The sequence below is a fragment of the Argopecten irradians genome, chromosome 9 (assembly GCF_041381155.1).
Source record: "Argopecten irradians isolate NY chromosome 9, Ai_NY, whole genome shotgun sequence".
In the NCBI taxonomy this organism is placed as follows: domain Eukaryota; kingdom Metazoa; phylum Mollusca; class Bivalvia; order Pectinida; family Pectinidae; genus Argopecten; species Argopecten irradians.
In genome coordinates, this window is record NC_091142.1 from 13,450,173 (window position 1) to 13,522,261 (window position 72,089).

Consider the following 72,089-nt stretch of genomic DNA (forward strand, 5'->3'; position numbering starts at 1 on the left):
AGTGTCGCCCTTGCGTAGCAGGCGACACAAAAATGAGGTTAAAATGAGAAAAACATATTTTAAAAATCCAGACAAAAATATTTAAAAACTATTTGCATACCTACTTTCCTTTGTCACATTCATGCAACACTCATACATATTGCTTAGTTAGGTGATATGAAATTTATAACAAGCAGACATAATCTTTTTGATCTATCGGCGAGATTTGAACCCACATACTTAACACTTCCCATCGGCTCTGAAGTCTATCGTCTTAACCACTACACCACTGGGTCAATTGGCGAATCAAAAGACAAAATATTCTGTTAAAAACTATAGCTTTGAAATTAATCTTGCTTAATTATTACAATGATAAATATGGAATGTTTTTGTTTATTGAATACATTTGAGAATGAATGAAGAGGAGTATTTATTTGTTTTCTCACCAAAAATTTATTTTGGCCTAAAAATCTAGAGAGGGGTTCAAAAGGAACTCTTCCCTATATTTCTGCGTTAACTGCCCTTGCAAGTAGGTACATCTATTTCACTTCTGAGAAAATGGGGTGAATTTTGCTCACAAAATAATGTCACAATGGATACCTATTTGCAAGGGAGGTAACTCTACTATGCAAAGACGGAATATGAGACAGAACAGGTTGTTTCTTGCTGATTATGGGGGTAATTATATAGAGGGAGAGGAGAAAATGCAAAAGCAAGGCTTGGATTTGAACCCAGCACCTCAAAACGAAAGCTCTACCGAATGAGCAACCTAGTCAGCTATGATGAGCCTAGTCTAATCCCAAATCATAATCTAAGGGTGTTATTTAAAATATATTGCAACATGACAGACCACTGATCACTTACTAGTTTTCCATCTTTTTACCTACTATGATATATGTTACAAGACGAAAAATGTATGATGTGTTTTTATTTACTTTATTTCTAACAGATTTACACCAAGTTATACTATTTCCAGTGGATCTCGATCTGTTTTAGAAATAACAATGTCAATTTTCTCCTTAAATAATTTGTTGAGTTCCTGTCTCAGCATGTGAAGGTATCCCCGTTCTGTGTTACTATGGTCACAAAGGATCACGCTAGTCCCGTTGTAAACGGCTTGGAGAACTTCATGATGGGACATCTCACCTGTTACATACAGCGACGCTGGTACGTTTCTAAGGACGCTCCCGCCCGACCCAGCACATACAGCAACACTGCTGACCTGAGGTTCTCCTGCAAGATGTATAAACAGGTATCAGTACAGCAAATAAACGTAATATAAAACTTTGTAACAAAATTAACACAGTGGTAAGGTATTGGTAGTGATTAATAACACATTGAAGCCTTTTGATGGTCTCGAACAAATTTTTTTCTATGAATGAAAGTACTAGACATATCAAAGAAACTTAAGAAATTTAACAAAGGATGACAATGTATTGACTCGTGCCCTATCCAGGCCTCCAACTCACGCTCTACAGCACGCAATCGCCTAGCCAAACATACCTGCGCTTTCTACCAGCGCGCCACATCCACGTTATATTGTATCGTAATATTCTGATTATTGTTAGAAGTTTCACTGACATCACAATAATAACAGAGATTTGACTGTATATAATGTAATACGTTGATGGTAGTAGAAGACAGAAATGAGTCAGTCACCACTCACAAAAATTTAGATCTCTAGCAACATGTGATCATGTATTGAGTAGTACAGTATTCCGTCTTTGCATATTACAGAGTTAGCTCCCATGTGGGTATAGGTATCCATTGTGGCGTCATAATTTTGTGAACTCATTTCACATCGTTTTCTCCGAAAAATATGACGTTACGCTCGCAAACAGATGACGTTAAAATCAATACCTACCCCCAAGAGCAGATAACTCTGTAATATGCAAATAAAAACAAATGTAAGCTCAATGTTACGGGGTCAAACAATTTAATCAGTATAGCCAGCTTTTCTAATGATACAGGTTTTGCTTACTATAATTAAGAAAACTGCAATAAAATTAAAAGTATCCAGATTAAATAAGGAAAGTTTTTGACAGGTTACACTGTATTAAACTATATTTTGTATGTTTATTTATTCACAATTACATGTGTAAATGAGTTAAAAATCTGAATGCAATAAAATAATTTATTTCGGGACTTCATGTATTTACCTGGGGCGGCTGCTAGTCGCACATGTTCTAAGTTTGTATGTTTCTTTACGACTGACACGGCCTCGTTTAATGTCATAGGCTCTTTTAGGGTACCTTTTCTCCCCATACCATATCCTGGCCATACGACCTACAGATACAAAAGAGGATGTGATATTCCAAACGTATTGTTATGTTTATGTCCAAAAATGAGTAAAATAATGTAAAACTATACAGAACTTAACAGTTTATGTCCAACAATAAGTACAGTCATGTAAAACTATACAGAACTTAACAGTTTATGTCAACCAATGAGTACAGTCATGTAAAGCTATACAAAACTTAACAGTTTATGTCCAACAATGAGTACAGTCATGTAAAACTATACAAAACTTAACAGTTTATGTCAACCAATATGTACAGTCATGTAAAACTATACAGAACTTAACAGTTTATGTCCAACAATGAGTACAGTCATGTAAAACTATACAGAACTTAACAGTTTATGTCCAACAATAAGTACAGTCATGTAAAACTATACAGAACTTAACAGTTTATGTCCAACAATAAGTACAGTCATGTAAAGCTATACAGAACTTAACAGTTTATGTCCAACAATAAGTACAGTCATGTAAAACTATACAGAACTTAACAGTTTATGTCCAACGATGAGTTCAGTCATGCAAAACTATACAAAACTTAACAGTTTATGTCCAACAATAAGTACAGTCATGTAAAGCTATACAGAACTTAACAGTTTATGTCCAACAATAAGTACAGTCATGTAAAACTATACAAAACTTAACAGTTTATGTCCAACAATGAGTACAGTCATGTAAAACTATACAGAACTTAACAGTTTATGTCCAACAATAAGTACAGTCATGTAAAACTATACAGAACTTAACAGTTTATGTCCAACAATGAGTTCAGTCATGTAAAGCTATACAGAACTTAACAATTTATGTCCAACAATGAGTACAGTCATGTAAAGCTATACAGAACTTAACAGTTTATGTTCAACAATAAGTACAGTCATGTAAAGCTATACAGAACTTAACAGTTTATGTCCAACAATGAGTACAGTCATGTAAAACTATACAGAACTTAACAGTTTATGTCCAACAATAAGTACAGTCATGTAAAGCTATACAGAACTTAACAGTGTAAAACTATACAGAACTTAACAGTTTATGTCAACCAATGAGTACAGTCATTTAAAGCTATACAGAACTTAACAGTTTATGTCCAACAATGAGTACAGTCATGTAAAGCTATACAGAACTTAACAGTTTATGTCCAACAATGAGTACAGTCATGTAAAACTATACAGAACTTAACAGTTTATGTCCAACAATAAGTACAGTCATGTAAAACTATACAGAACTTAACAGTTTATGTCCAACAATGAGTACAGTCATGTAAAACTATACAGAACTTAACAGTTTATGTCCAACAATAAGTACAGTCATGTAAAACTATACAGAACTTAACAGTTTATGTCCAACAATAAGTACAGTCATGTAAAACTATACAGAACTTAACAGTTTATGTCCACCAATGAGTACAGTCATGTAAAACTATACAGAACTTAACAGTTTATGTCCAACAATAAGTACAGTCATGTAAAACTATACAGAACTTAACAGTTTATGTCCAACAATGAGTACAGTCATGTAAAACTATACAGAACTTAACAGTTTATGTCCAACAATAAGTACAGTCATGTAAAACTATACAGAACTTAACAGTTTATGTCCAACAATAAGTACAGTCATGTAAAACTATACAAAACTTAACAGTTTATGTCCAACAATGAGTACAGTCATGTAAAACTATACAGAACTTAACAGTTTATGTCCAACAATGAGTACAGTCATGTAAAGCTATACAGAACTTAACAGTTTATGTCCAATAATGAGTACAGTCATGTAACGCTATACAGAACTTAACAGTTTATGTCCAACAATGAGTACAGTCATGTAAAGCTATACAGAACTTAACAGTTTATGTCCAACAATATGTACAGTCATGGAAAACTATACAGAACTTAACAGTTTATGTCCAACAATATGTACAGTCATGTAAAACTATACAGAACTTAACAGTTTATGTCCAACAATGAGTACAGTCATGTAAAACTATACAGAACTTAACAGTTTATGTCCAACAATAAGTACAGTCATGTAAAGCTATACAAAACTTAACAGTTTATGTCCAACAATATGTACAGTCATGTAAAACTATACAGAACTTAACAGTTTATGTCCAACAATATGTACAGTCATGTAAAGCTATACAGAACTTAACAGTTTATGTCCAATAATGAGTACAGTCATGGAAAACTATACAGAACTTAACAGTTTATGTCCAACAATATGTACAGTCATGTAAAGCTATACAGAACTTAACAGTTTATGTCCAACAGTGAGTACAGTCATGGAAAACTATACAGAACTTAACAGTTTATGTCCAACAATAAGTACAGTCATGTAAAACTATACAGAACTTAACAGTTTATGTACAACAATGAGTACAGTCATGTAAAACTATACAGAACTTAACAGTTTATGTCCAACAATATGTACAGTCATGTAAAACTATACAGAACTTAACAGTTTATGTCCAACAATAAGTACAGTCATGGAAAACTATACAGAACTTAACAGTTTATGTCCAACAATAAGTACAGTCATGTAAAACTATACAGAACTTAACAGTTTATGTCCAACAATAAGTACAGTCATGTAAAACTATACAGAACTTAACAGTTTATGTCCAACAATAAGTACAGTCATGTAAAACTATACAGAACTTAACAGTTTATGTCCAACAATGAGTACAGTCATGTAAAGCTATACAGAACTTAACAGTTTATGTCCAACAATGAGTACAGTCATGTAAAGCTATACAGAACTTAACAGTTTATGTTCAACAATAAGTACAGTCATGTAAAACTATACAGAACTTAACAGTTTATGTTCAACAATAAGTACAGTCATGTAAAGCTATACAGAACTTAACAGTTTATGTCCAACAATAAGTACAGTCATGTAAAGCTATACAGAACTTAACAGTTTATGTCAACCAATGAGTACAGTCATGTAAAACTATACAGAACTTAACAGTTTATGTCAACCAATGAGTACAGTCATGTTAAGCTATACAAAACTTAACAGTTTATGTCAACCAATGAGTACAGTCATGTAAAACTATACAGAACTTAACAATTTATGTCCAACAATAAGTACAGTCATGTAAAGCTATACAAAACTTAACAATTTATGTCCAACAATAAGTACAGTCATGTAAAGCTATACAGAACTTAACAGTTTATGTCCAACAATGAGTACAGTCATGTAAAACTATACAAAACTTAACAGTTTATGTCCAACAATAAGTACAGTCATGTAAAGCTATACAGAACTTAACAGTTTATGTCCAACAATGAGTACAGTCATGTAAAACTATACAAAACTTAACAGTTTATGTCCAACAATAAGTACAGTCATGTAAAGCTATACAGAACTTAACAGTTTATGTCCAACAATAAGTACAGTCATGTAAAGCTATACAAAACTTAACAGTGTAAAACTATACAGAACTTAACAGTTTATGTCCAACAATGAGTACAGTCATGTAAAGCTATACAGAACTTAACAGTTTATGTCCAACAATAAGTACAGTCATGTAAAGCTATACAGAACTTAACAGTTTATGTCCAACAATGAGTACAGTCATGTAAAGCTATACAAAACTTAACAGTTTATGTCCAACAATAAGTACAGTCATGTAAAACTATACAGAACTTAACAGTTTATGTCAACCAATGAGTACAGTCATGTAAATCTATACAAAACTTAACAATTTATGTCAACCAATGTGTACAGTCATGTAAAACTATACAGAACTTAACAGTTTATGTCCAACAATGAGTACAGTCATGTAAAGCTATACAAAACTTAACAGTTTATGTCCAACAATAAGTACAGTCATGTAAAGCTATACAGAACTTAACAGTTTATGTCAACCAATGAGTACAGTCATGTAAAGCTATACAGAACTTAACAATTTATGTCAACCAATGAGTACAGTCATGTAAATCTATACAGAACTTAACAGTTTATGTCCAACAATAAGTACAGTCATGTAAAACTATACAGAACTTAACAGTTTATGTCAACCAATGAGTACAGTCATGTAAATCTATACAAAACTTAACAATTTATGTCAACCAATGTGTACAGTCATGTAAAGCTATACAGACCTTAACAGTTTATGTCCAACAATAAGTACAGTCATGTAAAGCTATACAAAACTTAACAGTTTATGTTCAACAATGAGTACAGTCATGTAAAACTATACAGAACTTAACAGTTTATGTCCAACGATGAGTTCAGTCATGTAAAGCTATACAGAACTTAACAGTGTAAAACTATACAGAACTTAACAGTTTATGTTCAACAATAAGTACAGTCATGTAAAGCTATACAGAACTTAACAGTTTATGTCCAACAATAAGTACAGTCATGTAAAGCTATACAAAACTTAACAGTTTATGTCCAACAATGAGTACAGTCATGTAAAGCTATACAGAACTTAACAGTTTATGTCCAACAATAAGTACAGTCATGTAAAACTATACAGAACTTAACAGTTTATGTCCAACAATGAGTACAGTCATGTAAATCTATACAGAACTTAACAGTTTATGTCCAATAATGAGTACAGTCATGTAAAGCTATACAGAACTTAACAGTGTAAAACTATACAGAACTTAACAATTTATGTCCAACAATGAGTACAGTCATGTAAAGCTATACAGAACTTAACAGTTTATGTCCAACAATGAGTACAGTCATGTAAAGCTATACAAAACTTAACAGTTTATGTCCAACAATGAGTACAGTCATGTAAAGCTATACAGAACTTAACAGTTTATGTCCAACAATAAGTACAGTCATGTAAAGCTATACAGAACTTAACACAGTTTATGTCCAACAATAAGTACAGTCATGTAAAGCTATACAAAACTTAACAGTTTATGTCCAACAATGAGTACAGTCATGTAAAGCTATACAGAACTTAACAGTTTATGTCCAACAATAAGTACAGTCATGTAAAGCTATACAGAACTTAACAGTTTATGTCCAACAATAAGTACAGTCATGTAAAGCTATACAAAACTTAACAGTGTAAAACTATACAGAACTTAACAGTTTATGTCCAACAATGAGTACAGTCATGTAAAACTATACAGAACTTAACAGTTTATGTCCAACAATAAGTACAGTCATGTAAAGCTATACAAAACTTAACAGTGTAAAACTATACAGAACTTAACAGTTTATGTCCAACAATGAGTACAGTCATGTAAAGCTATACAGAACTAAACAGTTTATGTCCAACAATAAGTACAGTCATGTAAAACTATACAAAACTTAACAATTTATGTCAACCAATGAGTACAGTCATGTACAGCTATACAAAACTTAACAGTTTATGTCCAACAATGAGTACAGTTATGTAAAGCTATACAAAACTTTACAGTTTATGTCCAACAATAAGTACAGTCATATAAAGCTATACAAAACTTAACAGTTTATGTCAACCAATGAGTACAGTCATGTAAATCTATACAGACCTTAACAGTTTATGTCCAACAATAAGTACAGTCATGTAAAACTATACAGAACTTAAGAGTTTATGTCAACCAATGAGTACAGTCATGTAAATCTATACAGAACTTAACAATTTATGTCAACCAATGAGTACAGTCATGTAAATCTATACAGACCTTAACAGTTTATGTCCAACAATAAGTACAGTCATGTAAAACTATACAGAACTTAACAGTTTATGTCAACCAATGAGTACAGTCATGTAAATCTATACAAAACTTAACAATTTATGTCCAACAATGAGTACAGTCATGTAAAACTATACAGAACTTAACAGTTTATGTCCAACAATGAGTACAGTCATGTAAAGCTATACAGAACTTAACAGTTTATGTCCAACAATGAGTACAGTCATGTAAAGCTATACAGAACTTAACAATTTATGTCCAACAATGAGTACAGTCATGTAAAACTATACAGAACTTAACAGTTTATGTCCAACAATGAGTACAGTCATGTAAAGCTATACAGAACTTAACAGTTTATGTCAACCAATGAGTACAGTCATGTAAAACTATACAGAACTTAACAGTTTATGTCCAACAATGAGTACAGTTAAGTTATACATAACTTAACAATTTATGTCCAACAATGAGTACAGTCATGTAAAGCTATACAAAACTTAACAGTTTATGTCCAACAATGAGTACAGTCATGTAAAACTATACAGAACTTAACATTTGATGTCCAACAATGAGTACAGTCATGTAAAACTATACAGAACTTAACATTTGATGTCCAACAATAAGTACAGTCATGGAAAACTATACAGAACTTAACATTTGATGTCCAACAATGAGTACAGTCATGTAAAACTATACAGAACTTAACAGATTATGTCCAACAATGAGTACAGTCATGTAAAACTATACAAAACTTAACAGTTTATGTCCAACAATGAGTACAGTCATGTAAAGCTATACAGAACTTAACATTTGATGTCCAACAATGAGTACAGTCATGTAAAACTATACAGAACTTAACAATTTTTGTCCAACAATGAGTACAGTCATGTAAAACTATACAAAACTTAACAGTTTATGTCAACCAATGAGTACAGTCATGTAAAGCTATACAGAACTTAACATTTGATGTCCAACAATGAGTACAGTCATGTAAAACTATACAGAACTTAACAGTTTATGTCAACCAATGAGTACAGTCATGTAAAGCTATACAGAACTTAACAGTTTATGTTCAACAATGAGTACAGTCATGTAAAGCTATACAAAACTTAACAATTTATGTCCAACAATAAGTACAGTCATGTAAAACTATACAAAACTTAACAGTTTATGTCCAACAATGAGTACAGTCATGTAAAGCTATACAGAACTTAACAGTTTATGTCAACCAATGAGTACAGTCATGTAAAACTATATAGAACTTAACAGTTTATGTCAACCAATGAGTACAGTCATGTAAAACTATACAAAACTTAACAGTTTATGTCAAACAATGAGTACAGTCATGTAAAGCTATACAGAACTTAACAGTTTATGTCCAACCATATGTACAGTCATGTAAAGCTATACAAAACTTAACAGTTTATGTCAAACAATGAGTACAGTCATGTAAAACTATACAGAACTTAACAGTTTATGTCCAACAATGAGTACAGTCATGTAAAGCTATACAGAACTTAACAGTTTATGTCCAACAATGAGTACAGTCATGTAAAACTATACAGAACTTAACAGTTTATGTCAACCAAAGAGTACAGTCATGTAAAGCTATACAGAACTTAACAGTTAATGTCCAACAATGAGTACAGTCATGTAAAACTATACAGAACTTAACAGTTTATGTCAAACAATGAGTACAGTCATGTAAAACTATACAAAACTTAACAGTTTATGTCCAACAATGAGTACAGTCATGTAAAGCTATACAGAACTTAACAGTTTATGTCAACCAATGAGTACAGTCATGTAAAACTATACAAAACTTAACAGTTTATGTCCAACAATGAGTACAGTCATGTAAAACTATACAAAACTTAACAGTTTATGTCCAACAATGAGTACAGTCATGTAAAACTATACAGAACTTAACAGTTTATGTCCAACAATGAGTACAGTCATGTAAAACTATACAAAACTTAACAGTTTATGTCCAACAATGAGTACAGTCATGTAAAACTATACAGAACTTAACAGTTTATGTCCAACAATGAGTACAGTCATGTAAAGCTATACAGAACTTAACAGTTTATGTCCAACAATGAGTACAGTCATGTAAAGCTATACAGAACTGGTTAATTATTAATAGTCTAGATTTAAAATAGAGTTCATGTAGGGTTAATGCCCAGTAGTTAATTACATTATTGTAATCATTAAATGGTAAACGAATGGCACCTATATACAAAGTACCTATAAAAATTATCAATTCCCAAAGGAATGATAGATATTGTGGTTAATGTGACATTATCAATGAGATACAGGTATTTCTACAGGGTAAAATGTCTGTTGTAATAATATACATGTACATTAAATAGATACATATAGATAATAGTCAGCTATTGTAGTACCTTCTGAAGGTCATAAGACTCTATGGATTTGATGACCTTCATGTGATCACCAATAACTTCCATCACATCTGGAGCATTGTCACCAATAACTTCCATCACATCTGGAGCATTGTCCTGGTTACCTAGGAAACTGATCTGGACAAGGTCAGGTTCACTAGAACAATAAAACAAAGGTAATAACAGGAACCAATCTAGACTAGGTCAGAGTTACTAGAATAATCAAACAAAGGCAGAAACAGGACAAGGTCAGGGTCACTAGAGCAATCAAACAAAGGTAGTAATAAGACAAGGTCGGGGTCACTAGAACAATCAAACAAAGGTAGAAACAGGACAAGGTCAGGGTCACTAAAAAAATCCAACAAAGGTAGTAACAGGACAAGGTCAGGGTCACTAGAACAATCAAACAAAGGTAGTAACAGGACAAGGTCAGGGTCACTAGAACAATCAAACAAAGGTAGTAATAAGACAAGGTCGGGGTCACTAGAACAATCACACAAAGGTAGTAACAGGACAAGGTCAGGGTCACTAGAACAATCAAACAAAGGTAGTAACAGGACAAGGTCAGGGTCACTAGAACAATCAAACAAAGGTAGTAATAAGACAAGGTCGGGGTCACTAGAACAATCACACAAAGGTAGTAATAGGACAAGGTCAGGGTCACTAGAACAATCACACAAAGGTAGTAACAGGACAAGGTCAGGGTCACTAGAACAATCAAACAAAGGTAGTAACAGGACAAGGTCAGGGTCACTAGAACAATCAAACAAAGGTAGTAATAAGACAAGGTCCGGGTCACTAGAACAATCACACAAAGGTTGTAACTGGACAAGGTCAGGGTCACTAGAACAATCAAACAAAGGTAGTAAAAGACAAGGTCAGGGTCACTAGAACAATCAACAAAGGTAGTAACAGGACAAGGTCAGGGTCACTAGAACAATCAAACAAAGGTAGTAATAAGACAAGGTCAGGGTCACTAGAACAATCAAACAAAGGTAGTAACAGGACAAGGTCAGGGTCACTAGAACAATCAAACAAAGGTAGTAACAGGACAAGGTCAGGGTCACTAGAACAATCAAACAAAGGTAGTAACAGGACAAGGTCAGGGTCACTAGAACAATCAAACAAAGGTAGTAACAGGACAAGGTCAGGGTCACTAGAACAATCAAACAAAGGTAGTAACAGGACAAGGTCAGGGTCACTAGAACAATCAAACAAAGGTAGTAATAGGACAAGGTCAGGGTCACTAGAACAATCAAACAAAGGTATTAACAGGACAAGGTCAGGGTCACTAGAACAATCAAAGGTAGATGATTGTATTTATAATAAAAATCAAAGATATGAATATATCATATAGATGGTTATTTTTGCGAGGAGGATATTTTTGTGATTTCTCGGATCAATGTTATGATCGCAAAAATTTGATTTTAAAATATTTAGTAATGATTGAGTCATATATATCTAAAGCTAGATCACAAAAATTTAAAAATGCTGAAACTTTATTTCATCTTTTTCAATTAAAATCGCAAAAAATTTCACCCATAAGAATAACCGGCTATTCAGTACATGTAATAGTCTTTGATAAATCAATGAGAATACATTAATATAATTAGCATCAAAATGAAAAATAATTACAATATGTACATATATGTATTGATAATATACCGTATGATTGATAAGGATGTGGCAACTTAATTTGTTGTTGATCAACAAGATTAGCTAGTATACATGGAATTTGCCCCCACCCCTGTGGACCACAAACACCAGAATCCAAAGTTGAAAGGTCAGCAGTATGTTACCCTTCAACATTACTGAAGTCCCATTCAAATCTATGACAAAGAGGGAAATAGATTGCCTGTAACTGGTTCAGGTGTGTTTGGTTTGGATTGATTGATTTTAAGCGCAGTACTTAAATAGGTTATTAACATCATTAGGGTCATTTAAGGATTGCCAGGTTTAGAAGGTGGAGAAAAGTCGGAGTACCCAGAGAAAAACCACCAGCCAGCAGTCAGTACTGGTACCTGGCAACTGCCATCACATTGTATTCAAACTCATTACCATAAGGCAAAAACAAAAATTGTCTGTTTAGGAATACATTAGCAAAACAAGTAGGGTCAGTAGGTCGGGAGGATTTTTTATGTTAGTGTCTTTCACTCTTAAATAATGGCCAGAACCGTAGTCTGAGATCAAAATCGCGACTTTTAATTTTCTTTTTGTGTAGAAAAGTGGAGTCGGGGGTAAAAAAATTAGGGTCGGTCGGGTAACCTTTAACAGACATATTATTTTTTTTGGCCAAAGGTGAAGGGCTTGTGGTAATATGTCAGGACATCTTAACCACTATAGGTTCAAGTTCAGGGTACTAAATGGGACATTGATAATACATATTGTATATACTGTATACAATTACAGCTAATAACAGCAAATACGGTACATGTATAATACACTTACACAAAACGACATAGTCTCAAACTGTCATCATTAAAACTGATTTTGATATATGCTATTATTTAAACTAATAATTGTTATCCTGAATCTGTGCAACTTGAAGACTTACACGGCTATGGATGTGGTAACAGTCCCCTTAATGCCTGAAAGTCCCTGTACAAGTGTGGGCGCCAGATCAGCAGGCACTGTGAAGATTCTTTTCTTACTGAACTTCTTATTGGGCATTACAGTTGGCTCAATAGGACATTTGTTCTGTAAATCTGTGAATTCACATTATTCAATTCAGAATCAATTCATGTTTTAATGCTTTATGTCATCCATTGTAAAACAAAAACATAAAGATGCTCCACCGCCGACAGAGCATAAACGATATTCATCATTTGAACAATAATTGGTGTTTAATCGTGTATATATGTCTAATTAACACAAAAAATAATATAGAATAATTTGTTTTGATTTTGCTGCATGCACAATCAGTACTTCATTCCATATAGGATATAGTGTCAGGGAATTTTTTCGGGATGCAATTAAATATTTTTTATATTTTAAACTTTACTTAAAATTAGAAGCTCAAACTTTTCAATGGTAGAAATGGAGTAAAGTAAGTAACTTTTCGTAACTGAATAAAAATACCAAATCGTCTGCTCCTGTTTTTGATAGTGAAAAAATACCATTTATCAGCGGTGGAGCAACTTCGCTAGCCAAGGGTATAAGCCAATACTCTTTTACCCTTGGCATATCTGACTTCAGAACGGGTAGTCCCGCACTGCGCCACCTGCTGGATCACCGCAGTTGCGCCCCTTTTTACGTAATAAGCAACCAATCAAAAAGCTTGTATCATTGTTGTATGGTTGAAAAAATGGCAGCGCCCCATGAAACATGCGTGTTGTTTGCGACAGATTCAAAATACCAAAGATGAACATGTGTGTGAGTCATTTGTTTATTAGTGAGTTCGGACACCAGTTTTTGCGTTTCATGCAGAAGTTCTGCAATGTCCAATTTTGTAACGAGATCGTAGTATATCTTTTAATTGTTTAATTTGTGAAACATAAACCACGCACATACTTTCCAATCTGTTTGGAGAGCAACGTCTCCAAGACGTTCATTTAGCTGGTATAAAACATCTAATTGATTAAATAGATAGTAATATAATTTCGCTAGGAGTTGAAGTTGACGGACATGCCTGATGCCTCATTTGACAAATGTAGGTCACTATACTACCGCTTCAGTTCAGTTTTGTTGACAAATCAAAGCTGCGTTTTCATTGGTCGCCTGAACCTAGCCGCATCCAATCAGAATTTGAAAGCAAAAACACCTGTTCTGAAGTGAGATATGCCAAGGGTAGTAGGAAGAGAATCAGACTTAATACCCTTGGCTAGCGAAGTTGGCGGTGGAGCATCTTTAAGTAAATGTGGATAATTTCTTCTTTTTTTTTTTTTTGCTGCAGTGAGGGAATTCTACTGTATAATGAAACTATTCACACATAAAGTTTCCACTTTTTGATTCATATGGATATATTTACAGAAAGTGAAATATGCAAATATAATTATACATAAAGTGTCTAAACAGAAACTAAACAGGGATTTATTCCTTTACCACATGATATACCTGATAACATTTGTCAGGACTAGTATCTCCAGTGGTCATGGAACGTAACTCTGTAATCTTCCAGCTGATATGACGTCAAGGTGGGATATTTATCTCTTTACTTCATTCTTACACCAATAGAAACAATAGTCCTGCACAAACGTTATCGGGTATCACATGATACGAGGATAAGTCCCATAGCTGTCAAATTTAAAAACAAATCCAAATTAATTGTCATATGCAAACTTTATTAGATTACTTACCGAATGCGCTGATAAGCCAGTCGTTGACCCCACCTTCTAGAGCATCATAGGAAGTATGAGGAGAAAAGACAGCTATCCGATTTTCGATACATTTTGTTATAACCCGGTCTTTCCAGTTAACCTGTGTGAGGCGCTTTATGGGGGAGAACAGTGGGGGATGGTAAGACAAGATCATGTTGGCTTTCTCTTCTATAGCCTCATCCAACACAGGAGGGGTGAGATCATTGGTCAGGAACAGTTTTGTCACCTAGGGGGTAATAAATGTCAAACAAATAATTATGTTTATACTTAAAATGCTTGTGTACAACATGTATAGTGACTCTTGCCTTAGCAATCACCTTTGTATAAAGACCAACTGCTTAATTAGACAACTTTGTCAGACTCCCAAATTGTCAATTTCAACATTAATTGTCATGTGTATATCAACATCACTTGGCTATATAAACATTTTTTTCTAATACTGTTTGAGTAGTTATATATAGACTGGTTGGATTTTATAAACTATTGGTTTGTCATTTTTAATAGTCTGCTAAACCTGCCATTATTAGGCTTTATCAGTTTTTAGCCTAATACATAGTCTATACTGTACATAAATAAAATACACGGACTAGGCAAAAAAAAAAAAAAAAAAACTAAAATTATAGGCAGATTAAGCAGACTAAAATTTTATATATTAAGACAATATTTTGCTTGGTTAATGCAAAGAAATTGTAAAGGAGTGAGTCCAACATGACGGTTCCTTTCAAAAAGCTAATGATTTGATTTTACAAAATCTTTCCTTTTTTTGAAAAGAACTGTCATGTTGGACACACTCCTTTACGATTTATAAATGGATTCTAAACGAGGCCTCTATATGCCTCTGGATCCACGACCAGTGCTATTGAGAATATCATGACTACCATTTCAAAATCCTAGGACATTGCGCCTCTACCCCCAGGAGTGATTATAAATCCTTGGTTAATGCTATGAAAATAAGTGTTAAATCTGTATACATGTATCTGTACCTCATGTGGGTCAGAAGGCTCCACCAGTAACCCTACATTGTCCCAATCTCCGGCTAGTTTAGGTGATGCATACTGATATAACAGGCCAACAACAGATTGTAGCTTCATGTCTTTAAGTTCTTCTATCACGTCTCTCTCTGTGTGAAATAAGGCTCGAGAACGGGGAAGCTTTACACCCGGCTGCCGGAGTAACCTTAACAATACACCTGTAAATACACCATATATAATATCATAGAGGAACCTAATTATCATTAAGATACAAAAATTAGCTTTAACCTATCTCAAAGAAGCAAAATTGAAATAGATAAAAAAAACTAAGACTAGACAATAAAATCTTAAGAAGTAAAGTATAATGAAACCTTGTTACAAGTAAAGTACAGTGCGACCTTTTTAACTAATAAAATTGTGTATGTACATGTACAGTAATAAGTCTACAGCGAAACTTTGTTAACTAATAACAAGAGGCCCAATGGGCCTTAACGGGCATCTGACTGTTAATAAAATACAGAGTAGAACTGTAATACATAGTAAGTTGTATGTTTAAAAATTTTAGCCTTTTTCACCTCTGTGACCTTAAATGAAGGCCAAGATCTTTCATTTAAACAAACTTGCTAGTGCTCATTCCAGCATGCTACATGCTTAAAGGCCCACTACCTTTCCGGAGCAAAATTTAAAGGTTTATTTAAAAACATTAATAACATCAGAAAATACATATCGATGGCCTAAGATGAGGTTACAACACCAAACATATGCAAGATTTCCTGCGTAATATATGACAACAGCTGAGAGTCATTTCGCTGTTTTGCCGTCTGGCGCAGTGATAGTCAACTACCAGGCGGTATTTAGGACGACGGCGGGAAACATAAGACGACCCGCGTTATGAAAATTAACGTTTTATTTATTTGAATCAAATTGTTCAGAAGGTGATGATACGTGTGTAGTATTAACGGTAAGTTAATAACTTTTGCGACTATACAAAATTATCGATCTCGTTTTACATTCCCATTTCAAAAATTGAAAGCCGTTTCGGAAAGGTAGTGGGCCTTTAATATCAGGTCTCTAGAATCATTAGTTATTCATTAAAAGAAACAGAGCATAAACTATACTCATCATTTTAACAATATTTGATGTTTAATCATGTATATATATGTTTGATTAAAGATGCTCCATCGTTGACAAATGGTATTTTTTCACTATCAAAAACAGGAGCAGACGATTTAGTATTTTTCATCAATTACAAAAGTTACTTACTTTACACCATTACCACCATTGAAAAGTTTGAGCTTATAATTTTACTTCAAGTTAAAAATATGAAAAATAATTAATAGCATCCCCAAAAACTTCCATCGCACTATATCCTATATAGAATGAAGTAATGATACTATTTAACAGCTGTGGAGCATCTTAAACTTTTGACCCCTGTGACCTTGAATGAAGGTCAAAGACATTCATTTGTTGGTACCACTTCCTCTTATCATGCCACAGGCTTAATATCAGGCCTCTAAGCCCCTATGTTCTTCATAAGACCTCATTTAAATATTTTAGCCTTTTTGACCCCTGTGACCTTGAATGAGGGTCAAGGCCATTCATTTGAAATTTGGTAGCCCTTCATCCCAGCATGCTTCAGGCCTTATATCAGTACCATGGGCCTTTTCATTAATGAGAAGAAGTCGTTTAACGCTTTTAGCCTTTTTTACTCCTGTGACCTTGAATGATGGTTAAGGCCTTTCATTTGAATAAAGTTGGTTGTTCTTCATCCCAGCATGCTTCAGGCCTTATATCAGTACCCTGGGCCTCTTCGCTAATGAGAAGAAGTCGTTTAAAACGCTTTTAGTCTTTTTACTACTCTGACATTGAGGGTCAAGATCATTCATTTGAAGAAAATCGGTAGCCCTTCTTCCCAGCATACTTCAGGCCATCCTCGATACTCCAGGGCTTCCGATCACTTACGATCTCTACACCCCTGGACTATCTCATGGCGAAATTGAAGGCAGCTCAGCGGAAAACATTTGACCAATCACAGGCTAGCAAATATTTCATTTGAAAACTACAGAGAGAGCGACGCCTAACATCAAAGCCACAGAGTCAACCACAGTGTACCGTTATACGGCTCTTTTGATGTACATCAAATGACTAAGTTACCTGTTCTATTCTGTTGCCTCCAGTTTTACTATGAGATAGTCCAGGGGTGTAGAGATGTAAGTGATCGGAAGCCCTGGAGTATCGAGGATGACTACAGGCCTAATATCAGTACCCTGTGCCTTTTGGTAAATGAGAAGAAGCTGTTTGAATTAAAAGTTGAGAGACGGCTGACAGCAGATGGTGCACTGTGGACGACGACGGACAAAGCATAATGACTATAGGTCATCCTGACCCTTTCGGTCATGATCAGATGACCTAAAAATGTACTCGTACATGGAATGTCTACAGTAAAACCTTGTTGACTACAAGTAAATTATAGGTCTTGTGAAACTTTGTTAACTAGCAGTAATGTCTACATTGTAATCATGTTATAATTATTATTATATAAATTAGAAAGTAATGTCTACAGCGAAACCACATTAACTAGAAGTTTAGTGAAACTGTATCAACAAGAAGGCAGCAGGAACATTAATTAATAATTAACAAATTTTGTATGCATTCATTTCACTTTCTGGTGATATTTTCCCATTGCAAATACAAATAGGCTATCTCCGATAACTCTTTCATTAATCCAATCCAACAACTAAGCGAGGAATCACTCTTTTTTTATCCAGCACTCGACTCTTGTTCGTATAATCCGCCATATTGTAATTGATGATGGGTACCTTTTTAGTGTACCCGCCCTTACCCGATACTGCACTGGAATTCTGTACCCAGACTTTGTATAAATTAAGTTTTATGGTTAAGGTTCTTAGAAGTACCTTTATTTGAAATACACGTATCATTAATTGAAGAATCTAACTTAAGTCGAGACTCTAATGTTTTACTTAACCGTTACCACATTAATATTGTAGCTTTTAGTATACAGGCACTGTGTATATGGGGTTTCCAGTTAGGGTCCGGGTATGGGGTACACAATATCCACTCAAACGTGTTTAAACCTAGATTTCAGTGGACAAGCAAAACGACAGTGAGGAAATCTGACTGCATTTTCCGCGTTCATAGTGAAATAAAGGTATGTTAATATATTATTTCGTGTCTGAAGTTGTGTTTTCCGTATCGAAAATTTATTTAAGAATATATTAGTATTAAATATATACATATTTATCCATGTTCGACGCGGAATACCGGCGACTTTTGTAGAGGCAGGTGTACCTCTTCCAAGCGAGCCGTTGGTTCCCTTGTCCTTTTATATAGTATAGTATATAGGCCTATAGTACACATGTATACACAACAGACTTTCTCACAACCTACGTTACAAGTCCCTGTGGAACGTACAGTACTTATTATCAGATTAATAATTATCTCAAAAAATGCTATCAAGCATGTAAGTCTTATCATAGGTGTATAGTACGCTGGTAAATCAAAGACTCAATATAGACTTATACATAGATTCTATGTTATATAGACTATATAGATCTGTGTATAAGCTTGGTGGGGTTTTGACTTCAAGCGTGCTAAACACATATGCCATGGTCTTATTTCACAAATCGCGCCCATGTGCAAATTTTTTATAGAGATATTTTATGAAACATCTTTAAGATATTAAACAAGTTAAGAAATGTTACAACTCCAATACTAACGAGCCAGTTTTGGTTTGTTTTAACCCACTCTCGTCCACGTTCATTGGTTTCTCGCAGTGTTGTTTGTAGTTATATATAGCCGACTTTCGTTTTCCCAAACCGGAAACGTGTTAGACAGGGGAGATAATTCTATTTATAAAGTACTCATTTCCTACTTTCGTAATCACAGAACTAGCTACGGGTTATAAGAAGAATTCAGTGTGTTTAAAATCGATGCTATAGGAAAATGTTTCATAAACGAAGCAAAAAAGATTGTTCACTTACCGCAAGTATTCTAATTTCTTTTGATTATTGTGAGTTTTGATGTGATCTTAAGTGTCAGAGCTTTAAAGATAGAGTGCAATTGACAATATTAAATGTAATGACATAAGCTTTTGTATCAAATGTATAGATCGATGCATTGTTAAAAGCGTGATCAAACCAGATCAAGTGATTACCAAAAAGAAAACATTATATTCATCGTGATATTTCAATTTCATTATTTTAGAAACCCAGTGTTAAAATTGACAAGTTTAAAATAACGTAATGTAACAAGGACATTGAATAAATGTACTTGTATCAATATAAAACGCTTTACACCGATCTATGGTAAAGTTGACTGTTTATTAAGGTATGGCTCTGCTGAGGAAAATATTCAGATGTACTCTGATACATCAGAGAGGGGCACATGCTGCTCTCAACATCAATACCAAATTTGTTCCTGAATCAGAACCAGTGAACGATCAAGATGTTAAAGACTTAAGAAACTTCTTGTTAAAAAATAAGAAAATACTGGTATTGACAGGAGCAGGTGTGTCTACTGAGAGTGGCATTCCTGACTATAGGTCTGAAGGAGTTGGGCTTTATGCTAGAAGTACCAACAGACCGGTTCAATACAGCGATTTTGTGAAAAGCGAAACAATCCGTCAAAGATACTGGGCAAGAAATTATGTCGGATGGCCTGTATTTTCATCATTCCAGCCAAATATTTGTCATAAGATTTTACGTCGGTGGGAAATTAAAGGAAAAGTACACTGGCTAGTGACTCAGAATGTTGATGCATTGCATCTGAAAGCAGGAAGTGTTAATCTTACGGAGTTACATGGAAGTGCTCATAGAGTCATGTGTATGAATTGTGATGCAAAAATGCCACGAGCACGATTGCAAGAACTGATTGGGAAACACAATCCACAGTGGAAGGCCAAATCGGTGGAGATGGCTCCAGATGGAGATGTCCAGCTGACAGCAGAACAAGTGCAGGGATTCAAGGTTTGTTTACAAATATTCATCTCTATGATCAAAGGTCTTAAAGCAGATGTAATGTTGAAAATGGACCCCCATTGAAAACTGACTTTAAGCGCAATTTTCACAATATGATATCAATAACCCAAATAATTACAGGGGATTCACATTAATTACCATAATCCATGTAGTTGTATGGGTACATGTAAAGTGGTCACATCTTTACTGAATAAAACACTGATGAAATAAGATCAGAAGTATAATGCAATTCTGAGATGCCCAATTTTGCTTTAAGCTTGGATGTTCCACAATTAAAGCAAGTTTTATTTTACAAACATTGATAAACAAAATATTGAAAAGTTAAAAACCAGATTATATAGATTATAATAGAATTTAAACTAATTGATTGAAGTATTTGGTCTTAATTATTAAATCAGGGCATTGAAGGAAGCATGCTATAAATTATTCAATCACTGTATCAAAATATGAAATCTTGTATCAAATATAATGGCTTTTTGTTTGAATACTATATGTAACCCTGGTCAATACTAGCCGCAATATATCGCTCGGCTAGAGAGAACTTCTCTTTAGCTCGATCGGTTGAGCGTCAGAATTAGTAATCTAGAGGTCCTGAGTTCGATCCCTGGCAGAGGCAGGTATTAAATCTATTGTAAATCCTGTACCCTGTTACATTGGCGCCCATGTAGGGACTTGGGAATGATACTTCACGATACCTGCGAAGGAATCGTTGTGACTCCTGGAAACTCGAGGACGAGTTGATTCCTAGAGGGGGAGTATGTAACCCTGGTCAATACTAGCAGCAATATATCGCTCGGCTAGAGAGAACTTCTCTTTTGCTCGATCGGTTGAGCGTCAGATTAGTAATCTAGAGGTCCCGAGTTCGATCCCTGGCAGAGGCAGGTATTAAATCTATTGTAAATCCTGTACCCTGGTACATTGGCGCCCATGTAGGGACTCGGGAATGATACTTCACGATACCTGCGAAGGAACCGTTGTGACCCCTGGAAACTCGAGGACAAGTTGATTCCTGGAGGGGGAGTATGTAACCCTGGTCAATACTAGCCGCAATATATCGCTCGGCTAGAGAGAACTTCTCTTTTGCTCGATCGGTTGAGCGTCAGATTAGTAATCTAGAGGTCCCGAGTTCGATCCCTGGCAGAGGCAGGTATTAAATCTATTGTAAATCCTGTACCCTGTTACATATAGAAACACGATCAGTCTATTCCAAGACAAAATATTGTCACAGATTTTGTACAGTTTAAGTATGTCAATGATTGTGAAATGTGTTTTATAAGAGAGAACTGTCCATCAGTAGAATTTCTGTTGGATTAATTTTTAATTATATACATCTATGCAGATGATACAGTTCTGCTTGCCCAGTGGCTCCAGTCTCTGGGAGAAATGATTGATAGTTAGATATATACATGTATATACATATATGTAACAAATATTTGTTCTTTGACTCTAAATATTGATTATTGAAAAATGATGTCAGGTAATTGTCTTCAGGTTCAAAAGGTTGGTGCATGCAATCTGTCATACCCTAGGGGTTGACAGAGAAATCTCCTACATCTATAGTAAATACTGTATGCAAACACAGGATTTTTAAGTGCCCTTCCTCCCTTCTAATGAAAGGGTTTACTTAAAAATCTTTGAAATAGATAAATAATTCAATGTCTCATGTTTATTAACCTTGAATCAAAATCTTTATCAAATGCATGCAGCCTGAAAATATAAAAATCATATGAGTCTTCATTTTATTTTACTTGCAAATTTATTTGTGGCTTTCATGTAGAAAATGTACATGTACCTTATGCAGTTATAAAGGTCTTGGTTTGGTCCCATTAAAAATGTTTTCCAAGTCACTTGCCTGGGCTAAGTACATTTTAGAGCCTAATAATTCAATTGCCCAAGGCCAAATAAAAAATATTTTTGTTTCTGTTAACACCCTTTAAAAATGAAGGGTTGGTAGGTAGGTATTTTTTGGGTTTTTTAAAATATATTTTTTCTCTTCATCCCAGTCTTGCAGTGAAAAACTGAAGTAGACTTTATTCAACCTTATATAAACCATGGATTTGATTCCCAGGAGACTGTTGGTGTCTTAGATTTACAAAATTTGTACTAAAATTCTATTAAAATCTGTATTTTGAGGACAAAACTGATAAAAAGTTTTTGAGTAGGCATTGATTTTATAGGGTCAGTCGGGTTACAGGAAACACAAATATTTTTTTGTTTGGCCCAACTTAAATTCTACTTGCTTCATAAAATATACCAAAAAAGTTATTGCAGTACAATAGTAGTGAGAATTGAGTATTAAAATTCTAGGATTTTCTATTTAGATATTTGTAATTCTATTTCACATAATGCCTTCCTTTTATTATTGAAAGAGAATTAAAACAATTAATTTGTATCATTATTATTCGTCTTAATTTGATCCATTTTGACAGATTGTCCTCTGGGTGCTAATCAAGTGCTTATTGGGTTGAATACAGTATTGCATTAATTATTTTTTGTAGCAAATCAGTTGATCAGATTTCCTGACAATGCAGAATTGTTATACAACGCATTTTTTGTGAAGAAAATATAAACAGTTAGCTACAAGTTTACATGTACATTTTTTCATAACAACATGGTGTTAGATCTAAGCAATTAATTCATGCACATAAAGGATGAAGTATCCCCATATAATTAGTGCTTAATAATTACATTCACATGTTATCAAACTATTGATTTTGTCATGTATCTTATTTTCATATAAAGTAAAATTACCGTCAGTTTCTATATGGATTCCAAATGATTGTCTCTGAGACTTTATTTTATGTTTAATTCAAGCCATACATACAGTCTTATTTTGACCCCCACTATCATCAGATAGTGTGCTTAATCACCTTTTGTACATGGTCTGCCGTCCGTCACTTTCATATGTAGGTTTCCCTAGGTTGTGCATATTGTGGTAAATATATGCTCAATGTGCATAAAGTGCTGATATGGGCAATCATAGTCTACGGTCACACTCGAGTACGGGTTCGTATAATACGTCCAAATACTAGCATGACCAGGTGTAAACTACGCCAGTAATGGTCATAGACTTTATCACATCACCTTTGGGCGAGTTGACTCCCGAGAGGTGAAACCCCTTGGAAGCCCAACTCGTCCAGGGTCCTTCACAACACTCTTCCCCATTTTATTTCTGAAATATTTGAATCTTTGGTAAAGTTGATCAAGAGCCCGAATGTCAACCATCTACCGCATGTGCTATGAGAAGGTACACTGACCGTTGACAAGTGCGGGGACGCAAACGTTAACCCTACCGGTCGTTATAACATCGGCAACCAAATCGGCAACTACATCGCTAATGGCCAGGATGAATCATCCCCAAAGGCATATTAGCCAACCTCTGACATCCGACAACTCGAGACTTGTCCCAGCCATACAGGAGACGGAACTAAGGGGGTAGGAACTATGAACCAGGAACCACCTCTTGAGCTCCAACAACGCCATTTCCAGGGGAATCCCTAGCAACCGTCGACAAGAACTCCCACCAGCCAGAGCACATAACCTCAACTCAAGAAGCTCCGTAGAATCTCCACGTAAAGCAATGCCACCATATCGATTATCAGCAAAAAGGGGAGCAACTACGAAAAAGACACCAGATGTGGAACACAGAAGGGGCCCGCAGGCACCCGGTAACTGACAACGCTGGAGCAGACCATTGCACTTGGCACCATCACCTTCCAAAACTCCGATAGCGCTCAAGCGACACATTAAAGAACATTTTCCAAATGGCGCAACCCCATAATGGACCCGATGTCCGCAGGCCTTTGCTCCTTCGTGATCACTGTTAACCTTTCTGTGACCAGGTTGCAGACACAGACCAGTGTCAGACAATTGGAAATGCCATCAAATGAACCATTTTGAGCTACCTCCAAATCGAGGATCTTAGAAGATGTTGCATCACGATGACAACCTGGATGTCCAGCTACCCTTCATGTACAACCCGTCAGAGTAGACTTAGAGCACGAACTTCTTTCCGGCGTATTCTCAAAACACCTTACTGTACCAAAGTCATAACAGGCCTGCCAAGCTGGTGCCTCCATGTTACAAGAATCTACACTTAAGATATCTTCCTTACAAGCTCTCTTCTTACAGGAATCCTCACCCACTACCACTTCGCACAGATCTAGATGACTCCCTTCAAAGTCTACCCCGATACAAGATAACGACACCTGGTGTTCTATGACACACGATATACCATTAGGGTCGATATTGCATGATGAGAACTCTTCCAGAGTCTTCATAAAGCCATACAGTGCATCTTTCTTATGGGCTAGCCTCTTTAATTTAACGCCTTCCATGTGTCCCCACCTTAAACCGAGCAGGGATTCGGTTCCTCTACAACATTACTTTCAGTAAGGGTTTCTTCACTATAAGAATCCTCTCTAGTTCAGCCATGCAGTACTTCAAATCAACCTCACAGAAGGACCTGCATCATCGTTACTCTCGATACCGGGGTGTCCCTCGAGTCCCCTCTTGCGAGCTAAACTCCCTAAACGGGTCCCCCCGGAGCATTCCCCGTCATAGGATTCCTCCCAACAGGAATACATCCCCAAACCTTGCTCGAAACAATAAGGGAAATCTAGGACTTTCTTGACCCCATTTCTATCATTTGAAATTGATAAGGTCAAGAGCACATAAGATTTATTTCAATTAAATGATTATGTTTGCGATTTATTTCAATTACATGATTACGCTTCGGAATAAACAAGTCTTCATTTAATGTCGTTAATAGCTCCATGATTTCCCGTGGTTGGCATCCAACACAAAGTAAAAAATATTGCCCTTTTTCGCAATTGGTATTGTATTTATACACATATGTACGAAAAAGTATTGCGCAATGCGCTTATTTGTGAACTTTTTTTTCAAATCTTGCAACTAATGAACCTTTGTAGCTTTATATAACCAACGGTTCATTATGAATTTATGGTGTTTGTGAGGTAAAACTACCACAATATGAACCCAAGTACACTGAAAAAATACCATTTATTGGAATACAATGTATGTCAAACGGACGATCAGGATTGACTACAGTGTAGCATCGTCAGAAACCTGTGGCCACGAGCTCGAGTCACCGCTCTACGGTTTTTCACTAACGTAAAGCGATGACTCGAGAGTTTCCGACGATGCCAGTGTATACGTAGTAGCTACAATAAAGAGCACGCATGATTATATGTGCATATTGATGATCTCCGCAGAAGCGGATAGAACAGTCTAGATCTGCCAAGAGCAAATGTAAGGCTTGCTGTAAAGCTGCCGATATTTCAAGAAGTGTGTGTGTATGCCTTCATCGTAACTAAAAATGTGTTATAGCCTCCTTCAACGACAAATTATTCAGCCAGACAACCATCACCACCACCACCACCAATTAGATATAGATATATATATCATCATCATCACCAACTCTCATCCGAATCTGTCGCAAAAGATTGAACCTTTCAATTTACCTTCCGTCAATTATCATTACCATCTGTACAAGTTGATGCATACAGCTACACGCTCCAGATGATATCCATCCAGCGTCTAACCTCGATATAATAATCGTTAATGATAATTATCGTTGTTGATGTGCAATGTAGCTTTGAATAACGTCTTCCAAATGTCACTGCTACATGACACCCTTATCTATTTATAACAGTACCAATATGAGCCGAGCAGACGATAGATTAACCACATCCTGATATGTACAAGCATCATTTTGTTTGTGACGGCAAGCATGTTTTTTGGCCCCAAAATAAATGACGACGCAACGTTATATTATAGCTAAATCAAAGGTTAAACAATATTATCTTAATGCAATCCATGGTTTGTTGCTCCCTGAGCCCAGTTTCATGAACATCCCTTAACGTTAAGCCATTCCTAACTTAAATTTCCACATAGGAACACAGTAAAGATGTTACGGAGCAGGGCTTCTAACGTAAGATGTTTTCCTTAACTTCTGTAATGCTTCCTAATGGGGAATATTAAGTTAATGGATTCTTTAAAATTAATGAATGTTCATGAAACCGAGTCCTGTGCGTCGTCGAAGGTTTATCTCTCATTGAGTGCTTCACCTCCTAAAAAGGAAGAACCCTCAAAATAGTGAGTCAACGGTGAATTGGACAATTCATCACTGCGATCCCCTCTGTTCCCAAGCTCCATTTTGTGTCCTTCCTCACCTCCAGATGGCCTTCAAGAGTATCCAGAAACTATTAAGAATTTTCAGAGAAGTTGTAGACGTTGTAAAGTGTATATGCTGATGAGATGCCAATTTTGCTAGCCACTTCCTTCATATTTGGTATATTTTATAATATGTGAGATATTTTGTGATTCACTTCTAATGGATTACGGCCTCAAGGACGTATTCATACAGACGTTACAATTGCTATTATAATATCTTTTAAAAGCATCTTGTTGTATATTGCTCTTAATTTGAATGTCCTGGAGAAAGTATTGTTTAAGTTTTATAGAATATACGTATCTTTTATTCCTTTGATTTAAAATAATAGGCTATGACCTTGACATTTTGTCGAACATCTTGGGTTTCAGAATGACTGCCATTTTAGAAACATTTTTATTTGCAGATGCTTCTATGTTAGGGTCATATTGCAATAAATACATGTCGTACACTTAGAAGTAATCTTAAAATACAAAAATGGCGGTGGTCGTTCAACTTGAAATGCTTTTAATATTAACACTGTTCACGTAGACATTTCAATTTTTGTCTGTGACTGCAAGTGTGATTTGACAACCAATACGGCGGCCTCCAGTGTCGTGTTTTTGTAGTGTCCATTTCAACGGCCTCCAGTGTCGTGTTTTTGTAGTGTCCATTTCAACACTATTTTCAGAAAGAAGATGTGTTTAACCACTCCGCTAGAAAATCTTTTCCTGAAACTAGTACATATTAGGTGGACTTCAGATCCAGACAGACTAATGGTTAAATATATGCAGCCTGTTTATTGCTGGACATACTAAATGTGCATGTATTTGATGATGTGAGCTAAAGTTACAATATGTGCATACACACAGGACCATAGACCATAAGCCTTCCGAAAATTTCTCTAAATGTTCGTTAACCAAACTGTGTTTAACTATGGCTTTTTAAGCCAGGAAGTTTCATTCATTCTCCTAACAACACGGAAAAGCCGGAAGGACGTAGAGTTCACTAGTCATTAATTATACATATATTATCGGTCAGGGAAAAATAACAGGATCATAAATATTCAAATATTCATTTTAGACGTCAATAGAACTGGATGATTCTAATTATTCTTTCTTGTTATTTTCTTTGCTACTTAATGTATTTACACCAAGTTGATATTGTGTTATAGTTCAGAATAAAATGTGAATATGTATATCGCTCAATATCACCGACACGACAGCTGATCACTGAAATAAGCTCATACTTAGATAGTACAATGTAATCTCCGGTAATTATTTATAATTTGATCAGCGAAAAAGCGAATCGATCAAACTTAACGCTTGCTTGACTCTTGTGCAGTCCGTTTTGGTACGTTTATCAACTAATTTCTGTATTTGTAATAAAATCATTATAATAGTAATAATGAACAAATCGAATTACTACAAAGATTTTTAATAATCCTATATCGCTTTGAAATACTGTTAATCAGCATTTATTCGCGGCGATGAAATTTCGCGATGTCATACCTATTATCTCACGGCGATGAAATCTTGTGATGTCATACCTATTATTTCACGGCGATTAACACGTAAAACGCTATATTGTAATCACAGGGTTCTGGCACGATTTGTTGAACCAACAGTCAATATACGTATACTGTTGGTAACAAAATCGTGCCAGGTCCCTGTGATTGTAATTGTATTTGAATCTTTTTCGCGGCAATTTATTATCTCAAATTCTAATCGCACGTGACGGTGTCATACGCAAAAAATAATTCGCACGCGAAATCTAATTGAAATAAGACTCGTAAATTCGGTCAACTATGATGCTGTACGATAAGCTTTAATTCTTGTTAACTTTCACAGTCTACTGAAAATTAAACATGTCATTCCTCTCCAATATGATGCTGTACGATAAGCTTCAATTCTTGTTAACTTGCACAATCTACTTAAAATAAGACATGTAATTCCTCTCCACTACGATGCTGTACGATAAGCTTCAATTCTTGTTAACTTGCACATTCTACTTAAAATTAGATATGTAATTCCTCTCCAATATAAGGTTTGAGTCGTATTGCAGAGCACCATATACGGTACATAGTCTAATTTTAATAGATTGTTGGTTAACTGTGTTGGGTACAAAGCAGCGGAACAACGTTTCTAATATCACTGACAAGTTATTGAAGGACGGATGGAATTATGTTATATACGTAATAACAGTAAGGCCCACTACCTTTCCGAAACAAAACAAAGCTTCTTGAAAATACTAACAACCTAAGAAAATCTGTATTGATGGCTTAAGATGATTGCAATACCAAACAAATGCCCGTCCTTACACGTAGGATGCATGCATATAGTACATGTACATCACTTTCGAGCCAACCTGAACAACATCGGCAACGACATTACACATAATGGTTTTTCTCCCCTCGGTCGCTCCGGTTGCTTTCGAGCATGCCCTGTGTCTCGCTCATCACAAATCAATTGACACGACATTCAGTCAATATATGAGTTACGGAGGGATGTTTTTCTTTCTTTCTTTCTTTATTCGAGTACTGTTGTCTTTCTTTCTTTTCCTAAATATTGCATGTAGATATTTTCTTTCTTTAGTAATGACAAGGTTTAACAAAAACCCTTTACGATTGAAACATAATACTTGACATACAATGTTATTGAAACAATTTAGTAATGTGCGGAGTTTAAAGATGCTCCACCGCCGACAAATGGTATTTTTTCACTATCAAAAACAGGAGCAGACGATTTAGTATTTTTCTTCAGTTACAAAAGTTACTTACTTTACACCATTACCACCATTGAAAAGTTTAAGCTTCTAAATTTACTTCAAGTCAAACATATGAAAAATAATTAATTGCATCCCGAAAAAAATTCCGTGGCACTATATCCTATATGGAATGAAGTACTGATTGCACATGCACCAAAGGCGAAATAATTGAATTAAATTATTTTTTGTGTTAATTAGACATATATATACACGATTAAACACCAAATTATTGTTCAAATGATGAATATCATTTATGCTCTGTCCGCGGTGGAGCAACTTTAACAAATGCGCTTCAACATGAATAATTGCAGCATTTTTATTTTTTTCTAATACCGTTCAGTATCATCTTTAAATTATTTTTAAAAGCCTTGCAAATCGATAACCATTTTAAACTTTACATTTAAACTGTTAAATATAATCATAAATTTGTTCATGAATGTATTTACATTGTGTGTGTATTTATAATTCTAAATTGAACTCTGTGATATTAGTGCCTATATCGATTTTTAATTGTTTTGACTCCTTACCCCAAATGGCAATACAGGACACTAATTATTAAGTATGTGCATAGTAGTCCGCTAAATCTGCCAATATTATTTGGCATTTTATATTTTTTGCCTAATATATATAGTAGGCAAACAAAAATAAAAAGCCTTATATTATTAGCAAGTTTAGCGGACTAGGTACATGTCAGATGTGTGTTTATAATTTTTACGTAACATATTTGTTCGCTTATTTAGTTGTAGTCATTCGTGTCGTATAAAAGTGTCACTGTTACCGCTTGAAGCGTAATTCCTCTTTAATGGCTCCCGGTATTTGCCATTTTCAATATAGTTGACACTAGCGTTCTAAAATATGAATTATTCATTACATAACATAAAAATACACAGCATATTACTTTAGTGGTGCTTGAAAAATCAGTAATGCATGATAGTCCAGCGGATTCATGAAAAAAAATGTGCACATTTTTATAAAAGCATGAAACTTGGCACAAATATACTTAAGCATATAGGAAACAAAATAAGAACCCGGGCCACGTCAGATTTTTTCTAAATATAGTAATTTTCCAAGATGGCCGCCAATTTATAAGAAAAATCAATATATCTCCAAAATATGACTATTTTTTTTGGACTATGACATATTTAGTGGTATTTTTACTGAAGTGTTTCAGCAATTTTTATTAGATCATAAATTGATGATTTTAATCCCCTTAAATTGACTTATGGCATTATAAAAGACATTTTCAAAGATGGCCGCCAATTTATAAGAAAAATCAAAATATCTGCTATATATGACTATTTTTTGTTGGACTTTGACATATTTAGTGGTATTTTTACTGAAGCATTTCAGCAATTTGAAATAGATAATAAAATTATGCTTTTAATCCCAATAAGTTGACTTATGGCATTATAATAGACATTTTCCAACATGGCCGCCAATTTATAAGGAATAAGGAACCATCATTATATCTTCTATAATTGAGAATATGTGTGTTTTACCTTGACACATTTTGTATTAATTTTACTGATGGACATATGCATTTATTTAAGTACAAAAATTATACTTTTATTCGTCTTAGGTTGACATGGCAGTCTCTAATAGACATTTTCCAAGATGGCCACTAGTTTATAAAAAAAATAATCTAGTTTATAAAAAAATAATCTGAATTTTTTATGTATATATATACTAAAGGTTCAAAGAAGTAATATCAACAGGATTTTCCAGATGACACGGAATCTCATCAAACATAAGTCTGTAGGATACGAATTACTTCAAAGGGTAAATATGGGACAAATACTAAAGGTTAATATCCAAAACTTAGGAATAGATATTTGCAAAACTTCGGAAGTGAGATTTTCATGAATGATATGAATATATTTCAATCTTTTAACTAGCCTCCCGAGGAGGGGATGGGGGTATCTGTAACATCTGACATTTGATTTCTACATTAACATTATAAGTGATGTAATGGGTAGGAACAATCATTTTAAGGAGTGAATTTTGATAACTTCAAGATGCCCAATGGGTCGAAGTTACCAGGTTAAAGTTTTGTTGCATGTTGTGAAATGCTACATGCATTATCCAAACAATTTCTGCACGAATCCACTGGACTATGATAAAAATACAGTTATCAACTTATTACGTATGATTCAATTTAATATTCAATCTTTTTAAACACATTAGTATATAGTGTCTGCAGACTAGTATACACGAGTCTTAAAACCGTGTCACACTCATTAGGCAAAATGTTTTAGAAATATGAATTAGTATTTTTCTTCATATACAAAAGTTACTTACTTTACACCATTACTGTCATTGAAAAGTTGAAGATAACAATATCAAAAATATGGAATGAAGTACTGATTGCCCATATACATATACTAGAAGCAAAATGAATTATTTGAATTAATGTATTTTTGTGTTAATTAGACAAACATTTACACGATTTAACAGAAGTTATTATTCAAATGATAAATATCATTTATGCTTTGTCGGCGGTGGAGCATGTTAAGTGTGTTCATTCAGCCGTTAAAACTCACTCTTGCAATTTACACTTTCCCAGTAGCCCCATTACAGAACTTTAAAGAACGCAATTAGCAGTTATCGATACCGTAGACGGCCGTTGAATGATGTGCCGTTCTTGACGATAATAATATGTTTAAAAGTTTATAATCAGGGAAAAATTATAATGTTTTCACGAAATTTGTTTCGATGTGAACTTGTAAATAAAAACTGCTTTTAGTTTGCCGTTATGGGATGAGGTATGTCACCTGAACGTAGTTTCAGCACTAAGAACTAACGTTTATCCACATGGCATTCACCATCCCATAACTGCCAACTGAAAGCTGTTCAAAGTTATGAACTCCAGTGTATGTAGGTGATACAAACAATCTGATTAAAATATAGATCCTTATAACCATTACGTTCAATAGAGGATCTGACAACATCCCATAAGGGGCCATGTTCGGATGACCTTTATACCACCTGTACTTGATCAGATCAAATGCATTTTCTACTCCTTGGTGTATCAATTGAAAATGTCATTTTGTCCCAGTAGATATATACATTTAGCGTTGGGCGAGATGACTACGTTCACGAAACTAATTCTGACAGCTTTTTCGAAGAGAAGAATTTCGTCCCCAGAAATTCACCTTCAAGATTCTGGAAGCAGCAATTTGAAAATTTCAAAAGGGCATCAGAATGTGGCCCCTTATGGGCTGTTGTTGGATCCTCTTATCAAACGTAGTGCTAATATGGATCGGTATTCTAACCAGATTGGTGAAAGATGAAGTCCTTGTGTTTCACCAATGATTACGCGTTCATCCTTGGCAGTAAGACCCCGCGTGCGGTACTCAACGCTTCAAATATCACTCAAGCTGTTATACTCAATGATTATAATATCAACTAAAGTTCATCAATCAAATAGTCTGTTTGTACACAATAATGGTATCAGTTTTGAAATAAAAAATGTTCCTAAAACTAAATTTCAAGGATTTTTTGTATGTTTATGAGGGAAACCCATGATGTCAGGCACAGTACCTTATATGATCGGCATGGTAACCCTTCTTCAACACAAGCTCCCTCAATAAGTTTATAGTTAACTTTTGACCCATGTTGTATTTCTTTTATGTGTTCTTTGCTCGACTTGTATGAATTTATTTTCATTTATTTCTATTTTCAGCTTTAAAATAGTATTTTATCATTTTATGATATAGATATGAAATAACAATGTATTTGTATCTTTCTCTGTCGTAGGTTCCGGAATGCCCAAGCTGTGGAGGCGCCCTGAAACCGGAAATCATTTTCTTTGGCGATAACGTACCTAAACCTACCGTCAACTTGGTATTTGAGAAAGTGAAGGAATCTGACGCTGTTCTTGTACTAGGATCCTCCTTGGAGGTACTGTATGATGTTTTTCTTATTATCATTATTATTTATGTGTCCTGTTGTAATGAAACGTATTACTCTTCCATAAGCATTTGGTCGTCTGCTTCTCTGTGTTTCCTTCCTATGGCCTGGTAGGCAGAATAGTGTCTGCTACCCCAATTGCAATAACGATCTGGGTCTCCGACGATGAATATTCACAGTGATCGGGAGGACTTAACTGTTTGTAACCGTTTGCGGCATGTTCCAGTATGAGAGTACAATAAACGTGACAAAAACTCCTGCTATTACAAGGGCACACGACACCAACATACCACAGTCTCCTAGAGATAGGCAGTCACCACATGCTGTGACTGCTCGTAAATGGGCCAAACTTTGTCAATATGAAAGTAAACAAAACCATAGGATCAATGGTAGATGACAGTTTTCGATAACATCTCTTGTTTATGACCAGATTTAGCAATTTGAGATGTTGTCTGTAATTTAATGATTTAAAATGGGGATAGTGGCTTTGAATAATATTGGTTTTACTCTGTGGATTGCATATGATTTAGAAATGTATATTGACGAAATGAATCAATTTATTTAGTTTGCGTATCCAGAATACAAAACATATATTTCCTAGAATTAAGCTCAACATATGCAATGATACTTGATGTTGAAAGGAACTGTGTGTAATTCGTATTGATTTGAGAAAGTAAAATAGATTGAGTAAAAAGTGGAAACGAAACGTCGGAACTTAATTTCCAGTCAAATATAAAAGATGTGGAATTAGAATTAAATAACACATGCTTACTCAAATAACTAAGCTGTAATCCTAGTTCAGATTCGATTATTTAAGTACAAATAAGAAGTTTGTTATTGATTCGTACGACATCTCGTGAAAACAATTATCGATATTTCTATACGTAACATGACACCAGTTAGGGAGGGAAAAATAACAAAACAATAATAGACTTTATACAAAAAAATCAAATAAGAAAATAAAAGTAGTGTATCATTACTATTATATGTTGCCTCTCATCCTTGATATTACAATGGTTACTATCACTGCAGTCGTATCCACCCCAGGTTTGCTAAAGTAAGCCTGACGGTTTGGTTTGTTTATTTTAACATCCTATTAACAGCCAGGGTCATGTAAGGAAGTGTCAGGTTTGTTGGTGAAGGAAAGCAGGAGAAAAACCACCGACCAGCGGTCAGTACCTGGCAACTGCCCCACATGGGATTCGAACTCGTATCCCAGAGGTGGAGGGCTTGTGGTAATATGTCGGGACATATTAACCACTCGGCCACCGAGGCCCCTACAAGACGGCTCTGTGTGCAACAATTTATGAGACTAGTAGTTTGAACCTTGGACCTACATTATAATAATCGTGAAAAGTTACACTGTGTGACTGTAAGAGGAAGACAATCTGGGCTAGTTTTTTTCTCCTGCAATACCTTAGTCAAATGATGGACACTACGATAGTGATAATAACCACTGGGGTATCGTGGATGGTTGCCCCTTACTAGAGATAAGATAAATTCCGATAGAAAATGATGTATGATGTATATATTAATCACTCATTTATTTATTTATCTTATTATTATTATTTATTTATTTTTGTAGATTATGTGTTCTTCCTATCTACTGTTACTTCATGTACATTTCGAAATCTTTTTTGTTTGGTTTAGTTCTAAATTGCTAGACAATGTCTTAAGCAAAGGCAATTTAAGGATTTTTTCATATAAAATGTACTACGAATGGTATGTGTATTTGTGTATTAGGGGACTGTGACGATAGAAACATAGATAGAAAAGGGCCTTCAAAGATTTTTAAAAGATCAATATCTCCTCATGCCGTGTGGTGTGGCAACGATGTCACAACCCAGAAGGAGATATATCACATTTGTCCAATATACAGCTTCCTGAGAGTTGTTAGACATTCATGAATTACCTTGAAGACTGAGAATGTGTTGTTACGTGTAGGTAGGTACTAGTTATTATTCCCCCACATACAAAAGAGAGAGTAGTCTCAAAAAAGTATTCTCAACGGTGCTGTGCCTCCTTGTAATAGCAGGAATTCTCGCCCTTTCCACAGTGCTTTATAAATCCCAAACGGCACATCGTCAGTGATAGATAAAGATGCTCCACCGCCGACAGAGCAAAAATGGCATTCATCATTAGAACAATAATTGGTGTTTAATCTTGTATATATATGTCTAATTAACACAAAAAATAATATAAGATAATTTATTTTGCCTTTGGTGCATGAGCAATCAGTACTTCATTCCATATAGGATATAATGCCACTGATTTTTTTCGGGATGCAATTAAATATTTTTTATATTTTCAACTTGAAGTAAAATTAGAAGCTCAAACTTTTCAATGGTGGTAATGGTGTAGAGTAAGTAACTTTTGTAACTGAAGAAAAATATGAAATCATCTGCTCCTGTTTTTGATAGTGAAAAAATACCAATTGTCAGCGGTGGAGCATCTTTAACCTTTGAGTATCGAGGATACAAACGACACCGAGCAGCACACCCCTACCGGTCACATGACACTAAATCATCGGAGACACATTTGATGGACATTTGATCACGCCATTGACAATGAACGCCACGGTTACGCCGTACGTTTGTTAAAAATGTCCCGGGCTAAATCGAGTGACAAAATCACTAAATGGTGGGATACTATTAAAGAGAGATTAAATACAAAAGAAACACTTTGTCCATTTTTTCCTATTTAGAGGGTACTTTGGGTTTTTTAATGTTTTAAAAGTTTAAACATGGTCTCAACAGCTTCATGGTGAGGTTGTTTTATATTCTAAATTACGTACCCTAATAACCATCATCAAACTCGACGTATACTGTATTGTTGCTAATATTCTGGGGTTTTAATTTCTCTAAGTTTGCGGATCCATCCTAATTCGCGAAATTTAATACCTCGTGAAATTATCAAAACCATATTTCCACGTATCATAGCCTGTTGTCTAAGTGACGCTTTAAAATGCTATAATGATAATTCGCGAAAATAAACACCCGCGAATAAGTTCCCAACAGTAAATAGCGAAATTTTACATCCGCGGAATGTTAACAACTATACAGTATACAACCGGCCTGTGATGGTAGCCTAGGAAAAAATGAAAAATTATTTGATACATCAATATTTTATATCACAAATGGGAGAAAAGAAAAAAAGAAACACCTTCGTAGATAATTGTGTTGTGAGCACTCGGCAAGCCTCTTGCTGACCGGTTGAGACACCATTTTACCCTTGATAGACCCATAAAATGTTCTATTGATAATACACTTACAGTTGTTGCTACGCCATTATACCATAACTTAGTGTCTTAAGTATATTAGGTTTAGTACGAGTACATGATAGACTATTGTTTTTACTTGTCGTAGGTTTACTCCGGGTTCCGCTTTGTGAATGCTGCTCACTCACATAACAAGCCTATAGCCATCGTCAATATAGGAACCACTCGTGCAGACTCGCTTGTTTCACTTAAAGTCAGCGCCAAATGTAGCGACGTTCTTCAGCGCCTTGAGCATTTATGATGAAAATATCCTTATAGTTTATTTAGAAAGTTGAATCTGTCTCTAGAATTTGAATAAATCGAAATATATCATATATTTTCATGTTTATAGTGTATTTTACATGCACTGGTTTCATAATAAAGATTGATTGATTAATTGACTTGTGAACCTTGTTTATTTTGTTAGTTATGGCGCTTTTAACCAATCTGATTAAAACCTTTCATAGATTGCATGGGTAGCCATGTAATACAGCATTAGTTGACATGAGTGTATCGATGAGATAAACCAGTATTATACCCGTAGATATATTGAAGGTAGGAAATTAAAAATAAGATATCTGAAAATTCTCGTTTAGTCGAACTCGTTTACACTGTAATTTGAAGACAGTTATTTCAAAGTGATCTGGACATGTTTGCAAGCCCAATTAACTCGAACACGAGGTAATAGGTCAATGAGTTGTTTTGTTCTAATTTATGTACCCATGTAAGTAGTCTTACCTGTCACGATTAAGCGAAAACTGTATTCTTTGGATACAATGTCAAGGGCTAAACTAATAAAATGGATAATAACTAGTAAAACGGATATTAATCCTATCTTTTCAATATCGACATTGAACATAACATTGAGGAAAACAGATATGTCAGTATACTAGTACACTATTATTAACAGAGACCCCTGCAGCTATAAAGACATGCATGGCATATATCAATAATCGATAAACAGAGAAGATTTTTTTCCTTATCGTACATACATACATAAAGTGTAATAAGGTTCATGGGGCAAAGTAACCTTGACGGCGCTCGCCTTCAGTCTGTGTGCATTTCAAAGCGTTATATCCTTCTGATAAAGGATGTAATAATTCTATTTTTGACGTCTTTTTTGTGAGTGTTATTTTATGTTTCCAGAGAAAACGTCATGTTGGAAATGATTTAATCCTTTTTACTTGTAAAATGCCTTACATATATACTTTTTCCACCTCTATACGATTTAGAATTTTTATTGTGTGAATTCGCTCTTTTTCGGACATTATAGGTAAATAAAAAAAATGATAATAGTAGTATGAATGGAATTGTCTCATATGGTATAAATTCATTAGTAATATTGTCATATGGTAAGATACAAAGGAGAGACTTTATTTTATTGAAGAAACAAATACTGTAAACCAACTTCAGAGTTATCTCCTCTTGCAAAAATATTTACTATTTTATGACGTCATGTGTTTGTGAGCTGTACGTAATGTGTACAAAAAATTAATGACGAAGCAATTGCTTTATACCAGATTGTTTCACAAATGTTAGTAACCGCTTTATAGACGGCGCTCGCCTTCAGTCTGATGTGCATTTCAAAGCGTTATATCCTCCTGATAAAGGATGTAATAATTCTATTTTTGACGTCTTTTTTTGTGAGTGTTATTTTATGTTTCAGAGAAAACGTCATGTTGGAAATGATTTAATCCTTTTTACTTGTAAAATGCCTTACATATATACTTTTCCACCTCTATACGATTTAGAATTTTTATTGTGTGAATACGCTCTTTTTCGACATTATAGGTAAATAAAAAAATGATAATAGTATTATGAAGGAATGTCTCATCATTTAATTGGTATAAATTCATTAGTAATATTGTCATATGGTAAGATACAAAGGAGAGACTTTATTTTATTGAAGAAACAAATACTGTAAACCAACTTCAGAGTTATCTCCTCTTGCAAAAATATTTACTATTTTATGACGTCATGTGTTTGTGAGCTGTACGTAATGTGTACAAAATTAATGACGAAGCAATTGCTTTATACCAGATAAACATCCTCTGGAATATCTTATAATACATTTGTATATTACAGAGCTTTTATCCTTGTTAACATTTAAGCATTGATGTCACTATTTTGTAATTTTATCGGGGTATGAAAAAAAAATTGTTTGCAAACTGTGTGAATCCGCGTAGCGGATTCTCACAAAAATTTGCAAATAATTTTTTTTTCATACCCCGATAAAATTACAAAATAGTGACATCAATACTTATAATTAATTTTATACTCTATTTGATAAAATGAAGTCTGTTTAAATGTAACATTATAGTGGTTTTTCAAGGGATTCTTTTTTCCCAATCAATACGCAACGTCAATGTCTCTATTGTGACGTCACGATAACGTCGGAGTTTCGCGCCATTCTCTGATTTTTTTTTCATGGTGGTATGCAAAAAAAATATTGGCCAATCAGAAAGCCAGATTTGGTATGAAAACAAAGAAAAATTAATTATATGAATATAACTTTAAGCCATATATAATAATTAATCTATGGAAATTAATAATGAACAGGTAAACATGTGGAACACTATATATATATATATATATATATAGCTAGCATCAGATAGACTCATTATGCATCGAAGCACACTAAAAGGTTATTGAACTGAACACAAACAATCTGCCAGTGACCACTCTTTTTCCGACAACATAGATATAAATTTACTCGTAAATAGAGCGCGCCCATTAGATACTCAAAAATAACAGCGGATATATAATTATTTAGAACTGAAACTTTGAATTCAAAGATGTAAATGGTGTTACGATTTTGATGGACTTTAAAGATGAAAATTGATACCATTTAAGTTGTATGCTAAAATTCCCACTCTCAAACACTACAACAGTGTCCAAAAATGTGCATACATCTGTGTAATTGCATTTATCATCTATAATCGTTTGCTGTTTTTTATGCTTTTTAGGTCATCTGACCCGAAAGGTCGATCCGAAATCCAAGATGTCCGCCACAGCCGCCATCTTGAAAACACGTTTCGAACCTCTTCTCAAGTTCTACAGGTGCGATTAGGCTAAAACTTGCATGAAATGATCCTGACATGGTCCCGACAAAGTGTTGTTACTTTTCGGGTCAATCCAAAATCAAAGATGGCCGCCACAGCCGCCATCTTGAAAGCACATTTTGAACCTCTTCTTCTCAAGTTCTACTGGTGCGATTTGGCTGAAACTTACCTGAAATGATCCTAACATGGTTCCGACAAAGGTGTTCTTATTTTTCGGGTCGATCCGAAATCCAAGATGGCCGCCACAGCCTCCATCTTGAAAACACATTTTGAACTTCTTCTCAAGTTCTACTGGTGCGATTTGGCTGAAACTTGCATGAAATGATCCTAACATGGTCCCGACAAAGTGTTGTTATTTTTCGGGTCGATCCGAAATCCAAGATGGCCGCCACAGCGGCCACCTTGAAAACACATCTTGAACTTCTTCTCAAGTTCTACCGGAGCGATTTGGCTGAAACTTGCCTGAAATGATCCTGACATGGTCCCGACAAAGTGTTGTTATTTTTCGGGTCGATCCGAAATCCAAGATGGCCGCCACAGCCGCCATCTTGAAAACACATTTTGAACTTCTTCTCAAGTTCTACCGGTGCGATTTGGCTGAAACTTGCATGAAATGATCCTGACATGGTCCCGACAAAGTGTTGTTATTTGTTCGGGTCGATCCGAAATCCAAGATAGCCGCCACAGCCACCATCTTGAAAACACATTTTGAACTTCTTCTCAAGTTCTACCAGTGCGATTTGGCTGAAACTTGCATGAAATGATCCTAACATGGTCCCGACAAAGTGTTGTAATTTTTCGGGTCGATCCGAAATCCACAGCGGCCATCTTGAAAACACGTTTCGAACTTCTTCTCAAGTTCTACCAGTGCGATTAGGCTGAAACTTGCATAAAATTATCCTGACATGGTCCCGACAAAGTGTTGTTATTTTTCGGATCAATCCAAAATCAAAGATGGCCGCCACAGCTGCCTTTTGAAAACACATCTTGAACTTCATATCAAGTTCCACCAGTGTGATTTGGCTGAAACTTGCATGAAATGATCCTGACAATGTCCGGAAAAAGTGTTGTTATTTTTCGGGTCGATCCGAAATCCAAGATGGCCGCCACAGCCGCCATCTTGAAAATACATTTTGAACATCTTCTCAAGTTCTACTGGTGCGATTTGATCCCAAATCGAAGATGGCTACCATGACACTATATCTAATTAATTTCCTATATGATTATTGCCAAGGTAGTCAGATGACCGTTAAGGCCCTTGGGCCTCTTGGTTTTTTGTTTTTTTTACAATGGCTCCGAATCAATAGATCAACAAGCGGTTAATATTACTGTCGTCATATCCACCCTTGGACAAGGCCTACAGGTATGACATAGCAAAACTGACAAAAATGACCTGATTGAAGTGTCATTAGAAGATTACACAGAGCAGCGTCCAATTTTAAAGCACACATAATCAACCACAATGTACCGTTATTCAGTTCTGCAGATGTACATAAAAGGACCAAATTACCTACTCATTTGGTGTCGCAGACAGAACCTTCATTCAAACTATGACATTCCATGGCTGGATATATTACAACACTGATAGTAACGGTTGTAGTATCGGAGTGCAGTATGACATGAATTGTAGTATTAGCTACAGGCTTAGCGAATGATACTTTTTTATAATGGTTTTATTTTTCAAAAGTTTTTTTTACATATATATTAAAGATTACTCAGATATAGAATAGCATACACAAAAGTCACACACATACACACACTCAGCCTGCACACTCATACACCTTATAAAACAGCCAATTCAATTTATTTTTCTTCTTAATTATCATTAACACACGGAATGTTAGTGTCTGGCCCATAATCACACCCACCATCATTGACTTACATGCAATTACACACCAACACATACTATTCTTGTCAAAAGATAAATACATGTGCATGCTCTCCTTCGTTGTACTCAGTACACATATAGCGATTGATACTTGACAGATTTAAAGATATTATCTGATTGGTAATAAATAAAGAGTAGAGATAAGAAAAAAGTATACATTGCGGTACTTAAAATGGGCATTGGTGATATTAAAACTTTCATGGGATTCCCGATAAAAGGTCATCGGCTCGGTAGTAGTACATATACCGTATATCTACCTATTTTCGCGGAGACTGAATTTCGCGGTTTCGCTATTAACCGAATCGCCGCGATTTCTGACGTATTGAGAGTTGATTGTATTTATTAGCGTTCATATTCGCGGGGATTCATTTTCACTTTGAATGCTAAATTCGCCAACTTAAATGGCATGCGAAAATGCCAGAACTTTATATATGTTATTGAATATTTAGTTTGAACACCAAATGAGTAGGCCAGTTGATAATGGGAGTATCATATTACACAGATAAACATATCTACACAGATAAAGTGTATTCAAATGTATTTTAAAAATTCACATAGGAAATGTAATACAATATTGAACTGAAACGTGGGGAAGTTTATTGATTGGACTCTCAAATTATATTTTTTGATGTGAAAACCAGGTCCTACGTATAAACTGATATAATATTATAACCTGCATACATTTTTGATATCAATCAATCATTACTCAGTTCATGGTTGCAAATTTAAAGTCCTGTCCTTGGCGTAAACAGATTTGCCAGTCCTTCCTTACTCTTTTGTTATCACAAATGATTTTGGCTTTTTTTTTTTTTTTTTTTTTTTTGTTTTTGTTTTAAAAAAATAGCTTATATCAAGACCTTACGGACGGCATCCTCGATCCTCCAGGGATGCTATCACTGTGGTTACATCCGCCCCTGGACTACGTCATAGCAAAGCTGAAGGCTCTGTGAGTGTCAACAAATGAGACCGGTAGTTTAATGCCTTTTGATGTACATCATAAGAATCGAATATCGGTACCCTGTGGTTGACTGTGGATTTGAAGTTTTGATATCGCTCTTCGAAATTGTCAAAGGTATTCTGCTCTGCTGGCCTGTGATTGGTCAGTTTTATTCAGTTTTGGTATGACATATATATAGTCTAGCGACAGTCTTATATATAATCGTCACTATAAAAGGTAAATATGTTCTGTTCGCAGCTATATTTATTCATTTATTTATATTTTTGTTAGAAAGTACTTCCATGTATATACTGATCACATGATACTCACCAGTCTACCCTTCATATTATGTATTGATACTGTACAGGTAGTTAAATTTATACAGAAAATGTGGGCTTAATGAACCGTAATTTATTGAGAGTTTCTGCAAATACACGTGGTGACGTCGGCAAAAAATGTGCGTAACTTTATAACGTCATTTATTCCGACGTCATAATCGCCGCATCTTGGCCCATTTTGTCAGTCGCCGTCACATATTGGCGGCCTGAGCAGCAGATCGCATGGAGCTGTTGATAAATCAGATACATCGTAAATAAACATTATTTATTTTTATTTAAGAAATTCGATTTACAAGAGGCAACAAGTTTCATACACATCATAACGGACATGTAATAGCAAAATTGTAATTCAAATCAACAAGAGAAAGGGATTCCATTTGACAAAATAAATGGACATTATTTAAGCAATAAACTGTTACCAGATTGGACATACAGTTGATATGAAGCCCATCCGGAAGGAAGATAAATAGAATGGCGCCATGAATATTTATCTTTCGGACGGATGGGCTTCATATCAACTGTATGTCCAATCTGGTAACAGTTTATTACTTATATTTCCATTACGATTATTAAAATTGAACACTATACATGTATATCCTTTGAATTTTCCCGCTTGCGCTTGTGTTGACGTCACCAAGTTTAATAAATGGAACAGCCATATCATCAGCTTCTGAATATAGTTCAACACAAAACGGTTTGAAACAAGCGAACAAATGAAAATTATGCGATGATATTTTTTAATACATGCTACTTTGTAAACATGATAATACTATTAGATTTCATAGACCACACAACTTTAAAACCACTTTTTAAATTATTTGACCGTTATGTATAGGCGTAAGTATATATTGTATACACTGTCCGTGACGCGGCGGAAACGTTAAAATATTCATACGCTTGACCAGATTGGAGTTCATAGCGTGATATTGCCCCTCTGGTTTAACATAGATCAAACGGGAAACTGAAAGTAGAATGGAAATATAAGTTAATGTAATATAAGCTTATAAATTGTTGTACTGATAATAATTTTATGTTATATGCAGGAGGATACATTGTTACTGTTATTATTGGGTGGCATTATTCCAAAAATGTGATTTTGGGTTTTTTAAATCGTGAAAAATCATTCCACAATCATTTAAATGTGTGTCACAAGTACGAAACCACATTTATAAAATGTTGTAATACACATGCTACATGTAACTTATGGTATAAACTGGAATGTTAAACATTGTAAAAATGTATTTCTTTACTGTAGAATTACTTTTATATGTGGATGAATTCATTTCGCTATATTCACGAACTTAAATACTATATAATACTAGGAAGAGATAGACAAGAAAGATAACATGTATAACGTCCTATTATACAAATGATAATCCGCAAAAAAAAACACGTATACAATAGAAATCCGCGAAATTTTCTCATCGCGAAACTAAACAAATATATAATATCCTGCATAATGTAAGCAAAACATTGCGAGAGAACAATGAACTACAAACAATAAACCAATGTAAGGGTATATATTTATAATGTATCTAAACAATATAAACACTAATTACAACCATTGTAAGAGTGTACAATGATGTTAGGTATTATATTTGCTAAGCAGTGGCGTGCCCGAACACTCCCTTACACCACGATATTCTAGGAGTAACTATCACTGCCGTTATATCCACGTCTGGTAGTTTAGTTCTTTGATGTAAGTCAAAAGATCCTGTATGGCGAATTAAAGATGAGCGCCGCTTTGTACATCTTCAAAGGAAGCCTATGTAAGCGTGTGATTGGCCAGTTTTGTTCTGTTGCCTATGACATAGTGCAGGGAGGATATAACGACAGTGACAGAATACCCTGTGGTATCGGTGATGTGTATCGGGTTGCTATACACAATGTTGCCTAGAAACAGTCTGATAAACGTAAACAAACATACAATCTCCATTAAACGATACAACACTAATGTAATTCTTCTTTATAGTGATTTGTAAGCGCTCAACAGTTCATTGCTGAAGTATTGACAGCTATAACGAGTTTGAAAATAAAAATAAATCGCTACTTTCAAAGCGTCAGAAATGTGCATGGCACTGCAATCTATTCGCAGTTTACCTGGGTACCAGATGATTTGGTATAACAATGTAATTGATTAATATCCTACACTGTTATCCGAACATTGATACTCTGCATTTGTATCGTAACATAAGCACTATCTGTAAGATCTGGCGTCGCATTGTTACGCCGTGCCGATTTAATTATAAACTAAGCTTACATCTCGTGAGTATTCCCTATTATACAAGCAGTTGGTTGAATTTTATCTTTATTTGAATTAACGTTTTAAAATCAGTCGACAGTTTAAATGCGCTCTCGATCAATACATACATTCTCTCGACAGGATGTGATGCGTTGGATGTTAAAAAAACCCTCTCTTTTCAAATAACAACGATTCCATTTAGATAATGTACGCCTTTCAAAAAACAACAATTCCATTTTAAAGTTCATTCGCTATTTATACTAGATCACTACGTATTTTTTCGGCGTTCATCATGAACACAACCATATAGCCTATTTTTAAATGCGACCAAAAAAATCCAGCGGTTTCAAATATTATCCAACCGTTTCTCAATCATAGCAATTTTCCGCGACATTGCGATAATACAATCGCCACGAAACTAAGCGGTTATGTTCTCTATGTTATCTAAACTCGTTGTGAATGATGATTGTATTGATGTTTCATTACCATTTACACACAAAAATAATAATAATGAAAATAAAAATAACTAATTAAGACACATTCCCTCTGTCACTTACGTTCATATACACACAAATAGAACGAATAAACGTACCCGGCCTACTATACTTTCTGGCCGGACGACATATTTTAACTATGGAAAAGTCTTTTGAGCTTCAATATTGGAGCTAACACACAAACTATGACAAACTGACAGGAAAGGGAGACAACTTCAGATCGTTGAAAGGTCAGGTGTTGGTTCATCTCTTAAATAGAGCGTCCTTTTTTCAAGCAGTTTATCTAAATCACGTTCATTTATGCATTTATATCTAAATCAAGTGAAATTGGATAACGAATCATGGACGCGCAGTCAATTTAAGAGCAAATTTTATGTAAGTTGAACATGTTAGCACAATGATAAATCAGCGTATTCGTAATGATTACTATATATATTCCGTTATCACCATTGCAGGTACGTATCAACTGTGATGTCATCAGTTTGGGGGCAGAATTCACAATCTCGAGTTTTAATCTCATTCAATCAGACACTTGATAAAAATGTACTACTCATTCTCTGTCTGACATAGCAAACCAACAAGAATCTGGTTGAACAAGACTATTCATTTTCTACGTAACTTATGACGTCACGGTAGAATACTCCCAACAAACAAAATATAATTTGCGCAATCATAATACGCGCAAAATGTCGAAAGAAAAAAAAGCCACAAAATATTAATCCGCTAAAATATGTACAATATTTGCCATCGGAAATGTGTTACAAGTATGCAAAAAATGCAATAAATATAAGTGATATCATATATATCCTTTAGAAATATGGAAAATATATTAATCTATTATATAACACTAAATTGTTGTGTAGAATTGTTCGTTGCTTTCGTGGTGAGGCTGTAGAACCACGGATATAGAAACAACGAAATTAGTTTTATAAATTATTAGCATTATATATATCAATAGCCAACCATGAATATTTCTGTACACGAAATACTTTGAAACATCTAAACTATGGAAATAAGTACACACAAATATTTCAAGTTAAACAGTATATGAGCAGCAGATATTTATACAAAAAAAACATGACTTACTTATTATTCATATCCTTATGAAAAACTACGTTGCATTTCGTTATTGCTAATCTCCGGTTTTTTCCACGCAAATAATCACTTGTTTACCGTATACTCATAACGGTCTCTGTAAAATAATTGTATCCATTACAATATTCCCCCATGGTTGCCATGGTATTTCGTAACCCATATCCTCCGTTGATATTGAGCCACGTGCAACCTTTGAACCACCAGCCTCCTTTTCGATTGGAGGCGCAGCTCGATCTATCCCTATCCTTGGCATGAAACTCCATGCCATCATTATATGTAAATGTGTAAGTGCACATTCCGGCCGAAGCGACGTGTCCTGAAACATGAAGTTTATAAAATGCTGCTGAATCGTCAATGGTAAAAGAACTGTATTCAAGTAAGAACCATTCATCCGTGTCTTTAAGCAGATCGAACCTGACGGAGCGAGGCTGTCGGGTCATGATGTAGATGTACTCCAAGCCGAGCCAGAATTCGCCATGAAGCGAACCAAATCCGTCCACGTAATCCTGGTAGTTGCGACTGAACACCTCTGTGTCGTTGACTCGATGTTGCAGGATTGTCCATCCTCCTGCTGTCATGTTACACATCACCTGAAACGTTACACCCGTCGACTGGGTCGTCACCTCGTATATCCCGTCCTTTGTATACCCAGAGTCGTACAGTTCCAAACAAGCTACAACCGAAACAAATACTGTAAACTAACTTGCTTTCGTGGCTACTTAATTTCACGATTTGATTTAACATGTAATAAAACTAACAAGGAACCTACAGTTAACGAGGAGAAGGACGACAATAAGAACGAAAATGACGAGTATCAGGACGATGAGAAGGACGACGAGAATGGGGAGAGAAGGAGAACGACGACAAAAAAGAACAAGGACGACGAGGATCAGGACAATCAGAAGGACGACGAGAATCGGAAGAGTAGGAGAACGAAGACAAAGAGAACAAGGATGACGAGGATCAGGACAATCAGAAGGACGACGAGAATCGGAAGAGTAGGAGAACGAAGACAAAGAGAACAAGGATGACGAGGATCAGGACGATGAAAAGGGCGACGATATGGAATGCAGGATAATAACCACAAGGAAAACGATGGGTATCAAGACGAGCGAAAGGACGATGAGGATAGGGAGAGGAGAAGAACGACAAGGCTAGAGAGAGGAGGAGAATGACCACAACGATAACGACGAGTATCAGGACGAGGAGTAAGGCGATGAGGAAAGGGAGAGGAGGAGAACGACGACAAAGGGAACCAGAACGACGAATTTCTGAGTCAAATTCTTTGACTTTTGTTGCGTATCTTGACTAGATTTCGTATCTCTTCGTTTCACTATAGTTTATATCGATGGGCGGTGTTACTTTTATTGACATTTGTAGTTTTTTTCTGTGTAAGTTTAGCTTTGACAGTCGAGTAAAGCGCTGATAAATATCATAAATATCTGATGATACTTAAATACGATTTTCATTAGCTACAGTCTATGAACATAACACGAATATGGGAATAAATCAAAAGGAGGCTCTTTCGCACAGGTGATATGCGTTACATTGAGGCCAGCCATTATTTTTATTTCAAAGTGATATATCTAGCCGAATGTTTTGATACAATCATGATAAAACATAGATTTGAACGCTCCGGCATGAAATACAATTGATAACATAATTAATGTATGCTTGATGTGGAATAAACTTCGCTGCTTTCGTGGTCAAATTATTTTTTGAGAAATTAAATACTCGCGAATAAAATAATAAGAAAGTGAAAAGAAAGAAAATAAAAACTAAGATAAACTGTATAGATTATAACGGTTAATTGACAAACTGCGCGAATAATTCTCGCGAATTGGTATCAAAGACCAGACAACGAAATTTTCTCCTCGCGAAATTAAACTCTCTGATATACAGTATATAGTTACTTAAGGAAAAATTACTGTAAATGTGGAAATATATCTATAACGACACCGCAAAAGTTTTATAAAGCAAATCGCGAAATTAAGCACTTGCGAAAATCTCCTCGTATACAGTATCACAAAGGCATTATAGTATAGGCAATTTAACTTACGTGTCTTTGTATCGGAATCATACGTCACGGAGACCATGGAGTTTTGGGACTCTGTATTTTTACTATAGAATAGTGTTCCCTGTCTGGATTGAAAACTGTGTAATGTTACGTTTGACTTATCAACGTCAAAACACATACACGTGTTAGTTTCCGTGTGAAATGTAAGCGATTGTGAATATCCTGTTCTGTGACAAGCTATAACACATTTCTGTGCGTCTGCGCATGTCGTTGTCATATTGGGGGAGTCAAATTCTCGGTCTGATGCTGAAAGAATCCTTTTCCAACCAGATCTATTTGTCGCTAAGGCAGAATCTGTAAAAAGATAAACAAGTCACATAAAGTTGAACTTCTTTTTTCATTGATGAAAGCAAACCAACATATTTCCTCATGTGATTTAATTTCGTGAATTTCGCTGTCAGATCGCGAACATACACTTTATTATGTGATGTTACGCTATTATACCGATAGACGGGAGATGATTTACTTGTTGAATAGAGCGTAAACGGAGCCTTTTGCATTATTGATTAATACGAGTGTATATTTATACAAACGGTACATACAAGCATAAATATATGTACAACAAATTCATGGAAATTTTGTTTTGTATGTTTTGACCAGAAAATTGTTTATATCTTTTTTATTCTTTGCGGGCGCTTTGTTTTCGCGATCTCTAGATACATTGTAATACGTTATAATAAGTTATATATAAGCCATGCGCAAAATCAGGTGTAATGATGTGGGTATTACTAGGAAGAGATACCATAATGTAGATTCTGATGCGCTGTGATACACTTTGATACGCTTATTTTAGGAGTTAGGTTACATGATAGATGTGTACTGAGGTACTGTACGCTGATCTAGGTTGCTCTACTCTGTAATACGCTGGTGTACGCTTCGGTACCTTATTATTGAGTTTGCAATTAGACCGAAAATTTGCTTTCGTTCGTTTGAGGGAGCCAACCTTCAACAAAGTGGTGGGCATTGCTCTACTTATACTAGGGGTGACATGGATACTATTTGGAGACTCGAAAATGTTCAAAATTCAGGATCACACTACGTTAAATCATGAGTTATATAAGGAATAGAGGTACGCCAGCCTGTACGCTCAGACACGTTCAGGTATGTTACGGCACGCTACTGTAGGCTACACCACCTCAGGTACGTTAGTTTCCCATCACGTTTTAGGGCATGGGCTAGGAGGTTCCCACATGACACCCCCCCCCCCCCCCTCAAACCTCTGAACTCTTATGACCCACTGATCACAAATCAAAATGTTAACATTGCATAAGTTGGGATATACTTCCGGTTATGACGTCATTAAGATGATCGCCTTCTTGAATTTCACTAAAAAAATAAAAAAATAGTCATTACATTGACATTTTTCCACCGAAGTAGACAAATGAGGTATCAAAATGACCATAACAGAACAATAAATACATATCAGGACCAAAAAATCCAATATATATAGTGATTTCAACGCAGAAAATGAAAAACTCGGATTTTAAGCTCAAAAATGTTGATTTTTCAGCAAATTTTTCATATTTGGCTTGACGCAGCAAAAGTGTTTCCAAACAGCAAACTATTATTTCAAATGAGTTTTAGTACCACTAAATAATCAGTTGTTTTTTGGGTTTTTTTTTTCTTTGGCCTATTTTGTTTCGCTGTGATCAATGAAAAAGCAACATTACGGTAGGCGTTTGAGAAAAAAGCTGAATACAAACCAAAATAGATAATGAGCAATTTAACTGAGATGCCAGTTCGATCATATCAATATATATTCGTTTCATTAAATATATCTGTTAATGTTATCTCTCTTGGGGTTGAGGAGGGTGTTTCCTATTTTAAGACTTTATTTGTTATTTTGGAGCGGGTGAAGGGAAGAATCATGAATAAAAACACGTCTTGATTCTTTTTCCTAAACACGAAATTGATTCAATTGATCTAAATCTGATTCCTGAAAGGATGCTTTGCAATTCTTCCTGCTACTTACGCCCAAAGAGAGACAACTGAAATTCGGGATTTTTTCCCTTGGCCTTACATCACCTTTCCCAACTTGACATTGACCCGTAATTGGAAGCCTTTCGGTTCTGTCTCCGAGCCGGGACGTTCTTTGTCTATGATGATGATTGTTTCTGCTTCATTGTTGAAGGGGATCGACTTGGTTTATTATGATACGACTACGAGGATGGCCAGGATTTTTTTTCTGCTGTTCAGTGAAAATGCAGTAAGCCGTAAGCCGACATATATTTGTGTATGATTTTATCGGAGAGAAATCTCAAAAATAAACAGTCCGCAAATTTACACAATTTTTTAGAGGTCAGAACTTTTGAAATTAAACCTTTGTGAAATATAGCACATACCGAATGCGCGAAGTTAAGTCTCCACGAATACAAGTATATGTACGTTAAGCGTTAATACAAACCAAAATGACAATGAATTATTCATTGAGGATGATGTCAATTCGGTCGTAGAAATATAAATTCATTCATTATTGAATATTGCAAATAATATTACGTTTACGCTTCAGTTAACAACCTTGACTCCCGCCTATCGGTATAATGGCATCATCACACCTTTACACATAATAGTCTGTGTAGATGAACCATATCTGTGAATGCTATCTTTCTGGGTGTTTTTTTTTTTTTTTTTTTTTTTTTTTTTTTCGGATATATCTTTTTGTTGTTGTTGATGATGTTGTTGTTGTTGTAGGAAAAATTGTCTTGATTCTTCTTCTTTAACACGAATTGATTCAATTGACCTACATGGATTCCTGAAAAAGGCTGTTCAATTCTTCTTGTCGCTTACGTCCAAATGGAGACCACTGAATTCGGGACTTGTTTCCTTGTCATTAGCATTCATCCATAATAGGAACATTTAAGGTTCTGTCTCCAAACTGTGGAACTGAGATGACGTTCTTTAATGATAGACAAAGAACGTCTCGGATCGGAGACAGAACCTAAAGTTCTCCTAAATTCGCATCATGATATAACAATTGATCCCCTTAAAACATGAAACAGAATCACAACCTTTACCCTAATTGTATCTGCTTCATGTTTAAAGGCCCACTACATTTCTGAAACGGCTTTTAATTTTTTTTAAATGGAAATGTAAATCGAGATCGATAATTTTGTAGAGTCGCAAAAGTTATTAATTTACCTAATACTACACGTATACCACCTTCTGAACAATTTAATTAAAATAAATAAAATGTTAATTTTCATAACGCGGGTCGTCTTATGTTTCCTGCCGTCTTCCTAATTACCGCGCTTTAGTTGACAATCACTGCGCCAGACGGCAAAACAGCGAAATGACCTCCACCGTTTTCATATATATTACGCAGGAAATCTTGCGTATGTTTGGTGTTGTAACTTCATTTTAGGATATCGATATATATATAGTTTCTGATGTTACTAATGTTTTAAGAAACCTTTAAATTCTGCAGGTGGTGGGTCTTTAAGGGGATCACTTATTATATTATGATGCGACCATTTGGACAGTCAGGATGAATTGAATATTCTTTTGGATATATTAGGATAATGGTGCATTTATATATTTTTTCTGTCCAGTAAAAATGCATACATGTACTGTAAACCACTTTAATTTCGCTATACATACATTTTCGCGTATTTTCGCAAGAAAGCTTGAGCAAGAATTCAAGTTTTTCGCGAATAATGAATTAAAAAAGTGATTTCAGTATATATAGGTATACATCTCTCCCCCACGGTACATTAATACCTTTGTTTAATGACGTTAACGATGAATAGGACGTTCTGTAGAGACGACGTTTTGGAATGACCTTTATTTGACATCAAACATGTACTGTAAACCAACTATCTTTCGCGTGGGATTCATTTTTGCGAATTCGGTAACTTCATAGAAGTTTATTTCCGCGATTAATATCTTCTACAATTCTTGCGAAATCCAATTTAAAGGTGTCTCAATTCAATCTTAAATCCACGAAACGTAATCTCCTCGAAATTGCCTTAAAACTGAAATCGCGAAATTCAGTAGCCGCGAAAGAAAGTTTGATTACAGTAGTCCGGAGAATTAGTTTCCAGTGGAACAACTTTTGGGTTTTAATGAAGTAGGAAGTTGAAGCAAATTACTTCCAAATACAGTTGTGTATGAATTCATTTACCCCTGATGTCACATTTAGACACTTCTAAATCAAAGACTAGACCAGTCCATTATGAAACAAGGGTGAGTGAGTTAGCACACACATGTTGGCGATTAGTACAACGTCGGTCGTCAGCATCGGGAGTTATTACAAATACACACATATCAACAAATTAAGTAATTAAGTTGGAAAACTTGTGCTGAATCCCATTGTATATAAAATTACACAATAAAATATGTTTAAATCAACACACGTTGGCATACAAGTATCATTGAATTAAAAAATGGTTAAATGTCTGATTATTTTATAGTTTTGTAGGTCACATTTATCTATCGTATTGTTCCCACATCAAAAAATAAAAATCTGTAATAAAGGTCCACTACCGTTCCGAAATAAAAAAAAATGCTTTTTTAAAAATAAGAATTACATAAGAGTATATATATTGATGACCTAAGATGAGGTTACAGCACTAACCAATACAACATATGATATGTTAAAAGTGGAAATTTACCGTCTGGCGCAGTGATAATCAACTTGCACTAAGTAAATATGTTCAAAAGATGATAATAAGTGTAGTATCAACGGCAAACTAATAACTTTCGCCAATCTACAAAATTATCAGCCACGTTTTACTTTCACATTTTAAAAGTTGAAATCCGTTTCGGAAAGGTAGTGGACCTTTAAAGTTTTATGATACATTTCTAAAACTTTTCAATTAAACTATACTTACAATTCCATTGGAGAAAACAGTATGTTAATATCCACATGAAATACATTCTCCCCGACGATACCTGCACTCCGGGAGGCGAGACAATAATGATACTTTGCCGCAGGCCTAGGTCTACTCACTGTCTGATGCGGAAATCGATGGTGCTGGCCGATTGGTTGATTTGAGACCACTCTTAACTAATGTTAACAACATGCACCTGGGAATGGTGGGTATAATAGTACACACATTGTACTAATTATTTATAGATTTTTTAACAGGCAGACCATATTATATTCTAATAGTGTGCACTTGGATCCTTCAATATTCACCAAAACCTTTAAGTTTTGCATTTAACACATTTTGCTTTTTGTTAAAAGATAAAAAAAATGTATGAATATTATGAATAGATATTACCTGATTTAACCTATAAATACACGAAGTATTTAGTTCTTGTCATCGGCTTATCATATTTCGAAACCTGCTATATTTCTGTCAGTATTGTTATTTTTTCATAACGACATCATAGGTTTTTTTTAAATGAATATCTGCTTATCTGATTTTAGAACATCCGCTGTCATTTCTGTTTGCATTGTGAATTGTTCAGGGCTAAATAAACAGTGATCATGTATAATCAATTCCGACAAGACGTTACTTTTATCTATTTAGGAAGGTTGGTGTTTTTATAAGAGATATGCTGACTTGGAGGCCTTGTATTTCAGCAGTCATGCACCAGAAATATCCTTTGTACTACCTGTGCTTTTGGTATCAAGGTTTCTCATAAATATCACAAATGAAATCAATTTATTGTACTTAACTCACAGGAAATGTTTCACCTTGTTTCTTCTAACATGTACTTGTACAAGTGAGAAACTGAAAATGGCCTTCAACCCTCATAGTGTCCAAGATAAAGAACAACACAGAGTGAAATATTACTACATTTCAATCATTGAATTTTGCCATTTAAATCGCTCTTTACTGCTTGGAAATTTTCGCGATGGCTTATTTAAGCATTGAACGTCATTCAGTTGACATTCATAGCCGATATGAATGCCAACTGAACAGAGGCAAATTTCATGAAGAGCGCTAGCGCTTCATGTTGGATTTGCCTCTGTTAAGTTGATATTCATTCTAGCTATGAATGCCAACTGAAAGACGTTCAATACTTATATTTATATTTGGTTACAATTTTATGTTGAAATAACAAGGGGGTGGGGTGCATCTATACTGAGTTAACCATTCGGTACCGTCAAGAATAGAGCAGCCATTTGAACAGCTGTTTTCCGCTGACACGACAATTGTGACATCACACTTATAATGACGTCATAATAAGCGATTAAAGTTCATAGCCTATATGACTGCCAACTGCGTTTGGTAAGGTTACATAGTGGGGCTGCTGTGAAAATATAAATATTTTTAGCATGACAGGCACCGAAATATAAAATTATTATTATGACAAATTTCACGATTTTGGATAAATCTGCGAATTAAGCGAAATTCAAACCTCGCAAATATTAAAAATGATACAGTATACCTTTACGGTGTTGAGTTTCAGATGAACTATTTTGTGTTTAAAGTTCATGGTTTACACTGTACTTCGATGCTTTTCTTGTGTATGTTGAATGATCCATCTACTAAACAAATACCCGTAGTTTTCCGACCATTTTATAGAAACTACTTGTGTGCGGCTATATTTGTGCATTGTCAACACAAGCTTCTTCAGCTGTGATTGCGATCGAAAATCATGATTGAATGATTGAATTGTTGAAACAAAAAATTTAATTCCTCTGACGGTAATTATTACATTTTTTTTATTTTTATTAACAGTGTATCCTATGTACCTTTCAGCGAAACGCCACGCATGGTTATGGACGAAAAAAATCTTGATATTATATGAATCACAAAACTAACAAGAGGCCCATGGGCCTTAACTCATTCATTGGCACATAACAACCAAGTCACAGTATAAAGTAGTGGTTAATGTAATGATATGCGATATCTTACGGCATAATATTGATGGTGTGCTGCTCCCTAGAGGTGCAGTTGTCTCCCTTGTGTAATTGGTATGTAACACATGCTCGGTGTGACTTCAGGTGTAGCAGAATGAAGCTGGATCACGATGTCGTTCCTTGAATCTTGTTTGTCAATGCCAGAGACCTCTACCAAGCGATGGCATCATTACATGGTGTCAGAAAGGTAAAGAACATTTATACAGACGAAGTATATGGCGTTGTCAGGTATTAAACCGCCCGAATTAGATTGGAATAGTGCCAATTTAGCGGACACGTGGGAAAAGTTTAGGTAGCACTGTTAACTTATTTCCAAATGTCCCCTGAAAGGAACCGATGAAGAAATTCAATGTTCATATATACTTCTATGGATTGGCCAACGTGGTCGCGACCAGCGAAAACTTTTGAAATCTTATTATGATGGGTTTGAAAACCATGTTCAGTCAAAGGCAAATCCTGTATTCGCCAGATACAAGTTTAATAACATTGTTCAAGGTTCTAGTCCGTTCGACAATTTTGTCACACGACTCAAAATGTCGTCAAAAGATTGTTCATTTGGTGAGGAAGGTAGACGAAACTATGAAATGATACGAGATAGAATTGTGTTTGGAGTGACGTCACAAATACTTGATATTTGAGAAAGCTATACAGATAGGACAAAGTTGTGAATACGAGCAAGAATAACTAAAGACAATGAAAACTCATGACACAACAAAAGTCAACAATCATCCGTCAATGCTCTAATGGGAAACTCGGGTCAGCAATGAGGACAGGGTCATCACAGGAGGAAAAAACCACAAAAGTAAGGAAGATCAACACATAGGACAGCAAAAAATGAAGAGGCATCTCACACATCAAAGGACTGTGGTTACTGCGGATACGATCATTCAAAAACAGACAATTGGCCCGCAAAAGGCAAACAATGTAACAAGTGTCACAAGTGGAACCATTTTTCTAAGAAATGTAGATCTGTTAACTCTGTTGATATTGATAGTGAATCAGAGTCATCTGATAATTTTTTCATTGATGTTGTCCGCTGAGGTGTTAAGAGTAATGCCTCTCTTTCCACTGACCAAGCTTTTGTCCTGGTAAATGTGAGTCCCAACCAGAAACCTGTGAAATTTAACGTAGATACAGGTGCCAAGGTAAATATCATACCTAAAGATTTATTTTGCAAATTGTACCCCGAGTTAAAGTTGTCCAAACCCCGCAAACATTTGTCGTCCTATAATGGCTCAACAATCCGTTCGTCAGGTTGTTGTAATTTGAAATGTGTGTACAAAGGTCATGGTATCACAGCTGAGTTTTACATAGCCGAGACGACTTCCATTCCCATCCTAGGCCTCAAGTCCTGTTTAGATTTGAAACTAATAAAGTTGATCTACTCTGTAGGTGAGACTACTCCGAGTAGCAGAGCACCCTTAGACAAACTGTCGGTCCTCAAGGAATATGCCGATGTATTCGATGGTATCGGTAATTTTCTGGGTACATGTAGTATCCAACTCGATCCGAAGGTGCAACCAACCGTGCACCCACCGCGCAAAGTACCCCGGGAAAACCTAAGCATGAGCTTGACCGCATGGAGAAAGCAAATGTGATAACCAAAGTAGACACACCTACTCCGTGGGTAAACTCCCTGGTCGTCGTAGAGAAGTCCTCGGGTAAGCTTCGAATATACCTCGACCCGCAAGACCTTAATAAGGCAATTAAGCATCCACATTTTTCCATGAAGACCTTGGAGGAGGTCCTTCCCGACTTGTCCGGTGCGCAATACTTTACAAAACTTGATGCACGTTCCGGGTATTGGAACATAAAACTCGATGAACCATCATCTTACTTGGCTACATTTAACAGCCCATTCGGAAGGTATAGATTCCTCCATATGCCCTTTGGGATTAGGTTTTTACACAGGTATTTTCGGTAGAGTTAGTCATTAATACATACCTGTAAAACATTCCTGTCATAAAAAGATATATATACGAAAACGTTTAATAGCAACACTCGGTCACCAAGACACAATGTTAAACGGGTAGTTCTAGAATATAGGAAACGTCAACTAGCTAGTAGCGATCATCTGATGCGCTGAGCTAATGAATATTAGGAACCTCAGACAGGATATAACAAACAATTATGGACGATCAACAATAACAATTCATTCAAAGGTCATGGTATCACAGCTGAGTTTTATGCGGTTACGTCTAACGTTATGGTAGAAATGATTTATGGACACCAAAAGCTGGCAAAGGTAGGTGTAGTGTTTTAGTTACAATGGACCTTCCATGGATGTTTCTGAGGAATACAATAGAAGATAAACTAAAATATTTCCTCTTTTTCGTATTGAAAATTTGACTTTGACCTTCATGTGACCTTCAGCTAAAATTGTACACGAACATTTTTTTTTAAATTTAAAATCGTCTATTATGTATTCATATTAGAATGATACCTAATCCAAAGCATTATTTCTCTTATTATCCAGCTTAGTAAGTTCCCCTTCCCCTACCCCATCCTTGAGAAATCGTCATTTTTTTCTTATATACGCGATGCTATTAATCACCCCATAAAAATCTGTGTGGATTTCCAAGAAGGTTGGCCAACCTAAAATTATCCGGGAAGGTCCATTGTAACCAACAACAACCTTTGCCATCTTTTGGTGTCCATAAAACCTCTCTGACTCCCCAAGTATATAGTTACATTTACATCGGTCCGTTGGATTTGTATTACTACCTTCACAATTCAATAGAGATTCGGTGTAATATGAATCTACATTCTTTTAACGTATGCTACCTGTATTCACTGAGATATTTCAAATATTAAACAAAAAAGTTATGTCTACTACATTGTAATTACAACTCACCTCCAGCCAATTTATATTTCATTCCAATACTTTCGGCGTCTTTGAGCGTAATAAAATCAATCTCAGAAAAGGAAATTACAGAGGACACGACGTTAACATGATCGATTTATAAGGCAATTATTTTACTCTCTTTGATATTTAGGTATATAATATCAAAAACATATTTACCTATCATGACTAAGTAACGTATACACGCCCCCTTTTATATTGTTATTATTTCTTGTCACAATGATAAGGGATAACATCGTATTTCACGGGCGATTAGAGTTTAAGACAAATAATCGCCCCGAAAAATATGCATCTGCAAATCGAGAATATTTTATATCACCCTTGAAAATGTCGTTGGACATATCAAAATCGTGATATAAAGTCCATCTTTCGAATTGGCCAATCCATTTGCTGCTTTCAGTGAGTTTAAGTGCACGAAATAGTTCGAAGGAGCTGTCAGAATTGTTTTCCTTCACAGCACAACAAGGTTTAACATTTATTGTACTAGAACGGAATACTATTTTCAATTTGATGTAGATATGTGTAGAAAATGCATTTGATATAAAATAATGAAATATAAAGGTTACCAGAACGTGACCCCATGGGAAGCTGTCAGATCCTTTATCTATCGGAGTGATTATAAGGATCTGTATTTTAATCAGATTGGCTTTAAAAAGTTATCATAACAAAATAGTATACGTAAGAATGAATGACTCCAATGAAATAAGAGAGAAGATATAACCTAAATGAACTAGAGATTGCAAAAGCAAAGAAATCAATACTTTACCCAGATTTCAACTTGAAACTTTATCCGAGATTTTAGTTAAATACACAATGACAATGCAATAAAGAACAATTCACTCTCTCATGTAAGTCAATACATAATGCTATAATACAATGAACAATGCAGACAATCGATGGTCCACTATAAAGTGCGTATTGCCTATCACAGGGTATCAAAAGTATAAAGTCAATTGACCTTACCCTTACATATTTAAACCATTTTGATTGTAGATTTATAATGGGAAATTTGGCAATATTTTCTCTTCTTATTTTCATTGTGTAATAAGTGAATATCAGTTAAATTTGATTACACCCTTCAATAAATCATTATCATGACAATTGAAACCCGTCTGTCCTCAACACTCTCAATATCCACTAATTCATTGGGTTATAACAACATAAATGAGTTTGCTAGACAGAAACGAAGATAATTAAACAAAGGGGTCTAATAAAACTCAATTTTCACACATGAATTAATGACGTTCTAATCAATACATATCGCGACTAAAGCATCTGCATTATACACTCGAAGATTATAACTATACACTTTATTTTACATCGATTGCGAAACAAGCTACATCTTATATAACTTACACAAATCACTTTCGATGGTCGGGATGTAAGCTCGAGAGATGTCTTAGAATGGGTGGAAACCAGATAAGATCCACGTTCTGTGGCAGATGACCCCTGACCTGTTCACGTCCGTGTCGGGGATCAAACCCCATCTTGCTAGGTGACAGGCGAGTGGATAAACTACTACACTACCCTATCACCCAGTCAAGATTATAAAAGAATGAATCTAAAATGCATTCCCATTGTCATTTTACATTGGGTTGTCAATATTGTTGTCAAAAGTACACTTCAAGTCGTTGATTTGCACTACTGTACTTCTTCAACATGACAAACAACATTAAGGCCATTATATATAGTGGTGAAACAATAAAATACAGAACCAGAAACTTCTTCAATTTCTTAATATAGCAATAACATGACAATGGTTCATTTAAGCATTGAATGTCTTTCAGTTGGCATTCATAGTCAACTGGAATGAGGCAAATTCAATGCAGCGCGCTAACGCTTCATATTTGATTTGCCTCTGTCCAGTTGGCATTCATATTGGCTAACTGAAAGATGTCCAATGCTTATTTTTACATTTGGTTACAAGTTTACGTTGAAATAACAAGGGATCTTGCATCTATAATGAATAAATCATTCGTTATCGTTAAGGATGAAACAGCCATTTGAACAGCCGTTTTCCGTGATCGATGGCACGAAAATTGTGACGTCACAATGATATTGACGTCATAATAAGCAATTGAAGTTCATAGTTTATATGACTGCCAACTGCGTTTGGCAAGGTTACATAGTTGGACTGTAGCGAAAATGTAAATATTAATCATTTAATGTAATTGCAGGCATGAATTGCCATTATTAAACAGTTCCTTTCTCTGTCACTATAGAAGCATAAATTAATGAAACCCTTTAAGCCTGCTAAGCAGTGCTGTAACTATTACTTCTCATCCATCAACACATGCACAGTCAATAAAGTCAGTGCTTTGATTAACTACAGCTTATGGAGATCAAACGCATCAAAGCAATATAAGTTAAATAATATATAGTTGGATGAACTTAGCCCCGATTTCTCGAAACCAAATAACGACAAAATTGTGTTCTGTCATGTTTTCATATAAGTAACATAAGAAGACAAAAACTTCACTTTAACTTAACTCTGTACTTTTATTTCGAGAAATTGGCGCCGGGACTTTTTTCAAATATATTATAACATTTATGTATACCGACAAAATCGAATTAATTCATTCTATAAATAAATAAATGGTAAAAGTTTATATAAAACAAATAGGTTCTGATTGAGAATTTATAAAATATAAATCGCCATGAGTCACTCGATTAAATTTTGAAAAGCATATTTAAATATTGAATTAAAATAAATACTTTTATTAACATTACCACTGCATAGTACCTTATATGTTGCTACGAAGCCCGATGTTTGATATTTTCCATATCTATCATGGTAAGCTAAAACGCGGTTTTTACGATTACGTTTTGTTGAAAAAAAAAAATCGTTTAGGCACATTTTCATCCCTTTAACAAATAAGACAAAGTAAAATACTTTCTATATTCTGTCATTGAAGGACCACTAGGATCATAAATGTAATGAAAGCGGTATTGATTTTGATTGACATACCTGATATGTACCAATTTATTATATTATGACAAAACGACCTTCAATAGGAAAGTGGTTTCGGAGTATTTATATCCGCTTACCAGTGACTGATGTTGAATTTCTTGGAGGAAAGTGTTTCGGAGTATTTATTTCCGCTTACCATTGACTGATGTTGAATTTCTTGGAGGATAGTGTTTCCTCCCATACCGAAGGTAGTTATATACAGGAAAGCAAACATCTTTTGCACACATTGGTATCTATTGACACTTTTCAAGAACAATGCGGTTATATGACAATTGTTTGTTGAAACGTGATTACAGGTGCGTCATTGTCGTAAGTCTTATGTACCAGGATACATTGCCTCCCTGTTCAAACTATACAGCACACCTTAGCTGAGAGTGCAAATATATCTCATTAAACGAACAGCCGCTTAAATAAACATTTAATCAAACGTGAGATGTTAACATCTAGGGATATTTCACGTAATATTGATAGATATATAAATATTGGATTAAATACTATTTTTTCTTATTGTAAACATATTACCGCAGTACAATAACGCAGCACGTACGGGTTATGGATCAGCCTGTCATGTAATTTTTCTAAATTAAAAAAAAGCACGTGTCTTTTACACGTTATAGGTCATAATGACTTTAGAATACATGTATATGCCTACTAAGGAAAGGTTTGAAGTTTAGAAGTAGAACAAAATCTCATTGGCTGATTTATTATATGTTCTCTCATATCTACGTGTGTAATAATGGTTTATCTAATGCAATGTATCAATGTTATTTGGGGCTGTTTTACATGGATACTCTATAAGAATATGAAGGATAGAGATATTCTACCTGAGGTTCACAAACTGTTGTATTACCCGAGGCTTACCGTGGGTTTGACAACATTTTGTGATCTCGAGGATACAATATCCTTATTCTTTATATACCCATATGAAAGAGTACTTTTCTCTTGCTTTTGTAATGCGTTTATAAGTTTATTTGAATACTACGACTTCAACTTAATCTCCAATCTTGAACATTACACAGTTTTAATGTAATGGCCATTTTCTCGGAACAAATAGAAAATCAATTTTAGAAACCATCATGGTATTATTGTAAAGGACGCAAATGGTAGGATTTACGTTGAAAGTGTAAATTTTCATTTTAGCAGCCGGCAGTATATACAATGTATGTAGCCTCGCCTCGTACTCGCAAACGCACGTGTACCTATTTAATGTCAAATTAAAGTCCTATGTGGCACCCGGACAGTTTGATTGACAGATGACGATCCGTCAATAAAAACATCGATAAATGAAAGAAAATTCTTCCATATGTAGATATGAAGGATAGTGGTTATTCTACATTCGGCAAGCCTCGGGTATTGTTACATTTTGCGACCCTCGGCTAGAATTACCATATCCTCCCTATCCACATGTGAAAGAATCTTATCGTAAGGTATCTTTCATTTTGAAAATATAAAAAGCCTTACGGCCAGCAGTAAATAGATGAGTTTATACTAGTAATTTATAGTATTTATTTCAGGTATACGATCAACGCAAAGTCAACACCACACTTATCATACTGTATACTGTTTGCCAAATCAATAACATATCACCTACATGAAAAATAAATAAAAGATGAATTCCATATAAACAAAACAAACTTGTTAATTGACCTGCCAGACTGTTGACTCACGTAAAAACGTTAACGTGACCTTTGACCTTTTGGATACTTATTTAGTACAAAATAACCAAACTATAAATAGAATAATATCTACGGTTCCATTGTCATTGATGTAGCAGTATGAATTATCCAAACTCTGTCAGAATTGATAGATGATAATTATGTTTCTCTCGTCGGTGAACATATACACAGTAACTTCATTGATTCAATTAGCTATGAAGACAAAACGCGCAAACAAAATTATGAGCATTAATCAAAACTTTTCAGGTGAAATATGTAAATGTGTACAGCTACAAAGTGCGATGAAAATCATGAAAGCATAAAAACATTTAAACATCGTGCAGTTTTTTGTTGTTGTTTTTTTGTAAATATGTAAAGTATATTTTATAAAGAAAGTAACAAAAAATAAAAATCGAAAGTTTTGTTAGATTTGGTTTGAACATTAAATTTGCTGATAGTGGGTAGATTCAATATTTCATGGCCATAAGATACATTGTCCGTAATTTTTCGCACACGCTTGAACAGATTTCATATTAGTTTTGAATTTGAATATGCATCTTCAATTTCTAAATAGTAATATAATTTTATGTTGGTTCAATATTGTGATCTATTCTTTCGAACGACAAAACCATGAAAAATAATCCAAACATTCCCACAATTTTAGTTTAATCATATTTCGTATTGTGACCGTGTTAATTAGAGCTACAATATTAGAAAAGTAAGACGTGTAATTAATATTTCGAACACAATAACTGAAAACTTTGATTGAAATCATCAAAAGTAAATTATCAGTTATATTGGTCTATGACTGTACAGATTGCGGAACAAAAACAAAAAAATAATTTTGCATGGAACGTGAAATTAAGACGCTTTGGAATTAAGTTAATAAAAACACCAACTGAATTGTCATCTTTCGACATATTACCATTAGCCCTCCACATCTGGGTTTCAATTACGAATCCCGTGTTGGACACTGATAGTAGGTCGGTGGTTTTCTAAGTACTCTGCCTTTTCCCTCACATTCTATACCTAATACGTCTTCAAATATAGGCTGTTAATAGCACTTTTAACAATAAACATCAAACCAATCTCCAATCTAATTGATTTGAAACTGAAAATCAATTATACTTGCATTGAATTTATGACGTTAAGATGCAACAAGCATGTCAAAATATTATCACAACCTATGTGCTAAAGTACTATTCTGTATTTACATATTACAGAGTTATCTGCCCTTGCGGGTAGGTATCGATTGTTACGTCATGTCCTTACGAGTGTAACGTCATACTTTTCGGAGAAAACGACGTGAATTGCGCTCACAAAATAATGACGTAACAATCGATATCTACCCGCAAGGGAGCTAACTCTGTAATATGCGAAGACGTAATAAAGCTCCTGAAAGAACTAGCCAAGTTGTTTGTTACGCTTTATTTTTTTCAAATGTGTACAATATGTATAAACCCATTACCTTTCCGAAATAATATAAAAAAAGAGAAGAAAGTTAAACAAAATAAAACAATGATATTAAGAAAATTATATTATTTTTATGTTTATAAACTCACCACCTTTCCGAAATAAAAACAATATGAAAGTTTAGAAAAATATATATTATCAAGAAAATTTATTTCGATGGCCTAAAGTGAGTTTACAACACCAAACAAGTGCAAGTTTCTCTGCGTTAACATTGCGGATTTATTTCGGGTTTTTTTATTCATCACAAAAGAAGATAATCACAACTTGGTTTTGACATACAATAATCTATTAAAATGACTTTAATTGTTCAAAAAAGTAATTTATTCACACATTAATATTTCATTTCAAAATATATTATTGATTATACAAGAAATATAAACATAATTATAATATAAATCATAAAATAATAAAGTATTAACATATGGAATGGATAACAGCTAAAGCCTTCATATACAAATCCTTTCCGGATATTAATATCTGTACCTATTTGATAACGCTTCCACGTGTAAGCTGGAATATAAGCACTCATCTGGCTGCCAAATATGGAACCTGCTACTATAGACGATAAACCAGACATACTAAAATCGAAATCAAAATAATGACCTGAATCTAAAATGTGCAAAATCATTACGGAATCACTGTGGTACGTTTGCATTGCACTTCAACCTGTATTGGCAAACAATGAATGTAATATGGGAATTTAAAAGTTCTATAAGTTCCATAAAATTTGGGGTTTATTATTATCATTTTTTATTGGGGGGATATTACAAATCTGTCATGGTCTATTTCTACATTATATACGCCGATAATTTGTCAGGATTGTACCTGATCGAAAGAGCTATTCATTTAGATTTTTTTTCTATAATCATTAAATACCGGAAGAGATAAATAAATTGAATGGTTAGTCACTCTAAACAAGATTACTATTTCCATATATAGTGTCGTATCACTTCCTGGGCGCCATTAGGTTATAAAGCAGACCTTTTTAAATATTTAGTATTCTAATTAGGCACGAACAATACCACCTGTCCGTGTCAGCAATATTACAGCATAAATTGATAAAAAAGTACATTGTCGTGTTTTCTAAATAATAATCGTTACTTCTCATTTAAGTACATTTCTGAATAGACTTGGCATGTTTATTGCTCCAATCGAAAAAAAAGTATTTTCCACACACGCATTATCAATAATGTTAAAGATGCTCCACCGCTGACAAATGATATTTTTTCACTATCACAAACAGGAGCAGACGATTTAGTATTTTTCTTCAGTCACAAAAATTACTTACTTTACACCATTACCACCGTTGAAAAGTTTGAGCTTCTAATTTTACTTCAAGTTAGAAATATGAAAAATAATTATATACATGTATGGAATGATATACTGATTGCGTCTGCACCGAAGGAAAATAAATTATTTTTTATTATTTTTTGTGTGTTTAAACACCAATTATTGTTCAAATGATGAATATCATTTATGCTCTGTCGGCGGTGGAGCATCTTTAAATAATCTTTTTCTAGTTATAAGGTTACAGATTTGAATATCATGAACTACATACAGTGTTTCGGTATTCGGAATGTATAAACAGACTTATACATTCTTAAACACATTTCAATCAAGACATTCCTTGTATGAACAAGCTGTATACATTCTTATGCAAATTACAATCTAGTCATTCCTTGTATGAACAAATTGTATACCTTCTTAAACACAGTTACACAACTAGACTTTCCTTTTATCTAGACTTTCCTTTTATGTACAAACTGTATACATTCTTAAACATTACAATCTAGGCATTCCTTGTTTGAACAAACTGTATATATTCTTAAACACATAACAATCTAGACATTCATTGTAGAAACAAACTGTATACATTCTTAAACACATAACAATCTAGACTTTCCTTGTATGACCAAACTGTATACATTCTTAAAATACATTACAATCTAGACTTTCCTTGTATGAGCAAACTGTGTACGTTCTTAATCGCATTACAATCTAGACATTCATTGTATAAACGAACTCTGTACATTCTTAAATACATTACAATCTAGGTAATCCTAGATACAATCTAGTCAATCCTTGAATGAACAAACTATATATATTCTTAACACATTCAATATTGACATTCCTAATTCTGCCAATCCGTTCACCGTGATCGTGATATTGACAGAAGCTTTTGAAATTTCTCATTTTTAAAAAACAATAATATGTTTTTGTGGCATATTTTGTGTCTTTGTTGACAAATTTGTTCGGTAGGTCGAGGGTTAGAAACTCGTGCAACGAAGAGATCTAAATTCTTTGTCTTCAAGTATCTCTATAAAATAAGGTTGTTACTTTATTGCATTGCTGATACTCATTTTTTTTTTTTTTGAAAAATGAATCATTTAAAACAGATACAAAACCATAGCTGTATAAACCAAAAGGTCTATAACATTGATGGAATATGTAAATAACATGTATAGTATAAATATTCATTGTTATGGATTTTTTGTTTTGGTTTTAAAACATGCCTACATTGCAAAATCATTAATATCCGTATAGCGTACAATTTTCTGCATGGTTGATATTAAGGCTAGGTGCACTTTGGGTATGATAGAAAAACAATATAATTTAGTAATGAACGAGAAAATCGATTGGTCTATCGATAGACCACGTCATCTTGTGTTCAATTATCTAAGGCGCTGTTTGAATCATGTAGCATTTCGAACATAAGCAAAACTATTCTTAAAAAAGATAACAAAACAAATCACCCTTAAACACATACATGCCTATCTATCAAATGATGCGGTAGTAATATGATAATTTTAATACGGTTGCGTATGTATGAAGGCCGTGGTAGACGTCACATAAGCCATCTTCGATAATCAAGGGGTTATTATCATTGTCGTTATATCCACCCCTGGAATATTTCATTGCAAGACTGAAGTCAACAGAGGACACAGGTAATTTGGTCCTTTGATGTAAATCAAAATAATCGGATAACGGTACAACGTGGTAGATTGTGGCTTTGAAGTTGGGCTTCGCTCTCTCCTTAATCTTCAAAGGAAGTCTATGCAGGTCTGTGATTGGTCAGGGTTTTTTCCCCAAAGTGCCCTCAGTTTCACTATGTGATAGTCCAGAGGTAGATATAACGTCAGTGATAGTAACCCCTGGAACATCGAGGGAAACTGGCATAATTTCTTTAATTAAGAGTATATTCCACATTGATTTAACCTTACTTTTAACGTGAATGATAATGAATAAAACTTGAATAGTAAACAAATGTATGATGGAATAAAATCATAAACGAATGTACCGTATGTAAGGACGTTTGATAATGATAATAATGATACCTAGAAATTGTCACCGGGACAATTTGACGGGCTTTTCACCTTAAAGGTATTCCATACAAGGTCATTTATATTATCAAACTTGCCAGCCATTTATTTCAGCATCCTGCAGGCCTAATATAAGATCTCTAGGCCTTCCAGAACTTCAGAAGAAGTCATTTGGATATTTTAGGTTTTTTGGCCCTCCAGCTATATGGCCTAAGCATACTGAGATAATTTTTATCTGATGTCTAACCGTTTGTTCGATAGAGCGTTCACAAAAACAGGAAGAAAGATAATAAGAATAATAATAAGAATAAGAAACTTAACGAAAACAATAGGTCTTTTCACCATTTGGTGAAAAACTCAATAATTACTTTATTATCATTCGATTGCACATTAAGTCAAAGACTCTTCTGACATGTGGTCTAACATATAAAATGTACAGTATTAACAGCAAAATGAATGATAGCCATCCTACGTGAGCTCAAAATATGTAAATGACATTAATAATTTAATAAATAAAAAATGTGGAAAAAATGGGGCCATGCTTTTTGCATTGACTACCTCAGATTCATATTTCCTGGAGTAAGCCAATCCGTATTGAGGTGCAGGTGGTTGTAGTGTAGGTAGTGGTGATAAAGTTTATCTTAAATAAAGTTTCACATCTGCCTTAATCAGCGAGTTATAATTAAAATAAAATGTGCATGTTTCGGTTAATTGTAGAAGTTTAGTTAAACTAGATGTAAAAAAAATATATTCGATCAATTGGTTTCACCTTTAAGTGGGTTGAGTCGGGCACATAATAATTACCACAGCAATAGAAAAGTTTTATGAATCCATACTATTTTTCCTGTAAATACGGATCTCGTTGTTCAAACGTCTATTGACCCGGGCCATAACACACTCGATAAACACAGGCGTAGAAGAGAAGAATGCTGATATATAAGTGTTTATCGATATTATGGAACCTTTAATGCACTTCTTCAATTTTCTATGCATTGTATCATTATTTGTATCCAACATATTTAAAGTATTGGCCCGTATTAAGCATCGTTAAGATCGAGCAAACACGTTCAGGTTTGACAAGTCAAGTGTTGTAAGATAATGCCATTTTAAAAAGCAGTTTCGTAATGACAATGGCCTTATATCCATCAACATGTAAGGGAAGAAAGCAAATACAATATAATGTCAACTTGATTACATGGGGCAGACATATAGATAGGGATGGGGTGAGAAAAGAGTAATCAATGTGAAGGAGTATACCGATGTTGACCAGACAGGTTGAGAAAAGAAGATTCACTAAAGATTGTAGCTATTCCCATCCTTGATGTTCCAAAGCTAACCATCACTGTCATTATTTTCATCCCCTCTCCTTCCTCCGATATATGTCATAGTGAAACCATGCACTGTATCGTTATTCGATTCTTTTAACATACATCAAAGGACCAAACTGTATGTCTTAGTATACAGTTAAAGTATGGGGTTGAGGGATATAGCAAGTTTCTGGTTTCCCGAGACTTGTCTATTTCCCGAGGCGGAGCCGAGGGAAATAGGCAAGTTCGAGGGAAACCGGAAACTTGATATATCACTCAATCCCATACTTTAAATGTTTTAATATACCGATACATACGAAAGCTATGATTACACTAAAAATATATTTCTTTCATACGCTATATATTCCTGTCGCGTACGGCAATGGCCATTGGAGATTGAGATAATTTTACATTGTAATCGATCTACGTAATCTTATCTTCAAACATACAAATTATTCCGAGATGATAACTGTGATTCCATGTCCGTTTTGTTTTGCTTCTATTCAAACCGCAGGTTAAAATTTGATTCCGCTATGATTTCTCGATATTTCAACATTTATACCACTAACGCATAATACTAAATTTATATATAAATATTGTTGAAATCCGAGACGTTAACCACTTACAGGTAGCCTAAATATATTCATAACAACTGTACGTACATGTAAAAGGTATTGTCCTCTGACCCCATTACATTTATCACAAGCCTCTCACTTACAAGATAAACATGACGACTTGTTCGGCAACAGTTTACGATCGATACTAACGTCGTCTGAGTACGTCAACGGAGATGGCGTGATCGGAAACTAGCTCCGTCCAATTGTTACGTCACCTAGCAACTGATGGCGTGATCGGAAACAAGTCCCGCCCACCTCAAATCTGATTGGTTAAACGGAAATATCCGAGTGCAAGGGTGTGCTAGCTTCCAGGGGTGTGCTAGTTCGATGACTAACACACAGCTGAGAGAGGTTTTTGGAAAAAGCAGGGAGCTAGTAAATCTAACAATTTGAAAGTATATTTTATATAGTGTAAATAAAGTAGAGGTATATTAATATTTGTTGTTGTAGCATGCAAAGCCTTCAGGTTTGCTAATGCATAGTCTAGAGGTCTATATAACAACAGTGATAGTAAAGTCCATCAGAAATACCGTGGATGACATATCCTTGGATTTAATCAAGCGTTGTGTGTGCATATGGTGACCGTTGACGAGATCGCTTGCTGTTACGGAGCGTCTGGTAATGTTCTCGTTCTGCTGATTTATTACATGTCTACAGTGGAATCATTTATATTTTTTGTGTTATCATATACAGCATCCATTCTCAAACTTTCATATAACATTAAGAATATTAAATTACAGGTACATTACTTGTTAACTGCAAGGCGATGCAGATGAGGAAACACTTATCACATCAGTGAATCGTAACAAATACGTTCTTTTAATATTTCAATATTCCTTGATTACCTAGTTTAATTTACAATACAAATTGTGAAACTCTTTAACCGTTTTGAAATATTTACACACATTTTGCATAAACAATATAGATTATTTCTGTTTACTTGATTGCGCCATAAGAGATGGCGTTTTCTAATTAACTACTAATGAAGGAATTTAGCATACCCACATACTGTCGGTACGAGTTCGTTAACTTGTTCAGCATTTTAATTTGACCATACACAATAGGCTTTTGTTATTCATTATTGCTTATATGGGAGGAGTGAATAGTAGATCACAGAATATAATAGATATTAGTACCCGTTCATCATAGTTACTGGTAACGAGCGTTGATGCATACATAATCCCCATTTCATAATGAAGTAAATCATATATACATAAACTCTTTCTTTGTCTTTGCTTCCGGCATAGGGCCTTAGTTAACTACCTTTAGGAGTATTCCTATAAACATTACATTTTCGCATCAATACAAAATCTAAACATTATATTAAGGTCTGATCCGACCAATTATCTCCATTGATATGATTTAATATGATTTTGAAAGCATGAAAATACGCTTTGCTCTTATAATATTCCCAATAGGCGATAAAATGAGCGTTCGACCCTGTGAGGAAGGCTGTGGATTCTGTCCCCTGGCCGAGACACACCAAAGTCTATAAAAGGTGTAGTTTCTGCTCCTGCATATCGCTCAGCATAACGGGAGTGGGGCGACTGGTTCGCCTGTTGTCAGTATAATGTGACCGGATGGGGTGTGTTGCTTGGTGTCTTCGGCGGCATGCTTCAGTGATATAGCACTGTACAAAAGGCATCAGTTCCACTATATAAGAAGACACAACACATACATACTGCAGTCTCCCAAAACACGCACCTCGCACTTCACCCACGCTACACAATGCATACATGGGAGGCCGCCCTGGCTGTTAATAGGACGTTAAAATAATCAAACAAACAAACAGTGATGGTAAGCTTTGAAACAAGGTATGACCTATCTTTGATATTATATAATTAGACGGATAAGCATCTATGGTTGAACAGGTGGATTTCCAGGTCACTATATTTTACATTGAGGTCGTCTCGCCAGGAACTTACCTGAATATCTTTCTTGGATTTTAATGTTTCTGTTTTACCCCTGTAATAGAATAATCCATTATAAATTGGAAATGTCCAGAGTTGTTTACAGAGATGAATGACTCTGTCAAACTTTAGAAGCATAGTATGCCGTGTAAAGAGGGGTAACTGTGGTAAAATACAATATCAAATGCCAACATATTACAATATCAAATGCCAACATATTAAAGATGCTCTACCGCTGAGGAATGGTATTTTTTTCTCTATCCTAAACAGCAGCAGACGAATTATTATTTTTCTTCAGTTATAAAAGTTACTTACTT

At 34.9% G+C, this 72,089-nt stretch overlaps 4 protein-coding genes across 4 annotated transcripts in view; 2 read left to right on the forward strand and 2 right to left on the reverse strand.

The window, feature by feature from the left end:
* Window positions 1–899: 899 nt before the first annotated feature.
* Window positions 900–19,461, reverse strand: LOC138331535 (NIF3-like protein 1). The gene is made up of 8 exons (XM_069279225.1): window positions 19,347–19,461; window positions 15,622–15,827; window positions 14,618–14,864; window positions 12,877–13,027; window positions 10,405–10,479; window positions 10,326–10,371; window positions 2,139–2,265; window positions 900–1,212 (listed from the first exon to the last, which is right to left on the reverse strand). The coding sequence occupies exons 2-8, from the start codon at window positions 15,727–15,729 to the stop codon at window positions 941–943; spliced, it is 1,026 nt and encodes a 341-aa protein (XP_069135326.1). The 5' UTR covers window positions 15,730–15,827; window positions 19,347–19,461; the 3' UTR covers window positions 900–940.
* Window positions 19,462–19,515: 54 nt separating this feature from the next.
* LOC138331536 (NAD-dependent protein lipoamidase sirtuin-4, mitochondrial-like) lies at window positions 19,516–37,110 on the forward strand. Its single transcript, XM_069279226.1, has 3 exons — window positions 19,516–20,594; window positions 33,301–33,444; window positions 36,819–37,110. The coding sequence occupies exons 1-3, from the start codon at window positions 19,959–19,961 to the stop codon at window positions 36,969–36,971; spliced, it is 933 nt and encodes a 310-aa protein (XP_069135327.1). The 5' UTR covers window positions 19,516–19,958; the 3' UTR covers window positions 36,972–37,110.
* A 6,093-nt stretch (window positions 37,111–43,203) lies between these two features.
* On the reverse strand, window positions 43,204–53,741 carry LOC138331537 (microfibril-associated glycoprotein 4-like). Its single transcript, XM_069279228.1, has 3 exons — window positions 53,672–53,741; window positions 48,825–49,136; window positions 43,204–47,438 (listed from the first exon to the last, which is right to left on the reverse strand). Exons 1-3 carry the CDS (start codon window positions 53,715–53,717, stop codon window positions 46,840–46,842), a joined length of 957 nt encoding a protein of 318 aa, XP_069135329.1. The 5' UTR covers window positions 53,718–53,741; the 3' UTR covers window positions 43,204–46,839.
* Window positions 53,742–70,298: 16,557 nt separating this feature from the next.
* LOC138330836 (U-scoloptoxin(01)-Cw1a-like) overlaps window positions 70,299–72,089 on the forward strand; it is a 5,013-nt gene continuing 3,222 nt past the window's right edge. Inside the window, exon 1 of the mRNA XM_069278342.1 lies at window positions 70,299–70,480. Coding sequence (XP_069134443.1) covers window positions 70,438–70,480 — 43 coding nt within the window. The 5' untranslated portion in view covers window positions 70,299–70,437. The remainder of the gene's footprint in view (window positions 70,481–72,089) is intronic.

What these genes read in the sequence shown, in the direction of transcription:
- LOC138331535 (XM_069279225.1), bottom strand. Translation starts at nt 15,729, where the DNA reads ATGAAGCTACAATCTGTTGTTGGCCTGTTATATCAGTATGCATCACCT. An exon ending in GTTACCACATCCATAGCCGT is followed by an intron (nt 10,480 to 12,876) that starts GTAAGTCTTCAA and finishes TTATTGTTCTAG; the next exon opens with TGAACCTGACCTTGTCCAGA. An exon ending in GCGACTAGCAGCCGCCCCAG is followed by an intron (nt 1,213 to 2,138) that starts GTAAATACATGA and finishes TACATCTTGCAG; the next exon opens with GAGAACCTCAGGTCAGCAGT.
- LOC138331536 (XM_069279226.1), top strand. Translation starts at nt 19,959, where the DNA reads ATGGCTCTGCTGAGGAAAATATTCAGATGTACTCTGATACATCAGAGA. An exon ending in AACAAGTGCAGGGATTCAAG is followed by an intron (nt 20,595 to 33,300) that starts GTTTGTTTACAA and finishes TCTCTGTCGTAG; the next exon opens with GTTCCGGAATGCCCAAGCTG. An exon ending in TACTAGGATCCTCCTTGGAG is followed by an intron (nt 33,445 to 36,818) that starts GTACTGTATGAT and finishes TACTTGTCGTAG; the next exon opens with GTTTACTCCGGGTTCCGCTT.
- LOC138331537 (XM_069279228.1), bottom strand. Translation starts at nt 53,717, where the DNA reads ATGTATTTCATGTGGATATTAACATACTGTTTTCTCCAATGGAATT. An exon ending in CTGTTTTCTCCAATGGAATT is followed by an intron (nt 49,137 to 53,671) that starts GTAAGTATAGTT and finishes ATCTTTTTACAG; the next exon opens with ATTCTGCCTTAGCGACAAAT. An exon ending in TGATTCCGATACAAAGACAC is followed by an intron (nt 47,439 to 48,824) that starts GTAAGTTAAATT and finishes TTTCGGTTGTAG; the next exon opens with CTTGTTTGGAACTGTACGAC.